At 47.2% G+C, this 72089-nt stretch overlaps 1 long non-coding RNA gene across 1 annotated transcript; it reads right to left on the reverse strand.

Moving 5' to 3' along the window:
* Nucleotides 1-38549: 38549 nt before the first annotated feature.
* On the reverse strand, nucleotides 38550-48003 carry LOC120388206. Its single transcript, XR_005590519.1, has 3 exons — nucleotides 47897-48003; nucleotides 44381-44568; nucleotides 38550-38604 (listed from the first exon to the last, which is right to left on the reverse strand). It is a non-coding gene; the product is annotated as an uncharacterized LOC120388206 (long non-coding RNA).
* Nucleotides 48004-72089: the final 24086 nt, after the last annotated feature.

Here is a 72089-nt window from a genome sequence, read left to right on the forward strand (position 1 = left end):
GGTTTAACGACTCCAAACCGGCTCCCATTTCTAAACACTAAGGTGGCTGTGGCTGATCAGCGAAAGAGAGGACCAGGGGAAAGGGAGATGCTGGACTGGGACAGAGCAACTGGAGATGGGCCATGAGATTTAGCTCCAGGTGTGGGTCCTAATCTGATCTTCCTCAGAGTTGGGGGTGTGGACTTTAGGTTCTGGTATGAGACAGCCCCAAAGGCTGGGTGTGGGGACTCTCTTTCTGAGACTAAAAGCACAATAGGTACCAGATACAATGATCCAGAGTCTGACTGAGGAGGGGAAGAAGATGCTTGATCTAGGGTAGCTGAGCCACCTAATGGTGAATGGGGAAGAGGGACCAGATGGAGCTGTTGATCTCGGCAGAGATTTCAGAAAGCTCAGTGGAGTGTGCAGATCCGGTGTGTACCCACGGCCTGCCATTGACAGACTGACTGGGCAGCTAGGCAAGGCCACTGACAATCCTAGGTTACACTGTAACAAAAGACACTGGGAAGTTTAACACTCCAGTGAAGAATACAACCCACAGCAGATTGTCAGGAGAGGGATTGTGTTGTATCAAACCTACCTGTACAGCACCAGCCTACCAATGGTACTGAAGAAACAACACATTCGTAATGATGCCTGCAGCAGGGCCTGCTGAGAATTGTACATCAAGACCTTTCTCAATGGAAAATTAGATTTTGACTGAATGATTTTTTAATTTTTTCTTATTAATTAATTTGTGGAAGTCTGTGCTTTTTCTGAAGAGTTTTGATTTTTCATTGGAAAATGAAAAGCCCCCAAATATTTTGGCTTTTGGGAGTTTTCAACTGAAATAATTCAGTTTCCATTTGCCAAAACCAAATATTTCCCTCCCAATTTTCACATTTTCAATTTTTTGATGAAAAGTTCAATGCAATTTTCCACAGGGGGAAAAAAAATCCATGTTCTGCCCTGCTCCAGAGTGCACCATTCTTAAGCCCTCCCTGGTTGCAGGTGGAATCTGTCAATGTTCTGTTCTGCCCTGTGTCCACATGACTCCCTGGAATGTCCTAGAGGTTAATGTACATTAGCCTGAAGGCCTCTGTGATGAGTGTGGGGCTGTGGGTGCAGGCTATGCTGGAGCTCTAGGCATAACTAACAGTATGAAGCAAAGGTTGTGAACAGAAGTAGAGCTGGTCTTGGGAGAATAGTAACACACTGGGTATTGGCTAACCAAGTAAGCTCATGTGAGAGGATGGTACAAGGACACACAGAGTTCTCAAGTAACACCATAAATACAGACTTAAGAGATGGTACAGGAACTCACTGACCGCTCCTAAAGGATAAGGAGGAGATGACAAGATAATTAGTGAATCTGTGTATCTGTAGTGTATCTGTAGCTCCTCACTAGGACTGTGCTTTGTCAACAACAAATCTGGCCGAGCACCTTTGCCACTGAACCGAGCCTGGGGTCTTTCTTTGTAGTAATATGAGGTTTCCTGTATCAACACACTGCACTGTCTGCTAGTGCAGCTGATGTCGGAGTTCTGAGAACAGCAGCACTAGCAGCATTACCAATGCTGCAGCACCAGCAGCACTTAGCAACACAAACTACAGTTGGTAATCGTACAATCATAGACATGTCAGGCTGGAAGGGACCTGAAGAAGTCATCAAGTCCAGCCCCCTGCACTGAGGCAGGATCAAGTAAACCTAGACCATCCCTGACAGGGGGTTTGTCCTACGTGTTCTTAATAATCTCTGATGAGGGGATTCCTCCATCTCCCCTTGGAAGCCTATTCCAGAGCTTAACTACCCTGATCATTAGAAAGCTTTTCCTACTATGGAGCCTAAACCTCCCTTGCTGCAGATGAAGCCCATTACTTCTTGCCCTATGTTTAGAAGGCACTGAGAACAATTGATCACCATCTTCTGTATAACAGTCCTTAACAGATTCGAAGATGGTTACCAGGTTCCCTTCGATCTTTTTCTCAAGCCTTAACATGCTAAGTTTTTAACCTTTCTGCATAAGTGAAGTTTTCTAAAGCTTTGATCAGTTTTTTGTTGTTCTCTGGATTTTCTCTAATTTGTTCACATCCTGTTTAAATGCTGAGTTCAAAACCCTCCAAAGTGGGTCTCCCACAACCCAGGCAAATATTGAACCCCAGGGCAAAGGTTGGGAGAGGCCGGCACTTTTCAGAAGCTGCCCTGAATGAAACATTTTCAACAACCTGAAACAGACTTTTCCAATTTACTAACAAATTTCAAACACATCTCGAACTGTCTCAAATACCTGCTCTGATTTTTCAGTTTCCTGCCAGACCAAAACATCAATTATTTGCCCAGATCCACCTGCAAGTGACCTGCAATAACACACAGATGCAGCAACACTGCAGAAGCTTGTAAACCCACCACTGGCATCTTCAAAACACACCCATCGGAAATGGATGAAACCCCCCAGAGACTGACCTCAAGTGATCACTTGGCTCCGAGATGTGCCCTGTAGCCTCCAGGTGTGGGGGGGGTCACACCTCTGAAGACAGTGTGAGGTATGGGGGGTGCTATGCCACAAGGCTTCCAGTGGCTTCCCCTGGCCTCAGTCACTTGGGGGGTCCCAGCAGATCCCATGTGACATGAGGGATCTCCTGCCACAGCTGCCCCCCATCAGCAGATCCCTGCCCTACTATGGGAGAAGCTGGGAAAGACAGGGGCTCTTATGTAAGATTACCTAGATTCCTGGAGCTCTGTCTGCTGGCAGCTCAGGGAGAGGCACACTGTCCCTGGGAGGGAGGGGGAGCCAAGGCAAACTCAGAGTCTGCCTGGCAACCAATAGGAATGAGAAGCCCTCCCAGGGAGTTCAGGAAAGGAGAGAAGCCATTTTTGAGTCAGTCTGGAGCCAGCCAGGGCAAGGGCAGGACTGGTTGTGTGGGGAGCTGGGAAGTCCCAGGCCTACATGCTGGGTTCCCCCCGAAAACTGGCTTCTAGGGACCTGAAAGCAAGATCCCTCAGCTTGGCTTGTCTTTCTCCGCTGATGATTCCCAGTGTAAACAGAGTCAGGATGAGCTCTACCCTGACATCTGATAGTGAATTGTGGCAAGTGTGGGAAAGAACTTCAGGGGCTGGTCTTGTTTGCATAGGCACACCCACCCTGCTTAGCATGAACCCACAGCAGCCCTAAATGCTCACTTTGGCTGCTGTGGGATCCCCAGTTTCTCTGTTATTGGGGCAGGAAGAATAAAGTGTTGTTACCCTGATTATGTGAATCAAGGTCAGTGGAACTGTTTTATGACAGAGGGACTCACCATCAACTGAGTAGCACTCACTAGACAAGGGACATGGGTTCCAAAAGCCAGTGAATTGAGAGAGGTTGGGGGAAGGTATGTGTAGCTGAGGGTATGGGTTTCTTTGAGGCATGGTTACTCTTTCTCTTCACTGCTGAATAGCAGAGATAATTTTGAGTCCCTTAAGAGTCTAGTTACAGAGTGCTGAGCTGAATTCACTTTGGGACAGTGGTGTACCAGCACTGGGGCTCCCCTACTACAAGCAGACATCACTAAGTGCTAAAATCATTAAAGAGCTAAAACTGCTGAGCTGAGCTGAGCTCACTGAGTGTTGTGTTAACTAGTGGGGGAGCCTGAAGATCTATTGCTAAGTGGCTGGCAGAGCAGAGCAGAGCAGTTTGTGAGATACCTACGGAACAATGAGTGGCACGGAGCTGAGCAGTTTGCGGGGGCACCTGGAGCGGCTCATGGGCAGCTGGTGAACTGGAGTGGCTGATAGAGCAGAGCAGTTTGTGGTGAAAGCTGCAGCAGAACCTCATGGAGAGGTGGGGCAGTCAGCCTCAGACCACATAAGGTGCCCCTTAACACCCCGTGCACCTCCTCATCCCCCCATTTCCACCCAGGCTGGGGGTGTAAAACTCTGCAGATAAACTTTTGAACTCTGGGACTGCACTGACCAGGGACAGAGACTTTTGGGTTGTTGGACTTTTGGATGATTTTTAGGTTGCTGGACTCAAGAGACTTTTGGAACTTTGGGGTGATCTTTTGCGTGGTTGGACTTAAGATCCTGAGAGGAAAAAGATACTGCCAAATTTACTTGGGGGTGGGTCTTTTGCTCATAGTTTGTGTTATGAATCCTGTTGTGGTGTTTCCCCAGCATAATGCCACATTGTTTCCCTCCTTTATTAAAAGGGTTTTGCTACACCCAGACTCCATGCTTGCGAGAGGGGAAGTATTGCCTCCTAGAGGCACCCGGGGGGTGGTATGTAATTGTCCCAGGTCACTGGGTGGGGGCTCAAGCCGGTTTTGCATTGTGTTATTGAAACAAAACCTCTGGATACTGAACCCGGCCGTTGTTGCTGCCAACTCAGAGGGGCAGAGGGGTTACACCAGTTTGTAGAGTTTTGCTGGGAAACTTCCCCAGCCAGGCTGAGTTCACCTCCCAGCTCCCTAGGTGAGACCAGTCACCACATGGTCAGCTCTGTTCTGGCTGCTAGTTCAGAGCTGCTGCCTGTGTGTGTCTGGATGCTGGGCTGGGAGACAACAGTTTGGATGTTAGTATAGTTGTGTAACCTGCACCTTGAGCCCTGCACCCCAGTTTGGTGAGGGGAAATCCTGGGACCAAAGCAGCCTGACTCTTGCCTGAAGAGGATCCCTGCCAGCAGAGATCAGCCCCTCTGCAGTGACCGAGTCATCTTTTAGTCAGTCAGTCAGTCAGTCAGAGAATTTGTTTTGGGGACACCCTTCTCCCCGAACTGTGTCCTCAAGCCAGGGAATGAGGGTTTGGCGATTTTATAACCTGCTGCATATTAAACCTGTGGAGGGATTTACCACCTTCTCCCACTTGCGAGTCCATTGGGGTGTACTGAACCCAGTCAGCCACACTGCTAAACCACTGCAGAAAATATCAGAAAGGTTGCTGTGTTGGTCTTGATCTGTAAAAAGCAACAAAGAGTCCTGTGGCACCTTATACACTAACAGATGTATTGGAGCATAGGCTTTTGTGGGTGAATACCCACTTTGTCAGACGCACTGCAGAAAAAAATTGTGTGTTCATAGGTCATCAAGGGCCCCAACAAAGCATGCGAACCAATGGGACACTAATCATACATTTGCTACATCAGGTCCCGTGACTGGGGAAAGTCATGGGTATTATCAGCATGGGCACTGGTGACCCTAAAATAGTGTTTTACCCTGTTATGTATGTTTGTCTCCTGTTTAATATAATTATTGTGTTGAATATATTGTATGTATTTGTGTTATTTCTTGGAAGTCTCCAACTAAACCTCTACCACGATATAACGTGACCCAATATAACATGAATTTGGATATAACACAGTAAAACAGTGCTCTGGAGGGGCGGGGCTGTGCACTCTGGTGGATCAAAGCAAGTTCGATATAATGCCGTTTCACCTATAATGTGGTAAGATTTTTTGGCTCCTGAGGACAGCGTTATATCGGGGTACAGGTGTATCTGGTAAGTAAGTAGAGTTACCCTGTGATTGGAGGAAGGAGCGAGGGGTGGAGGCACCGCCAAATAAATTCATAGGAAAAAATAAAGAAGATACACCCTGCTGAGTGAATGGCAGGATCCAGAAGAACCCAGACCTGTCCATCAAAACCTGTAAGCAGATTGGCATTACAGAAGGTAACCAGGTGGAGAGAGGGCGCTACACTTATTATGCTCTTACATTCATGGGAGACCCCTGGGTCCTCAGAGACAAAAAAAGGCGGCTCCCCCAGGCCCTGTCTGGGCTCCCCCCACCACATACACTGCTTTTATCTTGCTAATCTCCCATCCCCTCATCCTGTTTCCATCCCCTGTTCTCCTCCTGCCATTTCCACCCCTTCCCTTCTCCTCCCCCTCCTCATTTCTACCTTCCCTTCCTTCTGCCCAACCCCCATCCCCTCCCTCCATCCCACTGACCTCCGCTTATCTGAGGGCTTTTCCTGACCCCTCCCCCAGCTATTGAGATCCTCCCCCAGGTGACAGTTGGGCTCCCCCATCTCCCCAAGGTGGCAGTTGGGTGTTCCCCCCCTTGACGGTCCCATCACTGACTCTGCTCGCCAGGCCCCTCCCCCCACAGGCAGTTCCCAAGTCGCTGCAGGTGGCTCCGGCCCATCCCCCAAGCTCGCCGCACCCAGGGCTAGCGGGTTTGGCCCGTCCCAGCAGGGCCCCACCAGGCTCCAGCAAGGCTCCAGCCCACAGAGCAAAGGGCCACGTAGCCCCTGACTGTTTGCTCCCCAGTGACGTCACTGCGCCCTGAAATGCAAACACGGGAGTTACACTGGCATTGCTCAGCTGTGGCCAGACGCCCGAGCGAGTGTGGGGAAGAGACGGGCTCTGCCTGCTGAGTTGCCAGCACTGGAGAGACACCAGGCAAAATTCTCACCTTTGTGAGCCGATCTGGAGTCCAGCTGGCCCAGGGACTGGGGGGACCAGGTTTGTTGGGTGTGTCTGTTTTTTATCAAACAGACAAGATGGGTGAGGTCAAACATTCTGTTGGACCAACTTCTGCTGGTGAGAGAGACACTTTTCAGCTACACGACTCTGCTATCCTGAGACCTACACGGGTACAACAATTTTTATTTTTCTGGTAAGGGATGCTGGGGTAGCGAAGGCCTGAAGAGGAAAGAGCCAGTGGCCACCACTGCCAAAGGAAAGGCTGGCTAGCAACAGAGGTGGGATTCAAACTCACCCATGTCTAATACAAAGGATCAACCATTAGCTCCTCAGCCACCATCTTATCTACTGGAGTATCTTTCCCATGAGTTGTCATTTTGTCAGCTGAGACCAGGCACCCAAGTGACTGTATAGAAGGAAACATAGGGCTGGCCTGCAGGCATACCAAGCCCATAGCCAGATCATGCGAGATCGCTGAGTGGTTAAGGCTCTAGACTACTAATCTATTATGTGCTGCTGTCCCCGTTGGTTGTGGGCTGTCACTTCTTTTTGTGGAGGCAGCTGCTTGGTCATTCTTCTGCACCCCTTCACCCAACAAAGCCATACGGTCACCAAAAGAAGACCCACAAATTGGGTGCCACAGCACTTCCTACACCAGGTAGGACTCAAACCCAGTTTAAAATAATGAGAATTAAGCACGAAACCTCTACACCACTGGTCTCTTTGCAGACCTCCTCTGCTATGTCTGCTCTACCCTGTCTTGGGTGCCTGGCCTGGGTGCCTGGCGTTGGCTGACCAAGCACAGCTGGTGGAAAGAGGCCCTTTTGGCTGATAAAGTGACCAAGCGGTTAAAGTGCTGGATTTCCAATCTGTTGTACCAAGAGCATCACAGTGGATCACAAATTGAATGCGAGTCAACAATGTGACGCAGTCACAAAAAATGCTACTGTCATTCTGGGAAATATTAACAAGAGTGTGGTATATGAGGTTGTTGTCCCTCTCCTTGAAACTGGACTGTGTCCAATTCTGGGTGTCAGTACTGTTTTAATTTTTTTGGTCTTGCAATAATGTTATTTCTTCTGTACATGACTTGTTTAGTTTATGGTTGTCTTTTGGGTGCTGCCCATGCTGCTTTGTTATTGTAGAGTCAGACATTGGGCCTGTGCACACACTGGTTTGTTTTCATTTCCATGTCTGAGTTTAGATTTGTGCTGGTTGTTAACGCCTTTATGAAGCACAGAAATATTATTTGCCCTGGCTTTAGAGGGGCAGGAGGGGACTTACCAAAGCTCACACAGAGTCAGTGGAACAGCTGGGAATGGAACCCAGGAACCCCCCAAGCACTGGGTGTTAGCATCAAATTCCATCTTCCCACCCTATACAGTGGGAAGTCTTATGTCTTGTCAGTGCACAGAACTTACACCATTGGGCATAAAAGCAAAACATAACTAGAGGCTGGAATCTGTCTGGATTGGGGTGCAGCAGTAGTTATACCATAGTGAGGGTTGTGTTAAAGACATTCATGCTTTGACAGTGGAAAGAATGGTGAATATTGTGTGTTTTGAATGAGTTTTAATGAAACAAAACTTGGGTTAAAATCTTTAGTCAGTGATGAACTGTTTGGTATATAGATTGTACAATTTGTACTTCTGGAAAGTTTATGGTATGCTGTTGAAAAATGGGTGTTTTAGTGATCCCCCCCCCCGTGTTGTGATTTTCGTCCAGCGGAAAGATACAAGCACAGATAGATCGCACATTTGACTACATCTTTGCTTCTATAATCGGAATCCCAAGAGTACCAATTTAGGTCAATGCATGGCATATAAAAGTATTTAAAAACTGGACATCAATCTAGAATTCCTGCCAAATATCAGCTCAAAACCATATACCAAAGCCAAATACTGACATGATGTTCTCTTGCCTCCACATGGCTGCACTCTCTGGAGGAGGCTAACAAATAGTTTCATAAACTCATAGCTTTGTGGGCCTTGGGTCACATTTTCAGGCCTTTATCCCCAAACACGATGGTTATAATATGACCATTTTTTTTAATTAAAGCCTAGATACTAACAGAACCCCCGACCCTCAGACTGGGGGCTTTATGTAGACCATCAAATGCCATGAGACTGATCTTTAAGTCATCAGACTTGGCCACACCCCTCCCAGGGGCAGTCAGTGTGGCTGGTGGAGGAGAGCGCTGGGCTGGGAGTTGGTGATGGGTGTGCGTGTCAATTCAATGATTAAATTGGGCCATGTTAGTGATTTTGCATCTCTCTCTCTATGTCCTATAGTGGGCGGCAGTGCGGAGGAGGGAGCGCCCTGCAGCAAAATCGGCAGGGCAGACCGCGTCCTAACCTCCCCACCGACCGGCGCAGCGCGAAGCACTCCCAGCAGGCGGCGTGGCGCTCAGGGCCGCGGGGGGAGCACCCCCCGGGCGCCCTGGCCGCCCCCTTCTCTCTGCCCCCGCTCCTCCCCATTAGACCAGGCGTGCACTGCAGCACAGGGAGTCCCCTGGCTCTGGCCGCCCTGTAGGGTTTTGTTTTGTTTTGTTTTCTCCCCTGCTTTGCCTGCCGTGCCGTTCCCCCCACCCACCTCGCTTTGCCGCTCCAGCCACTCCGCAGGTTGTTGTTTTTTTCACCTGCTTTGCTGCTCCAGCCGTGCAGTATTTTTTGGTCCCCCCCCCCCCGCTTTACCGCTCCGGCTGTGCTGCAGGTTTCTTTTTTTCCTCCTGCTTTGCCGTTCCAGCCGCGCCATTTTTTGTCCCCCCCCACCCCCCGCTTTACCGCTCCGGCCGCACCGTGGTTTTTGTTGTTGTTGTTGTTTTTTCCCCCTGCTTTGCTGCTCCGGCTTTGCTGCATTGTTGACCCCCCCCCACACACACACACACTTTGCCGTTCCAGACGCGCTGTTTTTTTCTTCCCCCCACCCCGGTTTGCCGCTCTGGCCGTGCTGTGTTGTTTGTTTTTTTTCCCCTGCTTTGCTGCTCCGGCGGACCCCCCCCCCCCTTTTTTTTTTTTTTTGCTTGGGGCTGCAAAAAAGCCAGAGCTGGCCCTGGACATGTGTGTTCCCACTTGTGGATTTTTGGCGTGATGGGAGTCGTTGTGGTGGGGACCTCTCATTCTGCTTCTCTATCAGGTCCAGGTGGTGCTTTCTCTCTCTCTCTTTTTCTGTTTCTTCTTGCTCTCTTTTTCTTTTATCTCCAGTTTTTTCACTTGCAATAATCTCTGGTGCTCCTTCTCCTTTTCTGCAAACTGCAGCCTAAAAAGCTCCAACTTCACAATCACTTCACTGCTTTTACTCATTTTCCTGCTTTTCTGTTCCTACTTCCCTTTCCCAAAATAAACAAAGAGAAAATAACAAAACGATGATGTCCTCTTGACTGTTCTTAGCCACTGCACTTAAGACTCACTTAAAATCATAAATATCAGTGCTTAAAGTGTGAACTCCACTTGGAATAACAAGCTGTACATACACCCTGAGCACTGTGCCACTGTGACATTCCCATGGTGTTATCTGGACTGGTGGTCTGCTAGGTCACTCCAATCCTCGACTCTGGGAGCCAGCCTTACCCTGCTCTGCTGTGAGAACCCCCACTCCCGGGTTATTCCTGCACAGCCTCAAGCATGTAAGCTGCTCCTTGGATTGTGCAACCGAATGACACTAGCCAATAACTCCAGTCCCAGACACAATCCTAGGAACCTCCATCTTGCAGAGTCCAGTTATGCCTGCTACTATAACATCAGTATAACAAACATGCTCAGTGCATCATGTTATGCCTTCTGAAGACACCCGACATGACAAACTTTGCATTGGATACCACACAATCATATTATAAGGATGAACATGGGGGTGCAGGCTGTTCCTCTGAGATACACAGCATCACAGATACAGCCCTCCTTTGTAAAATATTTTGAGATCTACTGTTGAAATGCCTGATATAAGAGCTTGGTATTATCTTCTTCTAAATGCTTTCTGTCAGTTTCCAGCAAAACCCCATTTTGATTAGGCTGAGTTGAAAAGCTTAAAAATAATAATTTGCAAAAGTATATTTGTGATGGGTTCCCCCCGGGGTGCCACCTGGAACTGCGGTACCACTGAGCCCTCTGACCCACCAGCCTGGGCTCCCTCACAGTGTGCTGCTATGACAAGTTGCAAAGCCCTTCAGACTTGAACTTTCACCAGCATGCAAGCAAGTAGGGACACATCCAGGTACAGTCTCATGCAGGCTCTCTAACCACCAGCATCTGAGCCTAGGACACCAGAGCAGTACTGTCCTACTTTGATCAAATCTGGCCAGTATATGAGTTTATCACCCGGTCCACCTCTACCCCATGTGAAGAGGACCACGGGATGGTGTTCCAAGAAGAAGGATTGCTAGGCAGAGACGGGCTGCACCTAACGAAGAGAGGGAAGAGCATCTTCACAAGCAGGCTGGCTAACCTAGTGAGGAGGGCTTTAAACTAGGTTCACTGGGGGAAGGAGACCAAAGCCCTGAGGTAAGTGGGGAAGTGGGATACCAGGAGGAAGCACGAGCAGGAGAGTGCAAGAGGGGAGGACTCCTGCCTCATACTGAGAAAGCGGGACAATCAGTGAGTTATCTTAAGTGCCTATACACAAATGCAAGAAGCATGGGAAACAAGCAGGGAGAACTGGAAGTCCTGGCACAGTCAAGGAAGTATGATGTGATTGGAATAACAGAGACTTGGTGGGATAACTCACATGACTGGAGTACTGACATGGATGGATATAAACTGTTCAGGAAGGACAGGCAGGGCAAAAAGGTGGGGGAGTTGCATTGTATGTAAGAGAGCAGTATGACTGCTCAGAGCTCCAGTATGAAAGTGCAGAAAACCTGAGAGTCTCTGGATTAAGTTTAGAAGAGTGAGCAACAAGGGTGATGTCATGGTGGGAGTCTGCTATAGACCACCAGACCAAAGGGACAAGACTTTCTTCTGGCAGCTAATTGAAGTTACTAGATCACAGGCCCTGGTTCTCATGGGGGAACTTCAATCATAGAATATCAGGGTTGGAAGAGACCTCAGAAGGTCATCTAGTCCAAACCCCTGCTCAAAGCAGGACCAATCCCCAGGCAGATTTTTGCCCCAGATCCCTAAAAGGCCCCATCAAGGATTGACCTCACAACCCTGAGTTTAGCAGGCCAAGGGTGCTAAAGGAGTTGGTGGATGTGATTGCAGAGCCCTTGGCCATTATCTTTGAAAACTCACGTTGATCGGGGGCAAGGCTGTCTCTAGGCTTTTTGCTACTCCAAGCAAAAAAAATTTTGGCTGCCCTCCACCCCAGCCTTGGGCTCTCACCCCCCCCCCCACCAGTGCCCTCCCCCACCTGCACCCTCTGCTGCCCCAGCCCTGGGCTTTCCCCCCTCACCCCACCCCACCCCACCCCACCCACACCCCCAGGTCTGGGATCCCCCAACCAGTGCTGACTCCATCCGCTCCCCCCTCACCTCCAGCCAATCCGGCACTGGCAGGGTCGGGTAAGCATTGGGGCTCTCGGGCCATGCCTCAGCCCAGGGTCCCTCCAGCCAGGGCTCCTGCCTCCAGATCCGAACGGGACTTGGGAAGGCAGAGCCAAGGGACTGCCCCGGCAGGGGGCTGAGGAGCCGGGGCAGGGTAGCCCCAGAGGGAGAGGAACCCTGGAGAGCAGGACGAGGGCCCACACAGCAGCACCCCACCCTATATGGCCCCACTGCTTCTGCTGCTTCTGACCGTCCTGTCCGCAGGCTGCTTCGCCCAGTCCCTGTGCTGCACGGGGCGGCCCCCAGCCTGAGTGTCCCCCGCTCGGAGCCTGCCTGGCCCAGCCACAAGGTGCGGGCACTGCTCCCTCGCAGCGCGAACTGCAGCGGCCCCAGGGTGCCCCCTGCGCACCATGCACTGCTGCTGCCAGGGCCGGCTCTAGGCTTTTGCCGCCCAAAGCAAGAAAAAAAAAAGAGGGCCAGAATACCGCCTCTGAAAATGTGCCGTCCCAAGCACGTGCTTGGTTTGCTGGTGCCTAGAGCTGGCCCTGGCAGCACCCCCCTGCTCTGGAATCTTGCAGCAAACCACCCATCACTGGTGAGCCAATCAGAAGGGATTCTTTAACCACATGACTTTTTGTGGAATCACACCTCACTGAACCATAAATTGCATCACATTTTCCTAAACCAGTCAGAAGGATTTTCTAACCCCATGGATTTTGACGGAATTATTCAGCAGAGCATGTTAAATTGTAAATTAAAGATAAAATACCAATTCCAGTGAGCATGTATGTAGGTGTCTTTATCAATTTTTTTACAATACCTACATAAATTCAGCAGTTAATTGTTTAACTGCTGTTAAACAATTAACAATTATTAACAATATTAACAATTATTAACAATAATTAACAGCAGTTAATTATTAAAAAATAATTGTTTCTTAATTTGAACCAGGAATAAAATGTCCTCTTTCTCCACAATTCTTTTAGCATTTGTCTTTAAAAACTGGTGGACTGTCCCTAATAGAATTACATGCCTAAATTTTATTCCAATTTCCCTTATTCCATATACTCAAATAATGTATTTCTTCCTAAGCTTTTATATTTATTGGAAATTAGCACCTATTGGCTTAAGAGGTATTAGGGGCCTCTTAATTTTCATTAAGTTTTTGACAAAAAGATACATTTAAAAAAAAAAGGGGAAACATGGAGCACGCACCCATCACTCCCAACCCCAAATAAGTATGTTCAAGCCAGCTTGTTCACTATTTATTGATAACCCCTTTAAATATTTAATATACAACTACTTTGAATGTTTTATAGATGTGTTTTTCTCACACACACTTGTTTTTCAACATTGTTTCATATAAAGCACACACAGCACCACACTCAAAGGAAATCTAATTGTGAAAATTCATTAATAGGCCCATTCGTGAGAGAAAATGCAGGCCTAGGTTAAGCTACCTTTTTATTCCTCTTTCCTCAAACTATGCACTTTTTGGTAATGTGGATTAATTAAAGTTATGTGTACTAAGTAAAATAAAAACAGCACTGGAGTAGTTGGGAAACTTACATTTTAGTATTTGAGAGACAATAGCTACAAACAAAATTTTATTCTTAAGATTTAGCAGTAAATATTTTGCATTAATAACTTATTTGGCACATTTAGCAATATACACAAAAGACATTAACAATCACTGAACACATGCACACACACACACACACACACACACACAGAGGTACACAGAGTTATCTGATAATCAGAGCTATCTGAAAAACAGTTAATTTTTTTCATTTTATTTATCATCACACTGAAGCAGCAACAAGGTATTAATTTTCTTTCTCTTATAAAAAAATTATTGTATAGTGTCATGCTGTCTGGAGTGGCTCACGACTGTGAATGCTACCTCAGGGCAGACTGCCAGAAAACAGGGCAGACACCCGACGCAGGTGGTTGTGTTCTATAATTAGATTTCACCAAACCAATAACAAATGTGAACTCCTGGATTACTATACCAGTCAGGCCATGGAGTCACAGACAGTCCCCTTGGACTCTCCAGCCTATCTTGCCACCCAGACAAACTGGACTTTGTGATAAAACAGTCACTTAATCCAAAAGTCACAAATATTTTAGGTTACTCCCACTCCCAAGAGGCCAGTCACTCACCCAGATCAAATGGTATCCTAGATCTTACACCAAAGACAATGCCGACAGCCAATTCTATAATAAACTAACTAAACTTTTATTAGCAAAGAAATTGAAATGAGTTATTGAGAGGTTAAAGCAGGTAAAATATAATAACAGGTGAATTACAGTCTATAATTTCAAATGGGCAGCGATGTAATAACCAGCCAGTTTCCCAAAAAGATCTCAGGTTCTACTCAGATTAACTCTGGTTATTCCACCTTTTAGAATACAAACAGCTCAGAGTTGAAGAACTTTCCCTAACTCCATACTTATAGCTTCTTCTCACAGCAAGCAAACTCACAGGGTCACTACTCACATCGGCTCTACCTTTGATTACGGAGAGTGAGGAATGCACTTAGCGTCTTTCCCCTCTGATCACCACACACAATGATCACTTGCCTTAAAATTAGCACTTTTCCGTCAAAGTTCTTCATTTGCATTCCACAAGGCTTCTTTTTCCTTTGCTGGGTTATTTAGTTACAGGGATATACACTGTGGATGTTTGCTATTACATTATAACGGGATACAGATAAGTGAAAACAATGCATGCAACATCCCACTAGTTTTCATGAAGTTTAAACATCAAATACACTGTCATACATTTACCAATCACTTGGATCTGTACTAATACACAAGTGAATTGGTCTGGCTTCCAACTATGGATTTATAAACATTCAGTGAGGCCTGGGGCTTTGGCATGAGCTGGTATAGTGTCATGCATCACATCTAGTGCCTTTAAACCCATAACCGCTAATGCAGTGGTGAGCAACAATGCAGCCCATCAGAGTAATCTGATTGCGGGCCGCAAGACATTTTGCTGACATCCGCAGGCACGGCCCCCCGCAGCTCCTACCACTGCTCTAACGCTCCCTTCTCATGCCTCCACTCCACCTCTCATAAACATTACTGTTGTGTTCTAACCAAAGAGAGGGGGTCTGGTGAAATAAAAAATAAATTAAAACGCTGAAAAGAGAAACTAGCTCAACCTTTATTACTAGAAATTATGGCTATATTTTGAGATGATCTTTCCTGTTTGGATCCTTCGGCCCATTCAATGCAGCTAGCTCTGGGGTTGATTACTCCCCTGAGCTCCTTTTACAATTACTGCATGTTTTGATTTTATTTTTATTTTTACAGTCACGTGCCAGATGTCCAGGCTTATTGCAAGTGAAGCATGTAGTGATTCTGACTGCATGAACCACTACAATTTCCTTGCTACCTTCCTCTTTTTTTTTTTTTTTACTTCTGTGGCCCATTTAATTACTGCCGAGTATGTCTCTCTCACTGAGATGCCTTATGCCAGGACTGCTTGGTGATCTGCAGACAGCCCTTCCTTTAGGATTTGAAGGAATACATCACGGTCTCAGGATGTTATATTCTCCAGACCTGAATAATCTCAGAATGCATTCCATTTCTTTTCAGCATAGGACATGGCAGACTCCCGCTTCTGCTGAACCACAGACTGCAGAGCCCCCCGAGTTAGTGGTCTCGGCTCCTAGAACAACAGATAGTGCATTCCCGAATTCTGGTACAGTGTCTGCGTCTGGGTTTGGGATTCTTGCTGGTTCTTCAGCCTGATCCCCTCCCGCTGGGTTGGGGTTATGATCTTCAGCCCAGCGCCCTGTCTTCCATCTATTATCTAGGTTCTCCCACACATCCCTGGGGCACTTGCACTTGACCAGGATGTGAACGTCTTTCCTATGGAGGCCATGTATTTTAGTCAGGCCATCCAGCTTATCCCAGAACTCAGTATTGTTATCACACTTGAGTTTGGGTAAATCAGACAGAAGTGCCTGTTTTTCCTGGGGTGAAGGGACGGTAGATTTCCGTTGTTTCTGTTCTAAGTCCCCTTACTAGTTGACCCTCCACATTAACATTTCTGAACCTCCTTAGCTGTGTTTGATTGGAGCCATGTGCTGTGCTTGCTCCCCTGGGGCAATTAATCCTTGTGATGCTCCTTTATTATCTCTGTGGGTGCTCAAATTTGGCCTGTCATGCAAAGAAATGTATGGAGGAGGTTCTGATTCCTCCCCTTTGCTTTGTGCTGCTGAGTTTTCCCACAGATAGTTAATCAGTGGCGCAGGTGGCTGGCAAATGCCAGGAGGTGTGTCCCAGGCATGGTGATGCTTTCGCTCTGGGATCTTTTCCAATTTCCAAACAGTTACATATTTTAGAGCACAGGCTCTTATCTTTGAGCCATAAGACTGATCTGCGTGTGTGAAACATGGGAAATATGAGAAATTGATTCCAGTTCATTGCTAGGCACAGATTTCTCTGCGAATCGTTTTTCACAAGCCAATAGCATCCCCGGCTGGACATTTGGTAGTTTCCTTTGGTGAACATTGCTCAACATGAGCCTGTCATTGCAGATCACTGATAGGCACGAATTTCTCCTTGAACTATCCGCCAAACATTATTCGGATGCACTGTTAGCCATTTGTCTGAGCTCCTTTCGTGAAAATAGCTACCAATGACCAATTCGCGCATAGCTCTGCGAGCGACGAATGTCTAATGGAATCGTCCTCCAACTGTAATTCTGATGCTCTGCTGGCCATTTGGAAGAGATAGGTTGTGAAAACAGGGATACATGAGAAATTCATTGCGGATTATTGGTAGGCACGAATTTCTCCTGCTAGGATCCTAAAATTGCTATTTGGACGCAAAGCGAGCAATTTGACCGAGATACGCTGTGAAAACAGCTGTACATGAGCTAGTCTTTACAAATCTCTCGTAGGCAGTAATTACTCCTGCAACCAGTGTACAAATGATATTCGCTTCCACTGCTGGGCTTCTGGCAGAGATCCGTTCGTGACAATAGAGCAAAATGAGATTACTCTTGAAACTAGCTAATGATGAATTATTAAGCCCGCATCAGTGCTAGACAGGCATTTCCCCTAGAACCAACCTCCAACTGCTTTTCGAAAGCACTGGTGTTTTTTTGGTAGAGATCCTTTCGTGAGAATTGCTATAAAGGAGACGTTCAGTGCAGATCACTGCTACGCAGGACTTTCTCATTAAAGCAGCCTACAAATGCTCTTCGGCTGCGTTGGTGGCCTTGAGATTGATCTGCGTGTGTGAAAATTGATAACTATGAGAAATTCACGCCAGTTGATGCCTAAGCAAGGAGCTCTCAAAGAATCCTCTTTCAGAAGCCTCTGCTGGACAATCCTTTCGTCAACATTGCAAAAAAGGAGAAGTTCAATGCAGATCACTGGTAGGAACCACTTTCTCCTGGATTCCAATTACACATGCTATTCCGATGCATTGCTGGCCAATTGGCTGAGATCCGTTTGTGAAAAGAGATAAACGTGAGAAATTCATTCATTCCAGATGAAACCTAGGCACTTCAAATTAGCTAATGATGAGTTATTAAGCCCACATCAGTGCTAGACAAGAATTTCCCCTAGAACCAACCTCCAAATGCTTTTGGAAAGCACTGGTGGCTATTTGGCAGAGCTCCTTTCGTGAAAATTGCTATAAAGGAGACGTTCAGTGCAGATAACGGCTAGGCAGGACTTTCTCCTTGAAGCAGCCTACAAATGCTTTTCGGCTGAGTTGCTGGCTTAAGACTGATCTGGGTGTGTGAAAATTTATAACTATGAGCAATTCACTCCAGTTGATGCCTAGGTAAGGATCTCTCATAGAATCCTATTTCAGAAGCCAATAACATCCTCTGCTGGAAAATCCTTTCGTCAACATTGCAAAAAAGGAGACGTTCAGTGCAGATCACTGGTAGACACCACTTTCTCCTGGATTCCACTTACACATGCTATTCCGATCCATTGCTGGCCAATTGGCTGAGATCCGTTAGTGAAAAGAGATAAACATGAGAAATTCATTCATTCCAGATGAAAACTAGGCACTTCAAAGTAGCTAATGATGAGTTATTAAGCCCATATCAGTGCTAGACAGGAATTTCCCCTAGAACCAAACTCCAAATGCTTTTGGAAAGCACTGGTGGCTATTTGGCAGAGTTCCTTTCGTGAAAATTGCTATAAAGGAGACGTTCAGTGCAGATAACTGCTAGGCAGGACTTTCTCTTTGAAGCAGCCTACAAATACTATTCGGCTGAATTGCTGGCCAAAAGAATTATCTGCGCGTGTGAAAATGGCTAAATATGAGAAATTCATTCCAGTTCATTGTTAGGCACAGATTACTCGGAGACTCCTCTTTCACAAGCCAATAGCATCCCCTGCTGGACATTTGGTAGAGATTCCTTTCGTGAACATTGCTAAACATGAGTCAGTCATTGCACGTCACTGATAGGCACGAATTTCTCCTTGAACTATCCTCTAAACACTATGCGAATGTACTGTTAGCCATTTGTCAGAGCTCTTTTCGTGAAAATAGCTAAATATGACCAATTCGCGCATAGATCTGCGAGCGACGAATGTCTAATGGAATCGTCCTCCAACTGGAATTCTGATGCTCTGCTGGCCATTTGGAAGTGATACGTTGAGAAAATAGCGAAACATGAGAAATTCATTGCGTATTATTGGTAGGCACCAATTTCTCCTGCTAGGATCCTAAAATTGCTATTTGGACGCAAAGCAAGCAATTTGACCGGGATACGCTGTGAAAATAGATATACATGAGCTAGTCTTTCCAAATCTCTCGTAGGCAGTAATTTCTCCTGTAACCAGTGTACAAATGATATTCGCTTCCACTGCTGGGCTTCTGGCAGAGATGCGTTCGTGACAATAGAGCAACATGAGATCTTCATTCCAGATGAAAGCTAGGCACTTGAAAGTAGCTAATGATGAATTATTAAGCCCGCATCAGTGCTAGACAGGAATTTCACCTAGAACCAACCTCCAAATTCTTTTCGAAAGCACTGGTGGTTTTTTTGGTAGCGCTTCTTTCCTGACAATTGCTATAAAGGAGACGTTCAGTGCAGATCACTGCTACGCAGGACTTTCTCACTGAAGCATCCTACAAATGCTCTTCGGCTGCGTTGGTGGCCTTGAGATTGATCTGCGTGTGTGAAAATTCATAACTATGAGAAATTCACGCCAGTTGATGCCTATGCAAGAATCTCTCTTAGAATTCTCTTTCAGAAGCCAATAGCATCCTCTGCTGGACAATCCTTTCGTCAACATTGCCAAAAAGGAGACGTTCAGTGCAGATCACTGCTAGGCACGACTTTCTCCTGGATTCAACTTACACATGCTATTCCGGTGCATTGCTGGCCTTAAGACTGATCTGCGTGTGTGAAAATTGAAAACTATGAGAAATTCACTCCAGTTGATGCCTATGCAAGGATCTCTCTTAGAATTCTCATTCAGAAGCCAATAGCATCCTCTGCTGGAGAGTCTTTTCGTCAACATTGCAAAAAAGGAGAAGTTCAGTGCAGATCACTGGTAGGCACCACTTTCTCCTGGACTCCACTTACACATCCGATGCATTGCTGCCAATTGGCTGAGATCCGTTAGCGAAAACATCTAAACATGAGAAAATCATTAATTCCTGATGAAACCTAGGCACTTCAAAGTAGCTAATGATCAGTTATTAAGCCCACATCAGTGCTAGACAGGAATTTCCCCTAGAACCAACCTCCAAATGCTTTTGGAAAGAACTGGTGGCTATTTGGCAGCGTTCCTTTCGTGAAAATTGCTATAAAGGAGACGTTCAGTGCAGATCCCTGCTAGGCAGGACTTTCTCTTTGAAGCAGCCTAAAAATGCTATTCGGCTGAATTGCTGGCCAAAAGACAGATCTGCGCGTGAGAAAATGGCTAAATATGAGAAATTCATTCCAGTTCATTGTTAGGCACAGATTACTCGGAGACTCCTCTTTCACAAGCCAATAGCATCCCCTGCTGGACATTTGGTAGAGATTCCTTTCGTGAACATTGCTAAACATGAGTCAGTCATTGCACGTAATTGATAGGCACGAATTTCTCCTTGAACTATCCTCTAAACAGTATTCGAATGTACTGTCAGCCATTTTTCAGAGCTCTTTTCGTGAAAATAGCTAAATATGACCAATTCGCGCATAGCTCTGCGAGCGACGAATGTCTAATGGAATCGTCCTCCAACTGGAATTCTGATGCTCTGCTGGCCATTTGGAAGTGATACGTTGAGAAAATAGCGAAACATGAGAAATTCATTGCGTATTATTGGTAGGCACCAATTTCTCCTGCTAGGATCCTAAAATTGCTATTTGGACGCAAAGCAAGCAATTTGACCGAGATACGCTGTGAAAATAGCTATACATGAGCTAGTCTTTCCAAATCTCTCGTAGGCAGTAATTTCTCCTGCAACCAGTGTACAAATGATATTCGCTTCCACTGCTGGGCTTCTGGCAGAGATGCGTTCGTGACAATAGAGCAACATGAGATCTTCATTCCAGATGAAAGCTAGGCACTTGAAAGTAGCTAATGATGAATTATTAAGCCCGCATCAGTGCTAGACAGGAATTTCACCTAGAACCAACCTCCAAATTCTTTTCGAAAGCACTGGTGGTTTTTTTGGTAGAGCTTCTTTCCTGACAATTGCTATAAAGGAGACGTTCAGTGCAGATCCCTGCTACGCAGGACTTTCTCAATGAAGCATTCTACAAATGTTCTTCGGCTGCGTTGCTGCCCAAAAGACTGATCTACGCGTGTGAAAATTGGTAAATATGAGACATTCATTCCAGTTCATTGCTAGGCACTGATTTCTATGCGACTTGTCTTTTACAAGCCAATAGCATCCCCTGCTGGACATTTGGTATAGTTTCCTTTCGTGAACATTGCTAAACATGAGTCAGTCATTGCAGTTCACTGATAGGCACGAAGTTCTCCTTGAACCATCCTCCAAACAGTATTCGGACGCAGTATTAGCCATTTGTCAGAGCTCTTTTCGTGAAAATAGCTAAACATGACCAATTCGCGCCTTAGCTCTGCGAAGGACGAATGTCTAATGGAATCGTCCTCCATCTGTAATTCTGATACTCTGCTGCCATTTGTAAGAGATAAGTTGTGAAAACAGAGAAACATGAGATATTCATTGCGGATTATTGGTAGACAAGAATTTCTCCTGCTAGGATCCTAAAATTACTATTCGGATGCACTGCTGGCAATTTGACAGAGCTTCGGTTTGAAAGCAGCTAAACATGAGAAGTTCACTCCACATCTTTGGGAATCACGAATTACTGCTGTTTCCACCCTAAAATTGCTATCTGGACGCAAAGATAGCAAGTTGAGCGAGATACGCTGTGAAAACAGCTATACATGAGCAAGACTTTCCAAATCTCTCGTAGGCAGTAATTTCTCCTGAAACCAGTCTATAAATGATATTCGCTTCCACTGCTGGGATTCTGGCAGAGATCCTTTCGTGACAATAGCGCAACATGAGATCTTCATTCCAGATGAAAGCTAGGCACTTGAAACTAGCTAATGATGAATTACTAAGCACATGTTTAGCAATGTTCACGAAAGGAAACAACCAAATGTCCAGCAGGGGATGCTATTGGTTTGTGAAAGAGGAGTCGCCGAGAAATCTGTGCCTAACAATGAACTGGAATGAATTTCTCATATTTAGCCATTTTCACACGCGCAGATAAGTCTTTTGGCCAGCAATTCAGACGAATAGCATTTGTAGGCTGCTTCAAAGAGAAAGTCCTGCCTAGCAGGGATCTGCACTGAACCTCTCCTTTATAGCAATTTTCTCGAAAGGAACTCTGCCAAATAACCAACAGTGCTTTCCAAAACCATTTGGAGGTTGGTTCTAGGGGAAGTTCCTGTCTAGCACTGATGTGAGCTTAATAACTCATCATTAGTTACTTTGCAGTGCCGAGGTTTCATCAGGAATGAATGATTTTCTCAGGTTCAGATGTTTTCACTAACGGATCTCTGCCAATTGGCCAGGAATGCATCGGAATAGCATTTGCAAGTTGAGTCCAGGAGAAAGTGGTGCCTAGCAGTGATCTGCACTGAACTTCTCCTTTTTTGCAATGTTGACGAAAGGATTGTCCAGCAGAGGATGCTATTCGCTTCTGAAAGAGGATTCTAAGAGAGATCCTTGCCTAGGCTTCAACTAGAGTGAATAGTTATCAAATTTCACACACTCAGATCAGTCTTAAGGCCAGCCACGAAGCGGAATAGCATTTGTAGGCTGCTTCAAAGAGAGAGTCCTGCTTAGCAGTGATCTGCACTGAATTTCTTTTTTTTGCAATTGTCACAAAAGGAGTGCTGCCAAAAAACCACCAGTGCTTTCGAAAACCATTTGTAAGATGGTTCTAGGGGAAATTCCTGTCTAGCACTGATGCGGGCTTAATAATTCATCATTAGCTATTTGGAAATGCCTAGCTTTCATCTGGAAGGAATATCTCATGTTGCTCTATTGTCACGAACGCATCTCTGCCAGAAGCCCAGCAGTGGAAGCGAATATCATTTGTACACTGGTTGCAGGAGCAATTACTGCCTACGAGAGATTTGGAAAGACTAGCTCATGTATAGCTGTTTTCACAGCGTATCTCGGTCAAATTGCTCGCTTTGCGTCCAAATAGTAATTATAGGATCCTAGCCGGATAAATTCGTGCCTACCAATAATCCGCAATGAATTTCTCATGTTTCGCTGTTTTCTCAACGTATCTCTTCCAAATGGCCAGCAGAGCATCAGAATTCCAGTTGGAGGACGATTCCATTAGACATTCGTCCCTCGCAGAGCTATGCGCGAATTGGTCATATTTAGCTATTTTCACGAAAAGAGCTCTGACAAATGGCTAACAGTACATTCGAATACTGTTTGGAGGATAGTTCAAGGAGAAATTCGTGCCTATCAGTGACGTGCAATGACTGACTCATGTTTAGCAATGTTCACGAAAGGAATCTCTACCAAATGTCCAGCAGGGGATGCTATTGGCTTGTGAAAGAGGAGTCTCCGAGTAATCTGTGCCTAACAATGAACTGGAATGAATTTCTCATATTTGGCCATTTTCACACGCGCAGATCAGTCTTTTGGCCAGCAATTCAGCCGAATAGCATTTGTAGGCTGCTTCAAAGAGAAAGTCCTGCCTACCAGGGATCTGCACTGAACGTCTCCTTTATAGCAATTTTCTCGAAAGAAACTCTGCCAAATAACCAACAGTGCTTTCCAAAACCATTTGGTGGTTGGATCTAGGGGAAATTCCTGTCTTGCACTGACGTGAGCTTAATAACGCATCATTAGATACTTTTCAGTGCCTAGGTTTCATCAGGAATGAATGATTTTCTCAGGTTTAGATGTTTTCAATAACGGATCTCTGCCAATTGGCCAGCAATGCATCGGAATAGCATTTATAAGTTGTGTCCAGGAGAAAGTAGTGCCTACCAGTGATCTGCACTGAACTTCTCCTTTTTTGCAATGTTGACGAAAGGATTGTCCAGCAGAGGATGCTATTGGCTTCTGAAAGAGGATTCTAAGAGAGATCCTTGCCTAGGTTTCAATTAGCGTGAATTTCTCATAGTTATCAATTTTCACAAACGCAGATCAGTCTTAAGGCCAGCAACGAAGCCGAATAGCATTTGTAGGCTGCTTCAAGGAGAAAGTCCTGCTTAGCAGTGATCTGCACTGAATTTCTCTTTTTTTTGCAATTGTCACATAAGGAGCTCTGCCAAAAAACCACCAGTGCTTTCGAAAAGCATTTGTACGTTGGTTCTAGGGGAAATTCCTGTCTAGCACTGATGCGGGCTTAATAATTCATCATTAGCTATTTGGAGATGCCTAGCTTTCATCTGGATTGAATATCTCATGTGGATCTATTGTCACGAACGGATGTCTGCCAGAAGCCCAGCAGTGGAAGCGAATATCATTTGTAGACTGGATCCAGGAGAAATTACTGCCTACGAGAGATTTGGAAAGTCTTGCTCATGTATAGCTGTTTTCACAGTCTATCTCGGTCAAATTGCTAGCTTTGCGTCCAAATAGCAGTAAAAGCAGAAATTCGTGCTTCCCAAAGATGTGGAATGAATTTCTCATCTTTAGCTGCTTTCAAACCGTAGAACTGTCAGATTGCCATCAGTGCATCCGAATAGCAATTATAGGATCTTACCAGGAGAAATTCGTGCCTACCAATAATCCGCAATGAATTTCTCATGTTTCCCTGTTTTCACAACCTATCTCTTCCAAATGGCCAGCAGAGCATCAGAATTCCAGTTGGAGGACGATTCCATTAGACATTCGTCGCTCGCAGAGCTATGCGCGAATTGGTCATTGGTAGCTATTTTCACGAAAGGAGCTCAGACAAATGGCTAACAGTGCATCCGAATAATGTTTGGCGGATAGTTCAAGGAGAAATTCGTGCCTATCAGTGATCTGCAATGACAGGCTCATGTTTAGCAATGTTCACCAAAATATGTAACTGTTTGGAAATTGGAAAAGATCCCAGAGCGAAAGCATCACCATGCCTGGGACACACCTCCTGGCATTTGCCAGCCACCTGCTCCACTGATTAACTATCTGTGGGAAAACTCAGCAGCACAAAGCAAAGGGGAGGAATCAGAACCCCCTCCATACATTTCTTTGCATGACAAGCCAAATTTGAGCACCCACAGAGATAATAAAGGAGCATCACAAGGATTAATTGCCCCAGGGGAGCAAGCACAGCACATGGCTCCAATCAAAACACAGCTAAGGAGGTTCAGAAATGTTAATGTGGAGGGTCAACTAGTAAGGGGACTTAGAACAGAAACAACTGAAATCTACCGTCCCTTCACCCCAGGAAAAACAGGCACTTCTGTCTGATTTACCCAAACTCAAGTGTGATAACAATACTGAGTTCTGGGATAAACTGGATGGCCTGACTAAAATACATGGCCTCCATAGGAAAGATGTTCACATCCTGGTCAAGTGCAAATGCCCCAGGGATGTGTGGGAGAACCTAGATAATAGATGGAAGACAGGGCGCTGGGCTGAAGATCATAACCCCAACCCAGCGGGAGGGGATCAGGCTGGAATGCATTCTGAGATTATTCAGGTCTGGAGAATATAACATCCTGAGACCATGATGTAGTTGTATATTAAATGTTTAAAGGGGTTATCTATAAATAGTGAACAAGCTGGCTTGAACATACTTATTTGGGGTTGGGAGTGATGGGTGCGTGCTGCATGTTTCCCTACTTTTTTTTTAAATGTATCTTTTTGTTAAAAACTTAACGAAAATTAAGAGGCCCCTAATTAAGCCAATTAAGCCAACCTCTTAAACCAATAGGTGCTAATTTCCAATAAATATAAAAGCTTAGGAAGAAATACATTATTTGAGTATATGGAATAAGGGAAATTGGAATAAAATTTAGGCATGTAATTCTATTAGGGCCAGTCCACCAGTTTTTAAAGACAAATGAATTGTGGAGAAAGAGGACATTTTATTCCTGGTTCAAATTAAGAAACAAATAAGGTTAACTGCTGAATTTATGTAGGTATTGTAAAAAAAGTGATAAAGACACCTACATACATGCTCACTGGAATTGGTATTTTATCTTTAATTTACAATTTAACATGCTCTGCTGAATAATTCCGTCATAATCCATGGGGTTAGAAAATCCTTCTGACTGGTTTAGGAAAATGTGATGCAATTTACGGTTCAGTGAGGTGTGATTCCACAAAAAGTCATGTGGTTAAAGAATCCCTTCTGATTGGCTCACCAGTGATGGGTGGTTTGCTGCAAGATTCCAGAGCAGGGGGGTGCTGCCAGGGCCAGCTCTAGGCACCAGCAAACCAAGCACGTGCTTGGGACGGCAATTTTCAGAGGCGGCATTCTGGCCATCTTTTTTTTTTCTTGCTTTGGGCGGCAAAAGCCTAGAGCCGGCCCTGGCAGCAGCAGTGCATGGTGCGCAGGGGGCACCCTGGGGCCGCTGCAGTTCACGCTGCGAGGGAGCAGTGCCCGCACTTGTGGCTGGGCCAGGCAGGCTCCGAGCGGGGCACACTCAGGCTGGGGGCCGCCCCGTGCAGCACAGGGACTGGGCGAAGCAGCCTGCGGACAGGACGGTCAGAAGCAGCAGAAGGAGTGGGGCCATATAGGGTGGGGTGCTGCCGTGTGGGCCCTCGTCCTGCTCTCCAGGGTTCCTCTCCCTCTGGGGCTACCCTGCCCCGGCTCCTCAGCCCCCTGCCGGGGCAGTCCCTTGGCTCTGCCTTCCCAAGTCCCATTCGGATCTGGAGGCAGGAGCCCTGGCTGGAGGGACCCTGGGCTGAGGCATGGCCCGGGAGCCCCAATGCTTACCCGACCCTGCCAGTGCCGGATTGGCTGGAGGTGAGGGGGGAGCGGCTGGAGTCAGCACTAGTTGGGGGAGCCCAGGGCTGGGGGGGGGGGAGCCCAGGGCTGGGGCAGCAGAGGGTGCAGATGGGGGAGGGCACTGGTGTGGGGGGGTGAGAGCCCAAGGCTGGGGTGGCGGGCAGCCAAAATTTTTTTTGCTTGGAGTAGCAAAAAGCCTAGAGACAGCCCTGCCCCTGATCACCATGAGTTTTCAAAGATAATGGCCAAGGGCTCTGCAATCACATCCACCAACTCCTTTAGCACCCTTGGCCTGCTAAACTCAGGGTTGTGAGGTCAATCCTTGACGGGGCCTTTTAGGGATCTGGGGCAAAAATCTGCCTGGGGATTGGTCCTGCTTTGAGCAGGGGTTTGGACTAGATGACCTTCTGAGGTCTCTTCCAACTCTGATATTCTATGATTGAAGTTCCCCCATGAGAACCAAGGCCTGTGATCTAGTAACTTCAATTAGCTGCCAGAAGAAAGTCTTGTCCCTTTGGTCTGGTGGTCTATAGCAGACGCCCACCATGACATCACCCTTGTTGCTCATTCTTCTAAACTTAATCCAGAGACTCTCAGGTTTTTCTGCACTTTCATACTGGAGCTCTGAGCAGTCATACTGCTCTCTTACATACAATGCAACTCCCCCACCTTTTCTGCCCTGCCTGTCCTTCCTGAACAGTTTATATCCATCCATGTCAGTACTCCACTCATGTGAGTTATCCCACCAAGTCTCTGTTATTCCAATTACATCATACTTTCTTGACTGTGCCAGGACTTCCAGTTCTCCCTGCTTGTTTCCCATGCTTCTTGCATTTGTGTATAGGCACTTAAGATAACTCACTGATTGTCCCGCTTTCTCAGTATGAGGCAGGAGTCCTCCCCTCTTGCACTCTCCTGCTCGTGCTTCCTCCTGGTATCCCACTTCCCCACTTACCTCAGGGCTTTGGTCTCCTTCCCCCAGTGAACCTAGTTTAAAGCCCTCCTCACTAGGTTAGCCAGCCTGCTTGTGAAGATGCTCTTCCCTCTCTTCGTTAGGTGCAGCCCTTCTCTGCCTAGCAATCCTTCTTCTTGGAACACCACCCTATGGTCCTCTTCACATGGGGTAGAGGTGGACCGGGTGATAAACTTATATACTGGCCAGATTTGATCAAAGTAGGACAGTACTGCTCTGGTGTCCTAGGCTCAGATGCTGGTGGTTAGAGAGCCTGCATGAGACTGTACCTGGATGTGTCCCTACTTGCTTGCATGCTGGTGAAAGTTCAAGTCTGAAGGGCTTTGCAACTTGTCATAGTTCCAGGTGGCACCCCGGGGGGAACCCATCACAAATATACTTTTGCAAATTATTATTTTTAAGCTTTTCAATTCAGCCTAATCAAAATGGGGTTTTGCTGGAAACTGACAGAAAGCATTTAGAAGAAGATAATACCAAGCTCTTATATCAGGCATTTCAACAGTAGATCTCAAAATATTTTACAAAGGAGGGCTGTATCTGTGATGCTGTGTATCTCAGAGGAACACCCTGCACCCCCATGTTCATCCTCATAATATGATTGTGTGGTATCCAATGCAAAGTTTGTCATGTCGGGTGTCTTCAGAAGGCATAACATGATGCACTGAGCATGTTTCTTATACTGATGTTATAGTAGCAGGCATAACTGGATTCTGCAAGATGGAGGTTCCTAGGACTGTGTCTGGGACTGGAGTTATTGGCTAGTGTCAATCGGTTGCACAATCCAAGGAGCAGCTTACATGCTTGAGGCTGTGCAGGAATAACCCGGGAGTGGGGGTTCTCACAGCAGAGCAGGGTAAGGCTGGCTCCCAGAGTCGAGGATTGGAGTGACCTAGCAGATCACACCATGGGAATGTCACAGTGGCACAGTGCTCAGGGTGTATGTACAGCTTGTTATTCCAAGTGGAGTTCACACTTTAAGCACTGATATTTATGATTTTAAGTGAGTCTTAAGTGCAGTGGCTAAGAACAGTCAAGAGGACATCATCGTTTTGTTATTTTTTCTTTGTTTATTTTGGGAAAGGGAAGTAGGAACAGAAAAGCAGGAAAATGAGTAAAAGCAGTGAAGTGATTGTGAAGTTGGAGCTCTTTAGGCTGCAGTTTGCAGAAAAGGAGAAGGAGCACCAGAGATTATTGCAAGTGAAAAAACTGGAGATAAAAGAAAAAGAGAGAGAGAGAGCGAGAAGAAACAGAAAAAGAGAGAGAGAGAAAGCACCACCTGGACCTGATAGAGAAGCAGAATGAGAGCTCCCCACCACAACGACTCTCATCAAGCCAAAAATCCACAAGTGGGAACACACATGTCCAGGGCCAGCTCTGGCTTTTTTGCAGCCCCAAGCAAAAAAAAAAAAAACAAAAAAAAAAAAACGGGCGGGGGGGGGTCCGCCGGAGCAGCAAAGCAGGGAAAAAAAACAAACAACACAGCACGGCCGGAGCGGCAAACCGGGGCGGGGGGAACAAAAAAACAGCGTGTCTGGAACGGCAAAGTGGGGTCAAAATTGCAGCAAAGCCGGAGCAGCAAAGCAGGGAGAAAAAACAACAACAACAAAAAACCACGGTGCGGCCGGAGCGGTAAAGCAGGGTGGGGGGGGACAAAAAATGGCGCGGCTGGAACGGCAAAGCAGGGAGAAATAAAGAAACCTGCAGCACAGCCGGAGCGGTAAAGCTGGGGAACAAAAATACTGCACGGCTGGAGCAGCAAAGCAGGTGAAAAAAACAACAACCTGCGGAGTCTCTGGAGCGGCAAAGCGAGGTGTGTGGGGGGAACGGCACGGCCGGCAAAGCAGGGGAGAAAACAAAACAAAACAAAACCCTACAGGGCGGCCAGAGCCAGGGGACTCCCTGTGCTGCAGTGCGCGCCTGGTCTAATGGGGAGGGAGCGGGGGGCAGAGAGAGAAGGGGGCGGACAGGGCTTCAGCGGGGTGCTCACCCCGCGGCCCTGATCGCCACGCCGCCTGCTGGGAGGGCTTCGCGCTGCTCCGGTCGGTGGGGAGGGAAGGAGGCGGGCTGCCCTGCCGAGTTTGCTGCAGGGCGCTCCCCTCCTCCGCACTGCCGCCCCCTACAGGAGAGAGAGAGAGAGATGGAAAATGAGTCACATGGCCCAATTTCATCATTGTATTGACACGGAGCCCCATCCCCATGGCCCAGCCCAGCGCTCTCCTCCACCAGCCCCACTGACTGCCCCTGGGAGGGGTGTGGCCAAGTCTGATGACTTAAGGATCAGTCTCATGGCATTTGATGTTCTACATAAAGCCCCCAGTCTGAGGGTCGGGGGTTCAGTTAGAATCTCGGCTTTCATTAAAAAAAAAAAGGTAATATTATAACCATCATGTTTGGGGATAAAGGCCTGAAAATGTGACCCAAGGCCCACAAAGCTATGAGTTTGTGAAACTATTTGTTAGCCTCCTCCAGAGAGTGCAGCCATGTGGAGGCAAGAGAACATCATGTCAGTATTTGGCTTTGGTATATGGTTTTGAGCTGATATTTGGCAGGAATTCTAGATTGATGTCCAGTTTTTAAATACTTTTTATATGCCATGCATTGACCTAAATTGGTACTCTTGGGATTCCGATTATAGAAGCAATGATGTATTCAAATGTGGGATATATCTGTGATTGTATCTTTCTGCTGGAAGAATATATCAAAAAGGGGGGGGGGAATCACTAAAACACCCATTTTTCAACAGCATACCATAAACTTTCCAGAAGTACAAATTGTACAATCTATATACCAAACAGTTCATCACTGACTAAAGATTTTAACCCAAGTTTTGTTTCATTAAAACTCATTCAAAACACACAATATTCACCATTCTTTCCACTGTCAAAGCATGAATGTCTTTAACACAACCCTCACTATGGTATAACTACTGCTGCACTCCAATCCAGACAGATTCCAGCCTCTAGTTATGTTTTGCTTTTATGCCCAATGGTGTAAGTTCTGTGCACTGACAAGACATAAGACTTCCCACTGTATAGGGTGGGAAGAAGGAATTTGGTGCTAACACCCAGTGCTTGGTGGGTTCCTGGGTTCCATTCCCAGCTGTTCCACTGACTCTGTGTGAGCTTTGGTAAGTCCCCTCCTGCCCCTCTAAAGCCAGGGCAAATAATATTTCTGTGCTTCATAAAGGCGTTAACAACCAGCACAAATCTAAACTCAGACATGGAAATGAAAACAAACCAGTGTGTGCACAGGCCCAATGTCTGACTCTACAATAACAAAGCAGCATGGGCAGCACCCAAAAGACAACCATAAACTAAACAAGTCATGTACAGAAGAAATAACATTATTGCAAGACCAAAAAAATTAAAACAGTACTGACACCCAGAATTGGACACAGTACAGTTTCAAGGAGAGGGTGGGACAACAACCTCACATACCACACTCTTGTTAATACTTCCCAGAATGACAGTAGCATTTTTTGTGACTGCGTCACATTGTTGACTCGCATTCAATTTGTGATCCACTGTGATGCTCTTGGTACAACAGATTGGAAATCCAGCACTTTAACCGCTTGGTCACTTTATCAGCCAAAAGGGCCCCTTTCCACCAGCTGTGCTTGGTCAGCCAACGCCAGGCACCCAGGCCAGGCACCCAAGACAGGGTAGAGCAGACATAGCAGAGGAGGTCTGCAAAGAGACCAGTGGTGTAGCGGTTTCGTGCTTAATTCTCATTATTTTAAACTGGGTTTGAGTCCTACCTGGTGTAGGAAGTGCTGTGGCACCCAATTTGTGGGTCTTCTTTTGGTGACTGTATGGCTTTGTTGGGTGAAGGGGTGCAGAAGAATGACCAAGCAGCTGCCTCCACAAAAAGAAGTGACAGCCCACAACCAACAGGGACAGCAGCACATAATAGATTAGTAGTCTAGAGCCTTAACCACTCAGCGATCTCGCATGATCTGGCTATGGGCTTGGTATGCCTGCAGGCCAGCCCTATGTTTCCTTCTATACAGTCACTTGGGTGCCTGGTCTCAGCTGGCAAAATGACAACTCATGGGAAAGATACTCCAGTAGATAAGATGGTGGCTGAGGAGCTAATGGTTGATCCTTTGTATTAGACATGGGTGAGTTTGAATCCCACCTCTGTTGCTAGCCAGCCTTTCCTTTGGCAGTGGTGGCCACTGGCTCTTTCCTCTTCAGGCCTTCGCTACCCCAGCATCCCTTACCAGAAAAATAAAAATTGTTGTACCCGTGTAGGTCTCAGGATAGCAGAGTCGTGTAGCTGAAAATTGTCTCTCTCACCAGCAGAAGTTGGTCCAACAGAAGGTTTGACCTCACCCATCTTGTCTGTTTGATAAAAAACAGACACACCCAACAAACCTGGTCCCCCCAGTCCCTGGGCCAGCTGGACTCCAGATCGGCTCACAAAGGTGAGAATTTTGCCTGGTGTCTCTCCAGTGCTGGCAACTCAGCAGGCAGAGCCCGTCTCTTCCCCACGCTCGCTCGGGCGTCTGGCCACAGCTGAGCAATGCCAGTGTAACTTCCGTGTTTGCATTTCAGGGCGCAGTGACGTCACTGGGGAGCAAACAGTCAGGGGCTACGTGGCCCTTTGCTCTGTGGGCTGGAGACTTGCTGGAGCCTGGTGGGGCCCTGCTGGGACGGGCCAAACCCGCTAGCCCTGGGTGCGGCGAGCTTGGGGGATGGGCCGGAGCCACCTGCAGCGACTTGGGAACTGCCTGTGGGGGGAGGGGCCTGGCGAGCAGAGTCAGTGATGGGACCGTCAAGGGGGGGAACAGCCAACTGCCACCTGGGGGAGATGGGGGAGCCCAACTGTCACCTGGGGGAGGATCTCAATAGCTGGGGGAGGGGTCAGGAAAAGCCCTCAGATAAGCGGAGGTCAGTGGGATGGAGGGAGGGGATGGGGGTTGGGCAGAAGGAAGGGAAGGTAGAAATGAGGAGGGGGAGGAGAAGGGAAGGGGTGGAAATGGCAGGAGGAGAACAGGGGATGGAAACAGGATGAGGGGATGGGAGATTAGCAAGATAAAAGCAGTGTATGTGGTGGGGGGAGCCCAGACAGGGCCTGGGGGAGCCGCCTTTTTTTGTCTCTGAGGACCCAGGGGTCTCCCATGAATGTAAGAGCATAATAAGTGTAGCGCCCTCTCTCCACCTGGTTACCTTCTGTAATGCCAATCTGCTTACAGGTTTTGATGGACAGGTCTGGGTTCTTCTGGATCCTGCCATTCACTCAGCAGGGTGTATCTTCCTTATTTTTTCCTATGAATTTATTTGGCGGTGCCTCCACGCCCCCCCCCCGCTCCTTCCCTCCAATCACAGGGTAACCCTACTTACTTACCAGATACACCTGTACCCCGATATAACGCTGTCCTCAGGAGCCAAAAAATCTTACCACATTATAGGTGAAACGGCATTATATCGAACTTGCTTTGATCCACCAGAGTGCAGAGCCCCGCCCCTCCAGAGCACTGTTTTACCATGTTATATCCAAATTCATGTTATATTGGGTCACGTTATATCGTGGTAGAGGTTTAGTTGGAGACTTCCAAGAAATAACACAAATACATACAATATATTCAACACAATAATTATATTAAACAGGAGACAAATATACATAACAGGGTAAAACACTATTTTAGGGTCACCAGTGCCCATGCTGATAATACCCATGACTTTCCCCAGTCACGGGACCTGATGTAGCAAATGTATGATTAGTGTCCCATTGGTTCGCATGATTTGTTGGGGCCCTTGATGACCTATGAACACACAATTCTTTTCTGCAGTGTGTCTGACAAAGTGGGTATTCACCCACAAAAGCCTATGCTCCAATACATCTGTTAGTGTATAAGGTGCCACAGGACTCTTTGTTGCTTTTTACAGATCAAGACCAACACAGCAACCTTTCTGATATTTTCTGCAGTGGTTTAGCAGTGTGGCTGACTGGGTTCAGTACACCCCAATGGACTCAGAAGTGGGAGAAGGTGGTAAATCCCTCCACAGGTTTAATATGCAGCAGGTTATAAAAACTCCAAACCCTCATTCCCTGGCTTGAGGACACAGTTCGGGGAGTAGGGTGTCCCCAAAACAAATTCTCTGACTGACTGACTGACTGACTGACTAAAAGATGACTCGGTCACTGCAGAGGGGCTGATCTCTGCTGGCAGGGATCCTCTTCAGGCAAGAGTCAGGCTGCTTTGGTCCCAGGATTTCCCCTCACCAAACTGGGCTGCAGGGCTCAAGGTGCAAGTTACACAACTATACTAACATCCAAACTGTTGTCTCCCAGCCCAGCATCCAGACACACACAGGCAGCAGCTCTGAACTAGCAGCCAGAACAGAGCTGACCATGTGGTGACTGGTCTCACCTTAGGAGCTGGGAGGTGAACTCAGCCTGGGAGTTTCCCAGCAAAACTCTACAAACTGGTGTAACCCCTCTGCCCCTCTGAGTTGGCAGCAACAACGGCCGGGTTCAGTATCCAGGGGTTTTGTTTCAATAACACAGTGCAAAACCGGCTTGAGCCCCCACCCAGTGACCTGGGACAATTACATACCACCCCCCGGGTGCCTCTAGGAGGCAATACTTCCCCTCTCGCAAGCATGGAGTCTGGGTGTAGCAAAACCCTTTTAATAAAGGAGGGAAACAATGTGGCATTATGCTGGGGAAACACCACAACAGGATTCATAACACAAACCATGAGCAAAAGACCCACCCCCAAGTAAGTTTGGCAGTATCTTTTTCCTCTCAGGATCTTAAGTCCAACCACCCAAAAGATCACCCCAAAGTCCCAAAAGTCTCTTGAATCCAGCAACCTAAAAATCATCCAAAAGTCCAACAACCCAAAAGTCTCTGTCCTTGGTCAGTGCAGTCCCAGAGTTCAAAAGTTTATCTGCAGAGTTTTACACCCCCAGCCTGGGTGGAAATGGGGGGATGAGGAGGTGCACGGGGTGTTAAGGGGCACCTTATGTGGTCTGAGGCTGACTGCCCCACCTCTCCATGAGGTTCTGCTGCAGCTTTCACCACAAACTGCTCTGCTCTATCAGCCACTCCAGTTCACCAGCTGCCCATGAGCCGCTCCAGGTGCCCCCGCAAACTGCTCAGCTCCATGCCACTCATTGTTCTGTGGGCATCTCACAAACTGCTCTGCTCTGCCAGCCACTTAGCAATAGATCTTCAGGCTCCCCCACTAGTTAACACAACACTCAGTGAGCTCAGCTTAGCTCAGCAGTTTTAGCTCTTTAATGATTTCAGCACTTAGTGATGTCTGCTTGTAGTGGGGGAGCCCCAGTGCTGGTACACCACTGTCCCAAAGTGAATCCAGCTCAGCGCTCTGTAACTAGACTCTTAAGGGACTCAAAATTATCTCTGCTATTCAACAGTGGAGAGAAGACATAGCCATGCCTCACAGAAACCCATACCCTCAGCTACACATACCTTCCCCCAACCTCTCTCAATTCACTGGCTTTTGGAACCCATGTCCCTTGTCTAGTGAGTGCTACTCAGTTGATGGTGAGTCCCTCTGTCATAAAACAGTTCCACTGACCTTGATTCACATAATCAGGGTAACAACACTTTATTCTTCCTGCCCCAATAACAGAGAAACTGGGGATCCCACAGCAGCCAAAGTGACCATTTAGGGCTGCTGTGGGTTCATGCTAGGCGGGGTGGGTGTGCCTATGCAAACAAGACCAGCCCCTGAAGTTCTTTCCCACACTTGCCACAATTCACTATCAGATGTCAGGGTAGAGCTCATCCTGACTCTGCTTACACTGGGAATCATCAGCGGAGAAAGACAAGCCAAGCTGAGGAATCTTGCTTTCAGGTCCCTAGAAGCCAGTTTTCGGGGGGAACCCAGCATGTAGGCCTGGGACTTCCCAGCTCCCCACACAACCAGTCCTGCCCTTGCCCTGGCTGGCTCCAGACTGACTCAAAAATGGCTTCTCTCCTTTCCTGAACTCCCTGGGAGGGGCTTCTCACTCCCTATTGGTTGCCAGGCAGACTCTGAGTTTGCCTTGGCTCCCCCTCCCTCCCAGGGACAGTGTGCCTCTCCCTGAGCTGCCAGCAGACAGAGCTCCAGGAATCTAGGTAATCTTACATAAGAGCCCCTGTCTTTCCCAGCTTCTCCCATAGTAGGGCAGGGATCTGCTGATGGGGGGCAGCTGTGGCAGGAGATCCCTCATGTCACATGGGATCTGCTGGGACCCCCCAAGTGACTGAGGCCAGGGGAAGCCACTGGAAGCCTTGTGGCATAGGACCCCCCATACCTCACACTGTCTTCAGAGGTGTGACCCCCCCCCACATGAAGGCTACAGGGCACATCTCGGAGCCAAGTGATCACTTGAGGGTCAGTCTCGGGGGGGTTTCATCCATTTCCGATGGGTGTGTTTTGAAGATGCCAGTGGTGGGTTTACAAGCTTCTGCAGTGTTGCTGCATCTGTGTGTTATTGCAGGTCACTTGCAGGTGGATCTGGGCAAATAATTGATGTTTTGGTCTGGCAGGAAACTGACCAAAACATCAATTATTTGATGCAGGTATTTGAGACAGTTCGAGATGTGTTTGAAATTTGTTAGTAAATTGGAAAAGTCTGTTTCAGGTTGTTGAAAATGTTTCATTCAGGGCAGCTTCTGAAAAGTGCCGGCCCCTCCCAACCTTTGCCCTGGGGTTCAATATTTGCCTGGGTTGTGGGAGACCCACTTTGGAGGGTTTTGAACTCAGCATTTAAACAGGATGTGAACAAATTAGAGAAAATCCAGAGAACAACAAAAACTGATCAAAGCTTTAGAAAACTTCACTTATGCAGAAAGGTTAAAAACGTAGCATGTTAAGGCTTGAGAAAAAAAGATCGAAGGGGAACCTGGTAACCATCTTCGAATCTGTTAAGGACTGTTATACAGAAGATGGTGATCAATTGTTCTCAGTGCCCTCTAAACATAGGGCAAGAAGTAATGGGCTTCATCTGCAGCAAGGGAGGTTTAGGCTCCATAGTAGGAAAAGCTTTCTAATGATCAGGGTAGTTAAGCTCTGGAATAGGCTTCCAAGGGGAGATGGAGGAATCCTCATCAGAGATTATTAAGAACACGTAGGACAAACCCCCTGTCAGGGATGGTCTAGGTTTACTTGATCCTGCCTCAGTGCAGGGGGCTGGACTTGATGACTTCTTCAGGTCCCTTCCAGCCTGACATGTCTATGATTGTACGATTACCAACTGTAGTTTGTGTTGCTAAGTGCTGCTGGTGCTGCAGCATTGGTAATGCTGCTAGTGCTGCTGTTCTCAGAACTCCGACATCAGCTGCACTAGCAGACAGTGCAGTGTGTTGATACAGGAAACCTCATATTACTACAAAGAAAGACCCCAGGCTCGGTTCAGTGGCAAAGGTGCTCGGCCAGATTTGTTGTTGACAAAGCACAGTCCTAGTGAGGAGCTACAGATACACTACAGATACACAGATACACTAATTATCTTGTCATCTCCTCCTTATCCTTTAGGAGCGGTCAGTGAGTTCCTGTACCATCTCTTAAGTCTGTATTTATGGTGTTACTTGAGAACTCTGTGTTTCCTTGTACCATCCTCTCACATGAGCTTACTTGGTTAGCCAATACCCAGTGTGTTACTATTCTCCCAAGACCAGCTCTACTTCTGTTCACAACCTTTGCTTCATACTGTTAGTTATGCCTAGAGCTCCAGCATAGCCTGCACCCACAGCCCCACACTCATCACAGAGGCCTTCAGGCTAATGTACATTAACCTCTAGGACATTCCAGGGAGTCATGTGGACACAGGGCAGAACAGAACATTGACAGATTCCACCTGCAACCAGTGAGGGCTTAAGAATGGTGCACTCTGGAGCAGGGCAGAACATGGATTTTTTTGTTCCCCTGTGGAAAATTTCATTGAACTGTTCTTCAAAACAATGAAAATTTGAAAATTGGGAGGGAAATATTTGGTTTTGGCAAATGGAAACTGAATTATTTCAGTTGAAAACTCCCAAAAGCCAAAATATTTGGGGGCTTTTCATTTTCCAATGAAAAATCAAAACTCTTCAGAAAAAGCACAGACTTCCACAAATTAATTAATAAGAAAAATTAAAAATCATTCAGTCAAAATCTAATTTTCCATTCAGAAAGGTCTTGATGTACAATTCTCAGCTGGCCCTGCTGCAGGCATCATTACGAATGTGTTGTTTCTTCAGTACCATTGGTGGGCTGGTGCTGTACAGGTAGGTTTCATACAGCACAATCCCTGTTCTGACAATCTGCTGTGGGTTGTATTCTTCACTGGAGTGTTAAACTTCCCAGTGTCTTTTGTTATAGTGTAACCTAGGATTGTCAGTGGCCTTGCCTAGCTGCCCAGTCAGTCTGTGAATGGCAGGCCGTGGGTACACACCGGATCTGCACACTCCACTGAGCTTTCTGAAATCTCTGCCGAGATCAACAGCTCCATCTGGTCCCTCTTCCCCATTCACCATTAGGTGGCTCAGCTACCCTAGGTCAAGCATCTTCTTCCCCTCCTCAGTCAGACTCTGGATCATTGTATCTGGTACCTATTGTGCTTTTAGTCTCAGAAAGAGAGTCCCCACACCCAGCCTTTGGGGCTGTCTCATACCAGAACCTAAAGTCCACACCCCCAACTCTGAGGAAGGTCAGATTAGGACCCACACCTGGAGCTAAATCTCATGGCCCATCTCCAGTTGCTCTGTCCCAGTCCAGCATCTCCCTTTCCCCTGGTCCTCTCTTTCGCTGATCAGCCACAGCCACCTTAGTGTTTAGAAATGGGAGCCGGTTTGGAGTCGTTAAACCAAGAGGGATGTCTCTTTCTACTAGATGTGCTCTAGCTCAGCTAGAAGTGAGCAGCTCAAATCAGGGATCCCTGGGGGAGGCTCTCAGGCCTGGGCTATGTAGATTTTCTGACTAGATGGTCGCATTGGTCCCTTCTGGCCTTTAAATAAACTCCCCTGAAAACCTCATGAGAACAGACTAAAGCGGGGGGGAGGGGAGGCAGGTTAATGTGTGAGGACAAAAATAACATTGTGTGAGCATCTTATTTAATCCCACATCTCAGCGTATGATACACCCCCACCTCGCTGGGCTGCTAACTCAGTCAGGCCGGGAGAGCTAGCTCAGGCTAGGCATGAGAAGATGCTCAGGGTGCTGTCAGCTCGTCCTGTGGTTCCTCCTCTGCAGCTGCACAGAGCAGCTGGGCTGTGTGTGCAGATAGTTGAGGAGCAGGAGCCCCCAGCTCACAGCAGTGACTATCCTCTCTCTTCCTTCTTCTGAGCAGCAGCCTGTCGCTCTCTAGTCCTGCAGCATCTGGCTCCATCCATAGGGCTGGAGATATGGGTCTAATTCTGCCCAGGCTGCCCTGAGGTTTGGGCCAGGAGAAGGGAAGCAGGACCTAGCTCAGAAACAAAAGAGGGTGGGACCTACTGTGAGATAAATTGAACCATCTGCAGCAGATTTACCAGCTTGTGTCTCTCATGCTTTCCATATTTTCCAGTCCCATTCAGGCTCTTTTCCTCTTTGGGTGAAAAAGCCCAGGGTCATTGGCTTCAGGCAGTTATGACTCTGGTTATTGTCATCCAGGCCATTGGGAGGAATGGGGGCTGCAGGGAGGAAGTACAATCTTGGGGCTAGAGCAGTGGACCATGAGCCCTTGGTTCAATCCCTCACTCACATGTGAACTCCTGTATGTCCTGGGCTCAGTCACTTGGGCTTGCTCTGTGCCTCAGTTTCCCCATCTGTGAAATGAGGTGAGCTTCAGAAGTGTCTGAGGATAAACCCATTAATAATTGTGAAAGGCTCAGATACCCCAGTGACAGGGGATGTACAGGGAGAGCATTGATGGGAAGGGCTGTTCATCCCAGGGCTTCTCCATACACAGAGAATTTTACAACTATAGCTTTTTATGGTATAACTCCCACGGGGTCAGAGTCTTTGTCAGGTTTAGTCACAGATTCTAAGATCAGAAAGGACCACTGGGATCATCTAGTCTGACCTCCTGTATAACACAAGACAGAGAACTGCCCCCCCAAATAATTCCTGTTTGAATTAGAGCATCTCTTTGAGAAAAACATCCACGCTTGATTTAAAAATGGCCAGTGATGGGCAAGCCACCACAAACCCGTAGTAAGTTTTTCCCATGGTAAATTATCCTCACTGTTAAAAATGTACACCTTATAGTTTGTATTGCTTTCAAAACAAGATAAAGTAAACCAGAAAAGGGCTCTCTTATACCAGAACATGAATATGCACAGGAACTTATATTGGTGTAAATGGAGAGGTATAATTCACCCTTTAGCTGATACGAGATACTTTCCCATGAAGTACCATAGCGGTAAGGACTGAGTTTCATGGGCAGGTGCTGGGTCAAGTCCATCTGCTTTGGGAATATGTCAGGGTGCCCACAGCTTTCACACAGCTGCCTCTATTGCCTCAGCAGGAAATGACAAATGTTCACCCTGCAGGGAAGTTTGAGGCAGCTGAGAACTGGACTGGCCACTCAGCATCCGCGCAGTGTGGTTGTGCCAGAGGAGCTTTATCACAAAATCCCCATCACAACTCGCACCCATTGCCCTTGATTGCAGTCTCACCCGAGGGCCAGAGCTAGAATGGGTCGTGGGGACGCAGCCCCTCGTACTCTTCCAGCTGGTCTCAAAGACAGATTCTGCACATGAGCAATTGGCACAAGCACTTCTGGTCACACCGTCCAAAATGGTCGATAATTTGGGAGCCCAGCGTGAGACAGCTTAAGGAGTGACAGACAGACTGCGTTGAGCCCCCACCTGCTGGAAATCAGCCCTTTTAAGATGGCCCCAAATTCACTAATCGTTTTAGGAAGTCTTGGTCTTTCTGCTTAACCATGTGATAAATCAAGCATGGTATTTAAAAACATCCCCATATACATGCTTTGTGTGTGTGTGTGTGTCTCTCTCTCTATCCCCATACATAGCCATCTATCTATATATCAATCTATCAATCAGTAGCTCTCTCTATCACAGGCTCTATGCAGATGACTCCTTCAAGTCTTTGTTAAATCACTAGCCTAGAGAGGAGCCCTGATCATTTCTTCCCCGTGTGGAGCTGTTTGCTCCTTTCAGGGTCTGTGTGAATGAGGCAGCTGCAGGATATGTGCAGCGGAGCATTTCTGTATGCACATGTTCTTGCTTCACATATCAGCTGTGTTGGAAGCTCTGCTGCGGATGCAGGGATTGAGTTCCTCTTCTTCACATCCTGCTATGTGCTGTGCATGGTCCTGTCATCAACCTCCCCTTCACCCACCCATGGTGGAGACTTTCCCTGTTCCTGGTTCCAGTCTGGGTTGGGGTCACCCAAGTGAAAGCTCCTGAGCCATTTCTCTGTCACAAGAGAACCGACCCGCTTACACAGTGGCCTGATCCCAAGGCCAGTGAGGTCAGTGGAGTCTTTCCATAGACACCAAGGAGCTTTGCATCAGACCCTTTCTGGGCAGCATTGTCTGAGCTACAAGCAGGGCCCGGCTGCCATCCAAGGGTGCCAGCAGCTCAGCCTGACCCACAGCCCTGGGGGTCACTCTGGACGGAGCCACCACAATGCAGTAATCTCCAAAGTGAGAGTTTCTGTCCAAATATTTTCATTATTTCCAAAGTTTTCATTTTTTCAAAGAAAACATTAAAACTGTTTGGCGGGGTGAGTTGTAAAAATAAAACTGGAAAATGAAAAGAAAAAAATGAAAATTTACATAAAAAATCTTTTTTGGATAATTTTTTATAAAGTTTCAGCTTTTGGATTTCCCCTCCCTCCATTTTCACCATTTTGCCACCAAGAAAGAGCAAAACATATTTACCTTTTTCACGCTGCTGTTTTCTGGGCACTGCTTATAACAGGTAGTCTCAACCTGTGCTCCACTGACCCTTACCTGAGCTATGCTGATGATCCCTCAAGCATCTGAACTACCCCAAACATCCCCTGTCCAGCTGCTCTGCAGAGCTGACTCCATCCCAGTGGAGAAATGTGCCCAGCCACCACCCCAGGACAATCCTGCATCAATCTGCATCAATGAAAAGTTGCTCTGCAAAACTGCTCTGCCTTGTACTCCTGACAGATTTCCCTCGTGGCCCTCGGATATTTGGCTTCCCGCAGAGGTGGTAATGTCTATTCAAAAGACTCCCTCATGTTTCTTTGGCCTTTTGCTCTGGTTCCTCCACTTGCTTAGTCACACTGATCTGAGCTCCCCACCTCCTCAGAGGTCACTTCTGGAGGCTCTTTCTCAACTGCCTTGTGTTCTTCCCCCCGACCCCGGCAGTGGGGAGGTGATTCGAGAGGGAACCAGGGTAGGAGAAAGGGACCTTCTGCCCGTCTCTCAGCAGGGACAGCAGACTCCTCAGAAACCCAGAATGAGAAGAGAAGGGAAGTCATGGCAGACTCTGTAGAAGTGGCTGGAGCTGGATGTGGAGGATGGGGCGGGTGGAGACTAAGGAGGTGGGGAAGCCAGTGCAGAACTGTGATCGCTGTTCTCTGGCGGTGAAATTCACCTCCTACACAACCCCATTTATGTCCAACTCAAGCCCAGAGGGTGAATTTCCCCTGGGGGAGCTGGGTCCTTCTCCTCATGGACTGGAGAAAAGAGTGTAGCAAAAGATTCAGACTCATCCAACATCCCAGGCCCCACAATCACCCAGTGACCTTTCACTCTGGCCCAGCTGTGCCTTTAGCCAGGGGCTGTCTCGGTCCCTGGGCAGTGAGATGGGACAGGAGGTGTTTCCTCAGTGATATGTTTAGACTCAAACAAGCAAACCAGACCCTTTCAGTTCTCAATTTTGCAGGCCTAAATAGAGACGCTGTGGCCAGGGCAAGGAAAGGGGGCGGTGCAGGGTAGGAAACAGGGAGCAGTGATTAATATCAGACCTGAGGAGAGGACAGAGCAGGTTGGAGAGAGGCTGAAACGTGTGCTGCCTGAGCGCTGCAGACTCCAGGGTGCCTGGCAACAGGAAGAGGAGCTGGGTGGAGACTCCAACCCTGGGGAGCAGAGTGGGGCAGATCAGAGCAGAGAGAGAGACCAGAGCTTCCCTTCCGAAGTCAGACAGGGCAGAGGGGGCAGGTGGGAGCAGGGAGCGACTGTGGATTGTCCCCTCCTGATCTCATCAGGAGAAGAAGCTGCTGGGCTGTTTCCATCCTGATCGGTTCCTCTTGGTGCCCCGATGATCCTGTCTCTGTGCCTCTTGCTGCCCGGTGAGTATGCGGGAACCCTGCGCTAAGTCGTAGCAAGTTGGAAGGAAACAAAACTGAGAGCAGCCCCTGGCCTAGACAGCCAGCAACTCCCGTTTAGTGGGAGAGAAATGGGAGCCAGTGTAAACACCGAGTGTGAGAGCTGCTGGGCCAGATCGGTGTCGTTCCACTGGAGTCAGGCCGGTTTTCACCAGCTGAGGATCTGGCCCTCTAGAGAGCTGAAGGGAAAGGCGGTTCCCAGCTCAGCCAAGGTCTGCGTGCCATGCCCCAGATCTAACATCTTGCCTGGTTTGCTTCTTTACCAAAACACAAATCAGCAATTTTTTCCTATTAAAGGCAGTTTTTGTCTCTGAAGAGGGACCTCAGAAAAGGGAGAGATTTTATTTCCAGCACTAACCGCACGGCACCTTTCTGTTCCCAGCGCTGAGTTCCAGCAGCCAGGAGATATGTTCAATACCCGGTGAGTCCATCTGTCTTTCTGTCCCCATTCTACCCAGGGCATTTACCCCTCTGTTTTCAGGCCTCCAGCCACCACCCCTTTGGCTGCTCCCTGCTCACTGTGGTGTCAGCAGCAATGGCCCGGGAAGGTGCGCGGGGCTGTGTGGGATTCGAGCAGGGATCTGACCAACCCCTCCCTGTCCCATTGCCTCTCAGCTCTGGTCTGATAGGGGGCTGGTGTGACACATGGGTGACACATGGGGTGACACATGAGTGACACATGGCTGGGGTGAAACAGGGGTCCACAACCCATCCCACCCTCAGGTCACTAGCTCTGGTAAGCAGAGAACACCATAGCTCTGGCCCCAAGGGATTTACCTTCCCATGGCATCAGCTCCCAGCCCTTCATGGCCGCAGGTTTCTCCCATGCAGCTCACCCCCACATGGACTCAGCCTGCACCTTGTCCATAAATGTCAGCCGCACTGCTAATAGTCAGCAGGTGGAATTCGAAAGGGTATGGCCAGAAGGGACCATTTTATAAACCAGGCTGAGCTCCCATATGACCTGGGCCAGGAAGCCGCACCCAGTGACCCTGCACCCAGTGCAGCAGGGCCTGGCTGAGTTGCTTCTTTTCTGGCTGGATGGGCCAAGGCAGCAGCAATGGGTGGGACAGAAAGCCAAAGCGCCACCACACGGGACTGAAGCCAAAGCCTGATCAACTTAGCTTTGTGGTGCTCTCTTTGGTGTGGGGCCCTGGGCAAATGCCCGGCTTGCTACCCCCAGGGGCGGCTCTAGGGATTTTGGCACCCCAAGCATGGCAGGCAGGCTGCCTCCGGCGGTTTGCCTGCGGAGGGTCCGCTGGTCCTGCGGCTTTGGCGGACCCTCTGCAGGCAAACCGCCGGAGGCAGCCTGCCTGCCACCCTCGCGGAGCCGGCAGAGCGCCCCCTGCAGCTTGCCGCCCCAAGCACGTGCTTGGCATGCTGGGGCCTGGAGCCACCCCTGGCTACCCCCTAACTCTGGCCCTGGCTTTTATATACAGAAAAACAGTTGTCGTGGTACAGCTGGGTCATGGAGTTTTATAGCATGTTGTGGGATGGAGCAGGGGCTCAGAAAGAAGAAGGTTGAGAACCTCTGCCCTAGACAGCCCTCAATGGCCAGGGGCCGGTCTTGCTGAGGGGTCGCCTCTCTCCCAGCCGTACTGCTCCAGCTATGTCAGCCGGGTGCCCACGTCAGGGCCCTTTGTTCTAGGAGAGTGTGCAGTGCCAGACAATTGGAGCCCAGCCCACTGAGCCTCCAAGCCCTTCCACAACCCAAATGATCCCACTTAATGAAGCTTCCGGTCACCAGAGAGAGTTCATCTCCCCATCTGCCCAGTTGAGCTGTAATCAGACCCTCCAACCACGATGTGGCACAGACCCATCTGCCATTTGCATCCTGTCCCACCAACAGTGCTGGGCGCCACCAACGCCCCACTGATAGTGTTGACCCATTCCCCTTCCCAGGCACTCTCCGTGGCCCCATCCTCTACCTGAGCCAGACGTCTGCCCAGCCAGGGGACTCCATGCGGCTCCAGTGCTCCGTGCTGTCCCAGCTCCTGGCCACCCGCATCATCTTCTGCAAGGACGGGGAGGAGGTTTCATCCCAGCGGGGTTCAGAGGAGAAGGTCACCTACAACTATGACCATGTGGTGTCCAGGAACAGTTCTGGGAGTTACTCCTGCGAGTACGAGATCAAGGACAGCGATAACCAGGTGATCAGATTCCAGCTCAGCCCTGCCCAGCAACTCAGCATCACAGGCAAGTGGGGGTGATGGCAGAGTGAGAATGACAATTAAATAATAATCTACTGGAAATCCAAATGCTGAATTTCATCAAAATCTGAAAAAAAAAATATCACAAAACATCTTTTTTCAAAATTTGACACAGGGAACCCCCCCCCACTCCACACCCATTTTAACCCATCTCAGCTCAGACAGCTCAACACAGGCAGGTGGGGTCAGAGCTTCACTAGCCCTATAGTTAGAAAGTTTTTTCTACTGTCTAACCCAGGGGTCGGCAACCTTTCAGAAGTGGTGTGCCAAGTCTTCATTTATTCACGCTGATTTAAGGTTTCGTGTGCCAGTAATACATTTTAACATTTTTAGAAGGTCTCTTTCTAGAAATCTAGAATATATAACAAAACTATTGTTGTATGTTAAGTAAATAAGGTTTTTAAAATGTTTAAGAAGCTTCATTTAAAATTAAATTAAAATGCAGAGCCCCCTGGACCGGTGGCCAGGACCCAGACAGTGTGAGTGCCACTGAAAATCAGCTAGTGTGCCAAAGGCGGCACGTGTGCCATAGTTTGCCTACCTCTGGTCTAACCTAATCCTCCCTTGCTGCAGATTAAGCCCATTATTGCTTCTCTTACTTTCAGTAGGCACTGAGAACAATTCATCACCGTCCAGCAAGTTAAAAAAGGATGGATTGGAAGAGTAGACTATAAGATGGATAGAAAGCTGGCTAGATTGTTGGGCTCAGTGGGTAGTGATCAACAGCTCGATCAACGGTATCAAGCAGCGTGCCCCAGGGGTCGGTCCTGGGGCCGGTTGTGTTCAACTTCTATTAATGATCTGGATAACGGGATAGATTTCACTCTCAGCAAATTTGTGGATGACACTAAGCTGGGGGAGAGGTAGATAAGCTGGAGGGTAGGGCTAGGATCCAGAGTGACCTAGACACATTGGAGGAGTGGATCAAAAGAAATCTGATGAGGTTAAACAAGGACAAGTGCAGAGACCTGCACTTAGGACGGAAGAATCCCATGCACCACTACAGGCTTGGGATCGACTGGCTAAGCAGCAGTTCTGCAGAAAAGGACCTGGGTATTACAGTGGATAAGAAGCTGGATATGAGTCAGCAGTGTGCCCTTGTTGCCAAGAAGGCTAATGGCATATTGGGCTGCATTAGTAGGAGCATTGCCAGCAGATCGAGGGAAGTGATTATTCCCTCTATTCGGCACTAGTGAGGCCACATCTGAGTATTGCATCCAGTTTTGGGCCCCCCACTACAGAAAGGATGTGGACAAATTGGAGAGATTCCAGCGGAGGGCAACAAAAATGATCAGGGGGCTGGGGCACATGACTTATGAGGAGCAGCTGAGGGAACTGGACTTGTTTAGTCTGCAGAAGAGAAGAGTGATGGGGGATTTGAGAGCAGCCTTCAACTACCTGAAGGAGGGTTCCAAAGAGGATGGAGCTCAGCTGATCTCAGTGGTGTGCTCAGAACAAGGAGCAATGGTCTCAAGTTGCAGTGGGGGAGATCTAGATTGGATATGAGGAAACATTATTTCACTAGGAGGGTGGTGAAGCACTGGGTTACCTAGGAAATGGTGGAATCACCACAGTTAGAGGTTTTAAGGTCAGGCCTGACAAAGCCCTGGCTGGGATGATTTAGTTGGTGTTGGTCCTGCTTTGAGCAGCGGGCTGGACTAGATGACCTACTGAGGTCTCTTCAAACCCTAATCTTCTATGATTCGATGATTCTTTATAAGAAACCATAACATATTTGGAGACCGTTATCAGATCCCCACTCAGGCTTCTTTACTCAAGATTAAACAGTCCCAGCTTTTTAACCTTTCCTCCTAGATCAGGTTTTCTAAACCTTTGATCATTTTTGTTGCTCTCCTCTGGACTTTCTCCAATTTGTCCACATCTTTCCTAAAGTGTCACACGCAGAACTGGACACTGTACTTCAGCTGAGGCCTCATCGGTGCCAAGCAGAGTGGGCCAATGACCTCCCATGTCTTACATACAATGTTAGCCCTTTTCACAACTACGTCCCATTGCTGACTTGTTGCCCTGGAATTTGACATTCCTGCATGTATCCCAGAACTTGACAGCGCTGCAGCCAGTCATTTTATATGTGTAGCCACTGTTGGCTGAAAACCAAACATCACATAGCTGGCAATAATGTGAGACAAGGTCAGACAAGGGAAGACTTGCAGTTTGTTAATCAGAATGGGAGGATGGGATAGAAAGTTGCAGAGGAAAGTAAGTGAATAGCAAGCTTGGTTTTAAATGCCTCCGATATATTGTTGTTATGGCTAAAAATACTAGAAATGTTTTGAGATGATGAGCAGCGTGTTGAAATTAGGACAATTGCTGACTCAGTAGAGGTCATTATGCTGACCCACTAGGAGTCAGTGCTGGTTATGTGCTTTGTTAGAGTAACAGTAAATACCCGAAGAAACTTTTCTCAGGACAAGGAGCTGACATCTAAACTCCCCATCAGCTGGATAGAAAGAGGGCCCCTGGAAGTCCGGCTGGTGATTACTCAAAACCATCTCAGACTGTGGGTAACTATGTCTGGGATATCCTAAGCCTATTGCGTATGGGTGTGTGTTAAAATCTAAACAATTGTAATTTTAGATAAGAGCATGCTTACTTGTATAAATCATTTATCAGATGGAAATTGCTGTGAAACAGTTAGCTTACCACTATTTTAGGTTCTGAAAACCCCAAGTAACAGACTCAGATTCAGTTTGTGATCCACTCTAACCCCAGGCCCCTTTCAGCAGCACGGCCACCAGCCAGGTATTGCCCATGGTGTAGCTGCATGAGGGCAGCATATGGGCCTGGAGTGGGGCCATGCTCTGCTCTGATCTCTTGTGTATTTGTTGCCTAGATGGTGACTCCAGCGGTGATGTCGGTGGTTCCTCCCACAAGGTAAATTATTCTGAAGCATTTCTTTATTCTGGGGGCTCTGTTTGGAGAAAGGCGGGTCCTGAGCTGGGCAACCCGCAGTCTGAGTGTGATCGCCATGACAATGGATGTATAGGAAACACAATAGGGTGATAGGCTCGTCCAATGCAGCACTCTCTCTCCCTGCATCTCTCTCAGGCTTTAACCAGCATTGCTGAGCTGGGCTGCATCTTTGCAGTGCAGGAAACTGGCTCTTTCAAAGGGGGAATCCCAAACCCTTCTGATGGGCAAGTTTCATCTAGAGTTCACTGACCCACTCTGCTAAACTGGCATTAAGTGAATTATTTCCTCCTGTTCACTCACTGTATTTGTTGTTGCTCTGGCAGGAGGTACCAGATGCACCGTCACACCAGGGCTCACAAGTTCTTCTCTCTGGGTAATTAGTTGTTTACGCTCTATGCTCCAGTCCTGGAACAGAGGTGTCACACTCAGCATGTGGGCAAACCCCTCTTTCAGGAATCTCAGACCAGCACCAGTGCCTGGTTCCCTGGCAGCAACCAAGCCCCAGGAATGGACCTTAGCAGAGCCCAAACCTGGCTGTTTGTCCCCAAAGCGTCTGCACCAGCAAACCAACACCTAAACTGTATATCTACAAAGACTGTGTGTACAGCTCCCATGGCAAGGAGAAGATGGTGTCAGACTTTGGGTAACAGCACCATCTAGTGACTCCAGCCAGAGCGATACTAATGATATCTGTAAAAAGCAACAGAGTTCTGTGGCACCTTATAGGCTAACAGATGTATTGGAGCATAAGCTTTCATGGGTGATACCTGCCTCTGGAAATTTCCACCAATATGTCTGCTAGTCTATAAGGTGCAACAGGACTCTTTGTTGCTTTTTACAGATTCAGACTAACATGGCTGCCCCTCTGATACTTGACACTTATGTTATCTGTGCCTCAAAAGCTAGTGGGAACACAGCATTTTGGTCCTGCAAGAAATACTGACCTTTCAAATTTTATTTTCATCCTGAATGAGGATGAAAAGTCAAAATTTCAGATTTTTCATGGAACAGAAGAAACTCAGCACATTTTGATTCAGAAACATCAAAGCGCTTTGTCAATAGGTTTTCATTTTGAAGAAACAGAACTTTCTGATGGAAAACTGTTCCATTAAATAATTTTGGACGAGCTCTGCACAAGTCTCTGCATGCCATACAGATCTCAGTCCCATTAGGTCACTTTCTATAGAACTCAGTCAGCTCAAGCCGGTGGGGACTTGCCGGTGGCTGCTTGGAGAGGCCATTCACATTGAGGTTCTTTCCTAGGGCCGGATATAAAGTTCTTGTTGGGCATTACAATCCCTGCCATCGTGGTTCTGGCTGTGGTACTTTATCTTCTGGGAAAGAAAGGTGGGTATGACAGTGAGGCCAAACCGTATTATCAAAAGTAGACAGATGTGGCAGAGACAACCCTGCAGCGTGTCTGGGACTGGGAAGAGAGATGATCAAAGACACAATGAAACTTATCATTTGTTTTTGGGAAGCTGGCTGGAGAGAGAGATCAAAGAGATCATAGAATATCAGAGTTGGAAGGGACCTCAGAAGCTCATCTAGTCCAACTCCTGCTCAAATCAGGACCAATTCCCAACTAAATCATCCCAGCCAGGGCTTTGTCAAGCCTGACCTTAAAAACCTCTAAAGAAAGACATTCCATTACCACCGTAGGTAACCCATTCCAGTGCTTCACCACCCTCCTAGTGAAAAAGTTTTTCCTAATATCTTACCTAAACCTCCCACACTGCAACTTGAGATCATTACTCCTTGTTCTGTTGTCAGGTACCACTGAGAACAGTCTAGATCCATCCTCTTTGGAACCCCCTTTGGGTAGTTGAAAGCAGCTATCAAATCCTCCCTCAGTCTTCTCTTCTGCAGACTAAATAATCCCACTTCCCTCAGCCTCTCCTCATAAATCATGTGCTCCAGCCCCCTAATCATTTTTGTTGCCCTCTGCTGGACTCTTTCCAATTTTTCCACATCCTTCTTGTAGAGTGGGACCCAAAACTGGACACAGTACTCCAGATGAGGCCTCACCAATGCTGAATAGAGGGGAACGATCACGTCCTTCAATCTGCTGGCAGTGCTCCTACTTATGCAGCCCAAAATGTCGTTAGCCTTCCCGTTGAGCCCGATGATCTAGCCAGTTTTCTATCCACCTTATAATCCATTCATCAGCCCATACTTCTTTAACTTGCTGAAAAGAATACTGTGGAAAAATGATTAATACTATGGATAGATGATGAATACTGTGGATGATGAAAGGGATTATCATTATGATTAATTATTTGTATTACAGTAGCACCTTGTAGCCCTTGTCAGGGATCAGAGACCCACTGCATCCACTGCTGCACAGATTAGTAATAAAGAGGGCAGTTCCTGCCCCATACATGGTCACATCTAAGACTCAGCCAGGGGTGTGTGTCTGGATGGAATATCAACAGACAGATAACTAAGGCTGCAGTTCATGAAGGAATCCCCAAGTCAGGAAGGGCTCCTAAGTATGTTTCTGTGTGTAAGTACTTTCCTGAATCAGGGCCTAACAGCTCTGAAAATAGAGCTCTGGACACAGCTCTGTCCTGCCAACCTTTCCTCACACAGTGTCCCCACCTCAAGCTTTCACAGCACTCGAGTCACCCCAACAATCTCGAGACTGGCTTAAAACTCATGGGATTTCCAACAAGTCATCAAAGTGGGTTCTTTGTATCTTCCTGTGGGATTTGATCTTTGTGGGGTCTCTCAGATCACATTTTGAGGCTTTTCTCTCCAGCCATGAGGGCTATAAATTTACATATATATTTTTTTAATGAAAGCCGAGTTTCTCACTGAACCCCCTGACTGGGGCTTTATGTAGAACAAATGCTGTGAGACTGGCACTTAAATGGTCAGACTTGGCCTCACCACTCCCGGGGGCAGTCACTGGGGCTGGTGGAGGAGAGCACTGGGCTGGGCTGTGGGGATGGGGCTCTGCATCAATACGATGATGAATTTGGGCCACTTCATTCAGTTTCTCTCTCTCTCTCCCCCCATGAGGAAACATGTCGTGTCTGATATCACATTGTTTCTCTGCCTTCCAGTCATGTCTCTACCAAGGGATCAAAGGTAGGAGGAGATTATTCCCTCTCCTGTCTTGTTTCCATTCTGGGTCCTTTCTCTCGGCCTCACTGAAGGACCAGCTTGGCCACTCCAGCCTCACAGTGGAGCTCAGCTCTCCGGCTGTGGGGAGCGGGGTCCAAAAAAGAGTCACCGTGGCTAAACAACAAAGTAAAAGAAGCAGTGAGAGGCAAAAAGTATCCTTTAAAAAGTGGAAGTGAAATCCTAGTGAGGAAAGTAGAAGGGAGCATGAACACTGGCAAATGAAGTGTAAAAATACAATTAGGAAGGCCAAAAAAGAATTTGAGGAACAGTTAGCCAAAGACTCAAAAGGTAATAGCACATTTTTTTAAGTACATCAGAAGCAGGAAGCCTGCTAACCAACCAGTGGACCACTGGATGATCAAGGTGGTAAAGGAGCACTCAAGGATGATAAGGCCATTACGGAGAACCTAAATGAATTATTTGCATTGGTCTTCATGGCTGAGTATGTGAGGAGATTCCCAAACCGGAGCCATTCTTTTTAGGTGACAGATCTGAGGAACTGTCCCAGATTGAGGTGTCATTAGGGGAGGTTTTGGAACAAATTGATAAATTAAACAGCAATAAATTGCCAGAACCAGATGGTATTCACTCAAGAGTTCTGAAGGAACTCAAATATGAATTTGCAGAACTACCAACTGTGGTAGTTAAATCAGCTTCTGTACCAGATGCATCCAAAGAAGTGGGCTATAGCCCACGAAAGCATATGCTCAAATAAATTTGTTAGTCTCTAAGGTACCATAAGTACTCCTGTTCTCTTTGTACCAGATGACTGGAGGATACCTAATGTGATGCCAATTTTTAAAAAGAGCTCCAGAGGTGATCCTGGCAATTACAGGCCTGTAAGCCTGACTTCAGTACTGGGCAAACTGGCTGAAACTATAATAAAGAACAATATTGTTAGACATATAGATGAACATAATTTGTTGAAGAAGAGTCAAGATGGTTTTATTAAAGAGAAATCATGCCTCACCAATCTACTAGAATTCTTTGAGGGGGGTCAACAAGCATGTGGACCAAGGAGATCCAGTGGATATACTGTACTTAGATTTTCAAAAAGCCTTTGACAAGGTCCCTCACCAAAGGCTCTTATGCAAAGTAAGCTGCCATGCAATAAGAGGGAAGGTGCTCTAGTGGATTGGTATCTGGTTAAAAGGTAGGAAACAAAGGGTAGATATAAATGGTCAGTTCTCAGAATGGAGAGTGGTTAATAGTGATGTCCCCAGGGGTCTGTTCTGGAACCAGTCCTATTCAACATATTCATAAATTATCTGGAAAAAGGGGTAAACAGTGAGGTGGCAAAATTTGCAGATGATACAAAATTACTAAAGATAATTAAGACCCAGGCAGACTGCGAAGAGCTACAAAAGGATCTGTCAAAACTGAGTGACTAGGCAACAAAATAGCAGATGAAATTTAATGTTGATAAATGCCAAGTAACGCACATTGGAAAGCATAATCCAAGCTATACAGATAAAATGATGGGATCTAAATTAGCTGTTACCACTCAAGAAAGAGATCTTGGAGCCACTGTGGACAGTTTTCTGAAAACATCCACTCAATGTGCAGTGGCACTCAAAAAAAAAAAAAAAGGAACAGAGTGCTGGGAATAATTAAGAAAGGGATGATAATAGGACAGAAAATATCATGGTACCCATATCTTGAATACTGTGTGCAGATGTGGTCACCCCATCTCAAAAAAGATATATTGGAATTGGAAAAGGTTCAGAAAAGGGCAACAAAAATGATTAGGGGTATGGAACAGCTTGAGGAGAGATTAATAAGACTGGGACTTTTCAGCTTAGAAAAGAGATGGCTAAGGGGAGATATGACTGAGGTCTATAAAATCATGACCGGTGTAGAGAAAGTATTGTTTACTACTTCTCATAACACAAGAACTATTGGTCACCAAATGAAATTAGTAGGCAGCAGGTTTAAAACAAATAAAAGGAAGTATTTCTTCACACATCGCACAGTCAACCTGTGGAACTCCTTGCCAAAGGATGTTGTGAAGGCCAAGGCTATAATAGGGTTCAAAAAAGAACTAGATAAATTCATAGAGGAAAGGTCCATCAATGGCTATTAGCCAGGATGGGCAGGAATGGTGTCCCTAGCCTCTATTTGCCAGAATCTGGGAATGAGAGACAGGGGGTGGATCACTTTATGATTACCTGTTCTGTTCATTACCTCTGGGGCATATGGCCATTGTTGGAAGACAGGATACTGGGCTAGATGGACCTTTGGTCTGACCCAGTAGGGCCATTCTTATGTTCTTATGTTTATTCTGGAGGAAGTTTTGAAAAGGCCAGGGCAGAATGAACTTCCTGGTCGGGATGGGATCTGGGGATTAGGAGGAGACACTTTAAGGAAGGGGTATGCCAAAGCAGCATGTTCCCATCGAATTCACTGGCACCAGAGCGACTTCATTTGAAAATCACCCCCGGGGGTTTCAAAGACTGAAGGTGACCCTGTTTTACACTCAGGGTGTGTTGGGGCTGGTTGGCCACAAAGTGGCACTGAGTGACCCAGCCAGCTCCCTTGAACTGGGTCTCTTCTTTGGGGCAGGGCTGGGAGTGGCCAGGCCTGGCTGGGAGCAAACGGTCTCCAGTCCATCCAGCTGTTGTGACTAACACCCAATGTTAGCTCCATCAGCTGCAGAGGGTTTAGTGCAAGGTTCAGCACGTTCACACACAGACGTCCCCTAAAACACCCACAGATGGTTCCCTCACAGCGGCCCGTGATTTCGTTGCGGGTCTGTTCATGGGGCAGCCGTAGCGCTCCCCTGCCTGATGGCGAGAACCAGGCAGCAGGAACACCCGTGGAGATTCAGTGCACACCATATGTGTGAACAACGCGCTGTGCAGAGGGGGCTCTGAGCTGATCGCTTCTGCAGCACAGACCAGCGGGACCAACTCATTGGCTGCCCTCAGTGTCAGGGGAGTTGCTGAGTGCTGCTGGTTCACTGTCTGCTCACCACCCTGCTCACCACCCCTTCCCCACCCTTCACACACACGAACTCTGCAGGGACCCCAAAGAGAATGTCTAAGGGTTGCTCCCGGTTGCTCTTGTGCCAGCATCTGCCATTCAGGGCTCCCCCCGACTCCTGCTCCCTTTCCCCTCTATTCCTTCTGCAGCCAGCCGCCCTTCTGAGGGCCACAGCACCCATACACTGGTTCCAGGGCCAGCTCTAGGCACCAGCATTCCAAGCTGATGCTTGGGGTGGCAGTCTGCAAGGGGCGGCAGTCCCTGTTGTTCTCCCCCAAGCTATGTTTAGCTGTCCACGGCGGCTTCAGCTAAACATAGAAGCTGCCGCCGAATTGCTGCAGCCACAGAAAAGCACCTGCCGCCCTAAGGGGACAGGGACTGCCCCCGCTGCCTGTGGTGGCAATTCGGCACGCTGCTTGGGGTGGCGAAAACTGTAGAGCTGGCCCTGACTGGTTCTAAACCTGCCTGCCCCATGCTGGCCTCACTGCTACGTAGCTGGGAGCATATTCATGAGCTGCACATTGCTCCAAGAGGGATTCCAGGAAATCTACATGGTCCCGACCCAGACAGACATGATAAGGAGAAGCCAGCCCTGGGGGTGGGACAGAGAGTTCCCAGGTGGGAGATGAGGCAATCCATGGGGTGACCAGCTGGACACAGAGAAGGAAAGGCACATGGGGAGACTAGAGGCAGTTTCCAGACTATGCCAGTGTCCAACCCAGCCTGGGTCCCCAGTGCAGCAACTCTGCCAATAAAACTTGTGGGGGTAATGGGGACATGACACATGGACTCTCAGTACTGGGAGCCCCACTCCAACTTCCAGCAGGGTATGTTCCTGCCTTCCTCCTGTGCTCCCCACCTGTAGGCTCCTTAGCTGCCTCTCTTCAAATATTCCTTTCCTCCTTCTTCCTGCCTTATGACCAGTCTCTCTACAAACACTCCCACCCTGCTCTCCTCGGACATGGGAGCTGGTTAGCAGACTAGGCCAGAAGTGGGGCTCTGAGGCTGTATTTCCACAATATGCAAATACATTAAAGTCGAGCCTTAACAATGCATGTTCAGCCTTTGTGCAATGAGGAGACCTGGGCCAAAAATCCAGTTTTATTTGGGTGAAAAAATTTCAAATAAACAATTTTCTGACTAAAAATTTCTAAGTGAAACAAAACAAAAGTGTCCATTCAAAAGAAAACAAAATGAATATTTTGTTTTAAGATTTTTTTCATTGAAAATTTCATTGGATTTAATAGTTTGGCCAAACATTTTATTTTGGTTAAACTATTGTTCATGAAAAAAAAATCTGTTGAAAAATGACACCCAGTTCTAACTTTGTGAAAAATGACCAAGTTCTCTTCTGTCCTAAAGTATCAGGAATTTTCAGTTCCTCGCACCCCCTCCTCCCAATCTTAACTCCATGCTGACCTAGTGGGGTTTTGGTTAGTTGGTTCTGGGCCATTTTGCTGAAGTAGAACAGGACGTTCAAGTCTCATCTTTATTAGATGTTCCCTCTGTAAATGGTAAAGCCACCATGTTCCCTGATTATCCAGAAGTTGCATTTGCTGCCTTTCCACTGAGTGTGAGCTGATTGGAGATGTAAGGTCCTAGTAGGAAAACAAGCCATAGGAAGAAATCTCCTCACAGCTGGACCTCTGAAAACAGACTCAGTGTCACCAAGGTGACAGAGAGAGAGCACAGTGTCACTGATAACCCCTGTCCTTATTACTCCCCGCAGAGAACGAGCCCAGCATGACACCAGCAACTCTGCTGAAGATCATATTCAATGTAAGAGTTTTTGTAGAGTATCAGGGTTACCAGGGTTGGGGGAGAAATGTGGGGACTGGGGGAAAATCTGTTAATTGGTGGGGGATGGACAGATCCCACTGTCTGATCAGACGCCCGTGAATTGCTGAGAAGCTCCAGGGTGAGTCACAGCTTTAATAATGACAAAGCGTAGTGATAGAAAAGAGCGATTCGTTTGCCCATTCCAGCTCAGCAGTGACCCATGGGCTTGAAACATGGATTTACTCAGGATTCCCAGGGTTCAGATTGTGTCTGTTACCTTGGTCTCACTTCTGCTACCTCCCTCTACCCAGGAGCAGGTAGCTGACTCCCACATCTGCTGTTAGCCTTGCTAGTCAGACCCTGCCCCCTCAGACACACAGACCCACATCCAGGCAAGAGGAAAACATCCTTCCCAAACTCCACACCACAGCGATAGGGAAGAATCCCCCACAGCTTGAAAATCTATCCGGATACAGAGGGGCTTTCCCCACCAACCTCTGCAGTCAGACAAACAACCAAATCCCCCAGGCAAGTTTGAAAACCTTCTTTGAAATATTACCCAAGTGGGAATCAGCTCTAGTGAGAAGCCCCAGCACCACTTACTGCTAACCTTGTGCCTCACTGGGAAGGAAGACAGGCAATGGGTGTAATCCTGGGAGTTTCACATTGACATCAATGAGGCAGGATTTCCCCCAATGGGTTTGCATGCAATGTAGGTGTCAGTGGGGTGTGCATGGTCTCACACTGCTAACAGCAGCTGTGCGGTGGTGTACACGCCATGGGTATCATGGTAGTTGCAGGGAAAGCTGCTAACACAGAGCTTCCTTCCCCCAATTGCTTCCTCGTGATAATTATTTGTCCACACTCCAGCTGATATTGGCAATGAACAATAACCTTAAATTTTTATTTCTCATCCTCTAAAGCAGTGGTCTCCAAACCTTTTTAATCGTGCACCCCTATCAGTAAAAATTTTTTGAGCACGCACCCCCCGCCACACCGGAACAAAACAAAATAAAAAAAAACGAAGAAGCTTGGACTCCTGCCCAAACTGCCAAAGCAAAAAAACAAACAAACACTCTTCCTGCCACGCACCCCCCAGGATCCTCTTGCGCCCCCCTGGGATGTGCGCACCCCACTTTGGAGACCACTGCTCTAAAGATCCATAGGAGGAGCTTTGGTCACTGAAGTTCTCTCCTAGTATTTTTTTTTATTATGTAACTAAAATGCTCAGTAAAATCTGAGCATTTAAAGCAATGTCACAAAGGGAGGAAGTGTGTGCTGCTATCATGGAAGCATAGTTGGTCTCCTCGGAGTTAAGGGTAAAGTTAGCATCCTGTTATGAGTCTGATTTTCACACACACACACACACACATAAATCCATTCCAGCAGATATGAAATTTGATAACCACATCTCATCACCAAGGAGATCTTGTCCTGAAAGTTTGGGTCAAAGAACTCAAGTGATCTCAGAGAGATGTCAAGTATCAGAGGGGTAGCTATGTTAGTCTGGATCTGTAAAAGCAGCAAAGAATCCTGTGGCACCTTATAGACTAACAGACGTTTTGCAGCATGAGCTTTCGTGGGTGAATACCCACTTCGTCGGATGCAAGAGAGATGGAGTCTCATTCACTTTCTGCAAATTTTGCTACTATTACTTTGGCTGTTCTTATACTAACAAATGCCAATTTATCCCTTAGAGATTTTAGTAAATGATTGTAGGACAGGATATTGCTTATAAAGATATTTAAGACTCCTGTGAATTCAGAAGCTGGTTTAACTCTATCAAAATTATATATAGAGATTTCCCTTTGACCCAAGCAGTGAGCCAATATTCTGGGTCTTGTGCATAGTTACATTGAGAGGAGAAAGTGATGACAGAGTCAGGTATGTTTGTTGATGCAACCCTACTTATTTACATAACAGCTACAAAGGTCTGTTTCCCTGAACACAACGGGACCAGACAACAGGAGGCACTTTCTTTGATCCCAGCTCCAAGCCTCTTTCCAGCCAGCACTCTGCCCAAAAACTCTCTTTCCCTCTCAGCTTTCAGTATCCTGCTCCAAGTGCTCCTCTGGCTGTGTCTGGCTTTCTTATTGCTTTTGAGATATTTCTGCTGCTTCTATCACATAGCATGACTCTGCTTTTCTTATCAGACCCAAAGGAACCCTCTTGGGCCACATGGCCCTGTCCTGCCCATGCTCTTCTGCGGTCTTCTCCTTGGGTGGTAGTTTTCCATTGCTTCAGCTGAGACTAAATAAAGGGGCATTTAAGGTTCCCTTATTTAGCTTGAGTGGAAGGTGGCTATCACAGCCACCAATTTCAGCAAGTAGTTGTGATTGCCCATAGATCTAAGACATGCTTGTTGGGAGCCATTTAATCTCTAATAGAACAATAGAATAATAAAAAGTGCTTGGAGCCATTATAAGTATTGTCATTAATAACATCAATCATTAAGATATCAAACTGGACTGGAAACAACTACACTGCCTACAGCATAGATGAATCCTTATTTCAGATAAGATAAGCCATGAAAAAGGCTAATGAAGTCCTAGGATGCATCAGAGGAGGTATTTCCAGTAGAGACAGGGAAGTGTTATTACCATTCTGCAAGGCACTGGTGAGACCTCATCTGGAATGCTGGGTGCAGTTCTGGTCTTCCATGTTTAAGAAAGATTAATTCAAACTGGAACAGGTGCAGAGGAGGGCTACTAGTATGATCTGAGACATGGAGAACCCATCTTATGAGAGGAGACTCAAATAATTGGCTTGTTTAGCCTAACCAAATGAAGGCTGAGGGGGGATATGATTGCTCTCTATAAATACGTCAGAGTGACAAATACCAAGGAGGGAGAGGATTTATTTATGTTAAGTGAATGTGGGCACAAGAACCAATGGCCATTAACCAGTTTAAGCTTGAAATTAGAAGAAAGTTTCTAACCATCAGAGGAGTGAAGTTCTGGAACAGCCTCCCAAGGGGAGTAGGGGGTAAAAATGTAACTGGCTTGATAAGTTTATGTGGGGGATGGTATGATGAGATGGTACAATCGTATGTAGCCATTCTGCAACTGCTAGCAGCAAATATCTCCAACGGCTGGTGATGGGACACTAGGGGCTTGGCTACACTTACAAATTTGCAGCGCTGCAGCAGGGTGTGAAAACACACCCTCTCCAGCGCTGCAAATTGCGGCGCTGCAAAGCGCCAGTGTGGTCAAAGTGCGCTCCCAGCGCTGTACGTTATTCCCCACAGGGAGGTGGAGTACGGACAGCGCTGGGAGAGCTCTCTCCCAGCGCTGGCGCTTTGACTACACTTAGCGCTTCAAAGCGCTGCGCCGCGCAGCTACCGCGGCAGCGCTTTGAAGTGCTAAGTGTAGCCACAGCCTAGATGAGGCAGGCTCTGACTTACTACAGAGAATTTGTAGCCAGGTGTCTGGCTGGTGGGTCTCTCCCACATGGTCAGGGTCTAACTAATCACTATTTTTGGGGTCAGGAAGGAATTTTCCCCCAGGTCAGATTGGCAGAGACTATGGGGTGTTTTTGTCTTCCTCTGCATGGGTACCTTGCAGATTTAAACTACCGTAAATTGTGGAGTCTCTGTAACTTGAAGTCTTTAAATCATGATTTGAGGACTTCTGTAACTCACTGAGAGGTTAGGGGGCCTGCTGTAGGAGTGGGCGGGTGAGGTTCTGTGGCCTGCAACATGAACGAGGTTAGAGTAGATGATCATATGGTCCCTTCTGACCTTAAAGTCTATGAGTCTATAATAACACCCCATCACAGGGAGACCCGGCACCAACTCAAGGGGGCTGGCTGGCATGGAGAGAGGGAGAAGGGCTCCTCTGCCCAGCTGGGAGGTGTCAGGCAAAGCCCAGCTGTCTGGGAGCAGAAAAGGGCCAGACCAAGGCTGGGGAGGGGAAAGCTGAGCTGCCTGCCTCACAGGGGTTGATGTAGGAAGTGGGGCCATTGGTGTTTCCCAGCCTAGATGCCCATTAGAACTGCTCCTGAGGTACAGATAGCAGTGCTGTCAGATGGACATTTTCTGGCTTCATTTCTCTGGCATTAGGCTGGTTTAGCAGAAAAGTAACATTACTGTGTTTTATCTTAAAGCATCCACCACCCCAGAGAGAAGAGACATTGACATACGCGATCATCGCTCTGCAGCGGGAGACATGTCATTAATGCTCCACTGGCTGAAATGCAGGACTCATCGTGTGCAGCTGCATCACAGAACCTCCCAAAATCACAGGCAACTGTAACCCAGGCTTTGCAGCAAGGAAGTGGGGAACCTTCTCTGGGGCCACAGCAGGACAATGCACAGCACCCCAAAGTGCTGTAAGACACTGGAATATTCTTAGGCAAATGCAGCCTGTTTGCCTTTGGAAAAAGTCACTGGCTGCTGCCGGCACCAGGTCCTCACTAACCTCCCAGGCTGCCCTGGACCCCACATCCCCCTGAAGTATGGGCCCCCCCAAAGCCCAAACATTGGTGGAGCCAGGCCCACATTCCTAACTATTGATGGCACACAGGTACCATGGGCCCATATAACTCACCGTCTATGAAGGGAAAAACTATATTTTACAGTGCTTTTCAGAAATCTATTGTGACATTCTGTTCATTGGGGGAGCACCCAGTAACCCCCCACATTCCTTATCTGCATATAATCGCGATCTCACATATAAAGCATACCTTGTAAGGTATCAGGGGAAAGGTTATGATCTGCTGAAAGTCATTTCTCTCCATAAATGTATATCTTTAAAGAATGCGAAGATCTGAGGATAGTGTTGTCAGTCGTCACTCAAGCATGCAGAAAGTTGGGGAATCAACCAGATATTAGCTCCCAGAGGCAACAGCAAGGAAAGTAACCAATGCCCAGGCAAGGTGTGAAACAACCCATCAACAGCCATTGTCCAGCAAGGAAACTACAATGCAATGACTCACCTGCATGAGGCCACACCAGGGGGGTTGCTCAGATTTGCCTGGAGACTCAGCAATGCCCCCCAGACATTCCTGGACATGTGTTCTACAAGCACATGGACTGAGGGTATAAAACTGAACACAGCAGGCTCAGGCTTGGCTTTTCTCCTTCACTCACCTACACTCCAAGTGTAACACAGAAACCGCGGTCATTGGCTGGAAGGATCAACCCGGGGACCTTTGGAGCTTAATGCATGCGCCTCTAACTGCCTGTTGAGCAGACTCATTTAATTCTCTCTAAGTGATCTCTGTGCCACTAGACGGGACAGAACACCACACCCAGAAGGTGTGTGGGTTACACAAGCTACAAGGTCGCTGGAGACTTGAGACTCAACTGAGGGGACAGGCCCTGATTTCAAAGGTGAAATCTGTGGACTGCAATATCTAGTGGGGGTGAGAGAAACTGCTTAATCTGGTTGCTGCCCAGTCTAACAGGGTTGAGAGTTTAGACAGTGGGCTTATATTTTATTTCTTTTGGTAACTCACTCTGACTTTTTGCCTATCATTTCATATAACTTAAAATCTATCTTTTATAGTCAATAAATTTGTTTAATTGTTTATCTTTACCAGTGAGTTTGTATGAAGTACAAATCTTTGTACGGCTGGGGTATACCCATCTTTCCACTGATGAAGTAGTGAACCAATTAATAAATCTGCACTGCTTGTCTTGATGGTATATTCCTGGGGTACAGTGCTGGGAGGATTTGGCTCTGGTGCCTTTCTCTGGGTGATTCATGAGTGGCTCTGGGAACATTCATGCAACCTAGCTGGGTATATGGGCTCCACGTGCAGTTGGCTGAGTGATCACAGCACCAGGAGGGGTTGCTGCTGGTCACTAGTGAGACTTTGTGAGAGACAACGTGCCGCCCTAGCTTTGGGCGGAATGCCGCCCCATAGAGTCTGCCGCCCCAAGCAAGAGCTTGCTTGGCTGGTGCCTGGAGCCGGCCCTGCTTATGTCTTGCATAGAGTGAAGAGGATGATATTGCTGAATATCTGACCTCCTTTGAAAGGCTATGTGTATTACTTGAAATCCCTGATGATAAGGGAGTTCCTACCCTGATTGCAAAATTAACTGGTAAAGCTCGAAATATATTCAATGGAATTCCTAATGAAGATGCTTTAAACTATTGTACACTTAAAGATACTGTTTTGTGAAGTCTTCAGATTACCCCCAAAATATATAGAATTAAATTTAGGAATCTTAAAGGGGATATTGGAATGAGTAATGGAGAATGTGTAAACCAAATGAAATATTTGTTGGGGAAATGGGTGAGGGGTAAAGAGGTGGCAAGTTTTGAAGGAATGCTTGATCTTGTTGCTCAAGAGCATTTCTTAAGCATATGTAAGGCTGAAGTAAAGCAATGCCTATGGAGTAAAGATTGTGGATGAGATGACTTTTTTAGCTGATGTCTTTGAACAGACTCAGGCATCTATTGAGGGCAGGCCACAAAAAGAGAAGTTTAAAACTGGTGGGAAGGGAGGATCCCATTTTGCCCGTGGGAAGAGAGAAGGGGGTTGGGAGCCTAAACATTCTCCTCCCCCAAAACATCCCTCTATTGATAACTCCTATCCCAAATCTCCTGTAAAAGCAGAAGAGTCCAGAAAGTGCTATCAGTGTAATTCCACTGATCACCTAGGAATAAATGCCCTGTGCTAGGGGCAATCGGGCAACCAATAGCTCATGTTAGTTCTGCTGTCCTCAACACAGAACCCCCTCAGGCAATCAAAACCTATCATATTGGTTTTGTGAGATTAGCCTCTGCAGAATGAGACATGGAGCTGGTTAAGGTTGTCGAAATTAATGTCAGGGAGTACTTGGGACAGAAGGATACATGGGCCCAGATCTCTCTGGTTAAACAGAGTGTGGTCCCAAAGGCCAATATGTTACCTGGCCAAATGGCAGAGATTGTGGGGTGGGCGAAAGCAGATTCCTCATACCACTAGCTAAAATCCATGTGGTGTGGGAAGGTTTGGAAAGTGTTTTGACTGTGGGGGTAATGGAACACTTCCTAGTTGACCTGCTTCTTGGTAATGATTTTATCTGTGTAGCTCAGATTAAAGTATTTGCCTGCAGCAAGAGGGAATTTTATGCTGGGACCCCAGAGGGAAAGGGTAAGGTCTCAGGAACTGCTCAGAGAGTTTCCTTGATTCTTCTGCAGAAGAGGGAAGCCACATGCTTCCAGGTGGGAGGGTGGTTGAGACCAACTCCTACACTGCAGCTGGAGGCAACACCAAATGAGGAAGAGATGGGAGTGTAATGCCTGCCAGGGAAAGAATTGTCCTGGTTGTTATCTGCCAGCAGGTTGCAGATGAACCAGAGACAGACCCAGCTCTAGGGATCATAGAGAAATGTGTCCCAGAGGAGAGACCAAGGAAGGGGCAGGGAATCTCAGAAACCACTGAAGTGGGTGAGGATTCCTGTGACTCTGTAACACAGGGAAGAAGGGTGCTTCCAAGTATGGGAGGGATTGAGACTAGCTCCTTTCCAGCAGAAAGCAACATGCCCTCAGGCACAGGGGCAGTAAAGGTGTTGTCAGTGATTAAGGAAATTGTCCGAGTTGTTAGCTGGCAGAGTTTTGCAGATGAACAAGGGATAGAACTGTTCGTAGGGAGCACAGAGAACTGTGTCTTAGGAGGGGGCCCAGAGGAGGAAACAGGGGAAGAAATAGTGGTGGGGGTACAAGAATGTCTCTTCACTAGTCACTTGGGGCAGGATGCCCAGAACACTAGGAGGATGGCTGAGTCAGCCTCTGTGCACCCAGGCACTCAGCCTCTGACCCAGGTTTTGAGAAGGAACTGCGTACCTGACCTCCTGGAGGGGAAAAGTCACACAGCTGACTTCTCAGGGACAGAGAAAGGGGTGGCAGAGGGTTCCTCGATCCAGGTCCCAGTTTTTCAGGATGCTATTTCTGATAAGTTTGTGGAAAGTAACTGTGTCTCTTTAAATCAGGATGCAGCTCCAATGCCTGCAATAGCAGAGAAGTTGAGACCAGAAAATTGCCAGGTGGTACTTTGTGAGAACACAAATGACCAAACTGACAGAGAGGGAGTGTTTTCCTGGGGGATTTGGTTGTTTGTCTGACTGCAGAGGCTGGTGGGGAAAGCCCCTCTGTATCCGGATAGATTTTCAAGCTGTGGTGTGGAGTTTGGGAAGGATGTTTTCCTCTTGCCTGGATGTGGGTCTGTGTGTCTGAGGGGGCAGGGTCTGACTAGCAAGGCTAACAGCAGATGTGGGAGTCAGCTACCTGCTCCTGGGTAGAGGGAGGTAGCAGAAGTGAGACCAAGGTAACAGACACAATCTGAACCCTGGGAATCCTGAGTAAATCCATGTTTCAAGCCCATGGGTCACTGCTGAGCTGGAATGGGCAAACGAATCGCTCTTTTCTATCACTACGCTTTGTCATTATTAAAAGCTGTGACTCACCCTGGAGCTTCTCAACCAATTCACGGAGGCGTCTGGGGAGAGAATGACAGTTACACATGGTCATTTGGGTGTAAATGCCTCTAAGGGAAGGCACTTTGCTGGGCACGAATTATAACCCCCCCAACTCCCACCTTTCCCCCAGCCAGGGCTCCCCCATAGGCAGCACTGAGCATAATGGAGCTTGATCCTGAGCAGAGTTGCTGGGGATACCAGAAGAGAGTATTTAACATGGCTGTTGAAGATGTTCAGTAAACGGTCTGTCTGGGTTTTTGACAGAGTTATTTAGTCACAAACAGAGTCGGCTTTCAGCAGAAAATTTCAAGATTTTGTTAAAAAAAGAAGTTCCCCAAAACTGAAATATTTTGGCAAAATCTAGAAATATTCTGATTCAAAATACCACCATGGTGCCACATGGGACTTGTAGTTCAGTTGCAGTGTGCTCATATTGTCCCCTGCAGGAGGGTTGGATCGCTGGGCTTCATCTCCCATGATGCACTGCAACCAGGGACTCCCACGATGTCTTAGTTCCAGTCACCAAAAAGGGAGAAAGTGGTGCATCATGGGAGAATCAGAGAGCCTGGCTCAAAGAGGAGACCAGGAGCAGTAGACACCTGGACTACAGCTCCCATGAGGCACTCTTGCACCCAGCTCTCAGGGAAGGCGGTGGAACACTTTCCATTGGGAGCTTTCCCCGGGATGTGCCCTTTCCATGAAGGACTGGAAATGGTAACACTTTGGCTCAGTCCCCTAAGCCATGGCAACACAGGACTGGGGATTACAGGCAAAGGGTGGAACAAAGGAACCGGAGGGACTCAGCTGCACGAGCCCTGGCATCCTGAGATCTCTTTCTCATAATTCAGTTTGATCCCAGGCAATTTGTTGTTGTAACTCTTGGCCAGACAGTCTGATCAGACAGTGGGATCTGTCCATCCCCCACCAATTAACAGATTTTCCCCCAGTCCCCACATTTCTCCCCCAACCCTGGTAACCCTGATACTCTACAAAAACTCTTACATTGAATATGATCTTCAGCAGAGTTGCTGGTGTCATGCTGGGCTCGTTCTCTGTGGGGAGTAATAAGGACAGGGGGTATCAGTGACACCGTGTGCTCTCTCTCTGTCACCTTGGTGACACTGAGTCTGTTTTCAGAGGTCCAGCTGTGAGGAGGTTTCTTCCTATGGCTTGTTTTCCTACTAGGACCTTACATCTCCAATCAGCTCACACTCAGTGGAAAGGCAGCAAATCCAACTTCTGGATAATCAGGGAACATGGTGGCTTTACCATTTACAGAGGGAACATCTAATAAAGATGAGACTTGAACGTCCTGTTCTACTTCAGCAAAATGGCACAGAACCAACTAACCAAAACCCCACTAGGTCAGCATGGAGTTATGATTGGGAGGAGGGGGGGGGGTGGCGAGGAACTGAAAATTCCTGAAACTTTAGGACAGAAGAGAACCTGGTCATTTTCACAAAGTTACAACTGGGTGTCATTTTTCAACAGATTTTTTTTTTCATGAACAATAGTTTAACAAAATGTTTGGCCAAACTATTAAATGCAATGAAATGTTCAATGAAAAAAATCTTAAAACAAAATATTCATTTTGTTTTCTTTTGAATGGACACTTTTGTTTTGTTTCACTTAGAAATTTTTAGTCAGAAAATTGTTTATTTGAATTTTTTTCACCCAAATAAAACTGGATTTTTAGCCCAGGTCACCTCAGTGCACAAAGGCTGAACATGCATTGTTAAGGCTCGACTTTAATGTATTTGCATATTGTGGAAATACAGCCTCAGAGCCCCACTTCTGGCCTAGTCTGCTAACCAGCTCCCATGTCCGAGGAGAGCAGGGTGGGAGTGTTTGTAGAGAGAGATGGGTCATAAGGCAGGAAGAAGGAGGAAAGGAATATTTGAAGAGAGGAAGCTAAGGAGCCCTACAGGTGGGGGGCACAGGAGGAAGGCAGGGAACATACCCTGCTGGAAGTTGGAGTGGGGGCTCCCAGTACTGAGAGTCCATGTGTCATGTCCCCATTACCCCCACAAGTTTTATTGGCAGAGTTGCTGCACTGGGGACCCAGGCTGGGTTGGACACTGGCATAGTCTGGAAACTGCCTCTAGTCTCTCCATGCGCCTTTCCTTCTCTGTGTCCAGCTGGTCACCCCATGGATTGCCTCATCTCCCACCTGGGAACTCTCTGTCCCACCCCCAGGGCTGGCTTCTCCCCTTATCATGTCTGTCTGGGTCGGGACCATGTAGATTTCCTGGAATCCCTCTTGGAGCAATGTGCAGCTCATGAATATGCTCCCAGCTCCGTAGCAGTGAGGCCAGCATGGGGCAGGCAGGTTTAGAACCAGTCAGGGCCAGCTCTACAGTTTTCGCCACCCCAAGCAGCGTGCCGAATTGCCACCACAGGCAGTGGGGTCAGTCCCTGTCCCCTTAGGGCGGCAGGTGCTTTTCTGTGGCTGCAGCAATTCGGCGGCAGCTTCTATGTTTAGCTGAAGCCGCCGCGGACAGCTAAACATAGCTTGGGGGAGAACAACAGGGACTGCCGCCCCTTGCAGACTGTCGCCCCAAGCATCAGCTTGGAATGCTGGTGCCTAGAGCTGGCCCTGGAACCAGTGTATGGGTGCTGTGGCCCTCAGAAGGGCGGCTGGCTGCAGAAGGACTAGAGGGGAAAGGGAGCAGGAGTCGGGGGGAGCCCTGAATGGCAGATGCTGGCACAAGAGCAACCGGGAGCAACCCTTAGACATTCTCTTTGGGGTCCCTGCAGAGTTTGTGTGTGTGAAGGGTGGGGAAGGGGTGGTGAGCAGGGTGGTGAGCAGACAGTGAACCAGCAGCACTCAGCAACTCCCCTGACACTGAGGGCAGCCAATGAGTTGGTCCCGCTGGTCTGTGCTGCAGAAGCGATCAGCTCAGAGCCCCTCTGCACACAGCGTTGTTCACACATATGGTGTGCACTGAATCTCCACGGGTGTTCCTGCTGCCTGGTTCTCGCCATCAGGCAGGGGAGCGCTACGGCTGCCCCATGAACAGACCCGCAACGAAATCACGGGCCGCTGTGAGGGAACCATCTGTGGGTGTTTTAGGGGACGTCTGTGTGTGAACGTGCTGAACCTTGCACTAAACCCTCTGCAGCTGATGGAGCTAACATTGGGTGTTAGTCACAACAGCTGGATGGACTGGAGACCGTTGGCTCCCAGCCAGGCCTGGCCACTCCCAGCCCTGCCCCAAAGAAGAGACCCAGTTCAAGGGAGCTGGCTGGGTCACTCAGTGCCACTTTGTGGCCAACCAGCCCCAACACACCCTGAGTGTAAAACAGGGTCACCTTCAGTCTTTGAAACCCCCGGGGGTGATTTTCAAATGAAGTCGCTCTGGTGCCGGTGAATCTGATGGGAACATGCTGCTTTGGCATACCCCTTCCTTAAAGTGTCTCCTCCTAATCCCCAGATCCCATCCTGACCAGGAAGTTCATTCTGCCCTGGCCTTTTCAAAACTTCCTCCAGAATAAACATAAGAACATAAGAATGGCCCTACTGGGTCAGACCAAAGGTCCATCTAGCCCAGTATCCTGTCTTCCAACAATGGCCATATGCCCCAGAGGTAATGAACAGAACAGGTAATCATAAAGTGATCCACCCCCTGTCTCTCATTCCCAGATTCTGGCAAATAGAGGCTAGGGACACCATTCCTGCCCATCCTGGCTAATAGCCATTGATGGACCTTTCCTCTATGAATTTATCTAGTTCTTTTTTGAACCCTATTATAGCCTTGGCCTTCACAACATCCTTTGGCAAGGAGTTCCACAGGTTGACTGTGCGATGTGTGAAGAAATACTTCCTTTTATTTGTTTTAAACCTGCTGCCTACTAATTTCATTTGGTGACCAATAGTTCTTGTGTTATGAGAAGTAGTAAACAATACTTTCTCTACACCGGTCATGATTTTATAGACCTCAGTCATATCTCCCCTTAGCCATCTCTTTTCTAAGCTGAAAAGTCCCAGTCTTATTAATCTCTCCTCATACGGAAGCTGTTCCATACCCCTAATCATTTTTGTTGCCCTTTTCTGAACCTTTTCCAATTCCAATATATCTTTTTTGAGATGGGGTGACCACATCTGCACACAGTATTCAAGATATGGGCACCATGATATTTTCTGTCCTATTATCATCCCTTTCTTAATTATTCCCAGCACTCTGTTCCTTTTTTTTTTTGTTGAGTGCCACTGCACATTGAGTGGATGTTTTCAGAAAACTGTCCACAATGGCTCCAAGATCTCTTTCTTGAGTGGTAACAGCTAATTTAGATCCCATCATTTTATCTGTATAGCTTGGATTATGCTTTCCAATGTGCGTTACTTTGCATTTATCAACATTAAATTTCATCTGCTATTTTGTTGCCTAGTCACTCAGTTTTGACAGATCCTTTTGTAGCTCTTCGCAGTCTGCCTGGGTCTTAATTATCTTTAGTAATTTTGTATCATCTGCAAATTTTGCCACCTCACTGTTTACCCCTTTTTCCAGATAATTTATGAATATGTTGAATAGGACTGGTTCCAGAACAGACTCCTGGGGACATCACTATTAACCACTCTCCATTCTGAGAACTGACCATTTATATCTACCCTTTGTTTCCTACCTTTTAACCAGATACCAATCCACTAGAGCACCTTCCCTCTTATTGCATGGCAGCTTACTTTGCATAAGAGCCTTTGGTGAGGGACCTTGTCAAAGGCTTTTTGAAAATCTAAGTACAGTATATCCACTGGATCTCCTTGGTCCACATGCTTGTTGACCCCCCTCAAAGAATTCTAGTAGATTGGTAAGGCATGATTTCTCTTTAATAAAACCATCTTGACTCTTCTTCAACAAATTATGTTCATCTATATGTCTAACAATATTGTTCTTTATTATAGTTTCAGCCAGTTTGCCCAGTACTGAAGTCAGGCTTACAGGCCTGTAATTGCCAGGATCACCTCTGGAGCTCTTTTTAAAAATTGGCATCACATTAGGTATCCTCCAGTCATCTGGTACAAAGAGAACAGGAGTACTTATGGTACCTTAGAGACTAACAAATTTATTTGAGCATATGCTTTCGTGGGCTATAGCCCACTTCTTTGGATGCATCTGGTACAGAAGCTGATTTAACTACCACAGTTGGTAGTTCTGCAAATTCATATTTGAGTTCCTTCAGAACTCTTGAGTGAATACCATCTGGTTCTGGCAATTTATTGCTGTTTAATTTATCAATTTGTTCCAAAACCTCCCTAATGACACCTCAATCTGGGACAGTTCCTCAGATCTGTCACCTAAAAAGAATGGCTCCGGTTTGGGAATCTCCTCACATACTCAGCCATGAAGACCAATGCAAATAATTCATTTAGGTTCTCCGTAATGGCCTTATCATCCTTGAGTGCTCCTTTACCACCTTGATCATCCAGTGGTCCACTGGTTGGTTAGCAGGCTTCCTGCTTCTGATGTACTTAAAAAAATGTGCTATTACTTTTGAGTCTTTGGCTAACTGTTCCTCAAATTCTTTTTTGGCCTTCCTAATTGTATTTTTACACTTCATTTGCCAGTGTTCATGCTCCCTTCTACTTTCCTCACTAGGATTTCACTTCCACTTTTTAAAGGATACTTTTTGCCTCTCACTGCTTCTTTTACTTTGTTGTTTAGCCACGGTGACTCTTTTTTGGACCCCCGCTCCCCACAGCCGGAGAGCTGAGCTCCACTGTGAGGCTGGAGTGGCCAAGCTGGTCCTTCAGTGAGGCCGAGAGAAAGGACCCAGAATGGAAACAAGACAGGAGAGGGAATAATCTCCTCCTACCTTTGATCCCTTGGTAGAGACATGACTGGAAGGCAGAGAAACAATGTGATATCAGACACGACATGTTTCCTCGTGGGGGGAGAGAGAGAGAGAGAGAAACTGAATGACGTGGCCCAAATTCATCATCGTATTGATGCAGAGCCCCATCCCCACAGCCCAGCCCAGCGCTCTCCTCCACCAGCCCCAGTGACTGCCCCCGGGAGTGGTGAGGCCAAGTCTGACCATTTTAGTGCCAGTCTCACAGCATTTGTTCTACATAAAGCCCCAGTCAGGGGGTTCAGTGAGAAACTCGGCTTTCATTAAAAAAATATATATGTAAATTTATAGCCCTCATGGCTGGAGAGAAAAGCCTCAAAATGTGATTTGAGAGACCCCACAAAGATCAAATCCCACAGGAAGATACAAAGAACCCACTTTGATGACTTGTTGGAAATCCCATGAGTTTTAAGCCAGTCTCGAGATTGTTGGGGTGACTCGAGTGCTGTGAAAGCTTGAGGTGGGGACACTGTATGAGGAAAGGTTGGCAGAACAGAGCTGTGTCCAGAGCTCTATTATCAGAGCTGTTAGGCCCTGATTCAGGAAAGTACTTACACACAGAAACATACTTAGGAGCCCTTCCTGACTTGGGGATTCCTTCATGAACTGCAGCCTTAGTTATCTGTGTGTTGATATTCCATCCAGACACACACCCCTGGCTGAGTCTTAGATGTGACCATGTATGGGGCAGGAACTGCCCTCTTTATTACTAATCTGTGCAGCAGTGGATGCAGTGGGGCTCTGATCCCTGACAAGGGCTACAAGGTGCTACTGTAATACAAATAATTAATCATAATGATAATCCCTTTCATCATCCACAGTATTCATCATCTATCCATAGTATTAATCATTTTTCCACAGTATTCTTTTCAGCAAGTTAAAGAAGTATGGGCTGGATTAATGGATTATAAAGTGGATAGAAAACTGGCTAGATCATCGGGCTCAACGGGAAGGCTAACGACATTTTGGGCTGCATAAGTAGGAGCACTGCCAGCAGATTGAAGGACGTGATCGTTCCCCTCTATTCAGCATTGGTGAGGCCTCATCTGGAGTACTGTGTCCAGTTTTGGGTCCCACTCTACAAGAAGGATGTGGAAAATTGGAAAGAGTCCAGCAGAAGGCAACAAAAATGATTAGGGGGCTGGAGCACATGATTTATGAGGAGAGGCTGAGGGAAGTGGGATTATTTAGTCTGCAGAAGAGAAGAATGAGGGAGGATTTGATAGCTGCTTTCAACTACCCGAAAGGGGGTTCCAAAGAGGATGGATCTAGACTGTTCTCAGTGGTACCTGACAACAGAACAAGGAGTAATGATCTCAAGTTGCAGTGTGGGAGGTTTAGGTAAGATATTAGGAAAAACTTTTTCACTAGGAGGGTGGTGAAGCACTGGAATGGGTTACCTACGGTGGTAATGGAATGTCCTTCTTTAGAGGTTTTAAGGTCAGGCTTGACAAAGCCCTGGCTGGGATGATTTAGTTGGGAATTGGTCCTGATTTGAGCAGGGAGTTGGACTAGATGAGCTTCTGAGGTCCCTTCCAACTCTGATATTCTATGATCTCTTTGATCTCTCTCTCCAGCCAGCTTCCCAAAAACAAATGATAAGTTTCATTGTGTCTTTGATCATCTCTCTTCCCAGTCCCAGACACGCTGCAGGGTTGTCTCTGCCACATCTGTCTACTTTTGATAATACGGTTTGGCCTCACTGTCATACCCACCTTTCTTTCCCAGAAGATAAAGTACCACAGCCAGAACCACGATGGCAGGGATTGTAATGCCCAACAAGAACTTTATATCCGGCCCTAGGAAAGAACCTCAATGTGAATGGCCTCTCCAAGCAGCCACCGCAAGTCCCCACCGGCTTGAGCTGACTGAGTTCTATAGAAAGTGACCTAATGGGACTGAGATCTGTATGGCATGCAGAGACTTGTGCAGAGCTCGTCCAAAATTATTTAATGGAACAGTTTTCCATCAGAAAGTTCTGTTTCTTCAAAATGAGAACCTATTGACAAAGCGCTTTGATGTTTCTGAATCAAAATGTGCTGAGTTTCTTCTGTTCCATGAAAAATCTGAAATTTTGACTTTTCATCCTCATTCAGGATGAAAATAAAATTTGAAAGGTCAGTATTTCTTGCAGGACCAAAATGCTGTGTTCCCACTAGCTTTTGAGGCACAGATAACATAAGTGTCAAGTATCAGAGGGGCAGCCATGTTAGTCTGAATCTGTAAAAAGCAACAAAGAGTCCTGTTGCACCTTATAGACTAGCAGACATATTGGTGGAAATTTCCAGAGGCAGGTATCACCCATGAAAGCTTATGCTCCAATACATCTGTTAGCCTATAAGGTGCCAC

The sequence above is a fragment of the Mauremys reevesii genome, linkage group 22, assembly GCF_016161935.1.
Source record: "Mauremys reevesii isolate NIE-2019 linkage group 22, ASM1616193v1, whole genome shotgun sequence".
NCBI lineage: Eukaryota > Metazoa > Chordata > Testudines > Geoemydidae > Mauremys > Mauremys reevesii.